The sequence below is a fragment of the Notamacropus eugenii genome, chromosome 4, assembly GCF_028372415.1.
Source record: "Notamacropus eugenii isolate mMacEug1 chromosome 4, mMacEug1.pri_v2, whole genome shotgun sequence".
Classification (NCBI taxonomy): Eukaryota; Metazoa; Chordata; class Mammalia; order Diprotodontia; family Macropodidae; genus Notamacropus; species Notamacropus eugenii.
In genome coordinates, this window is record NC_092875.1 from 396,148,370 (window position 1) to 396,220,458 (window position 72,089).

The following is a 72,089-nucleotide window of genomic DNA, read 5'->3' on the forward strand; positions in this document are numbered from 1 at the left end:
CCACACTGCATTCCATTTATAGGGCACATCAAAATGGTGCAATAGGGATTCAAACGATTTATGTATGTGGAAACAAAATTTCCCTTTTCTCAAGTTATCAAGAAGTGTCTGTTTTTAAACCAATTCAACTGGCATGTCTAGGTGGGAGCAACAAGTCCCAGGGAGAGAGGGCCTAGTTATTTCAAGGAAGCAGCTTCAGTGGAGGTAACTAATTCCCTTTCAACAGACCCTATATCTTGTACTATTTCTTTTCATTCTTCCCAGTCTCTGAAATGTATCTTGAACACAGTAGGTGATCAATAAATTCTTACATCTGGAATGCTTTCTCCCTATAAGAATGTTAAATTCTTATATATCATTTATAGTCCAACTCACATAGTACCTTTTCTAGGAAGACCTCTCTGCTCCCTTCAGTAGGATCCTCTCAGATCTTACATGACACTTTTCTTTCATCTTTCATGTATTTACTTATCAAATAATATTTCATCTTATATATAATGTATGTATGTGTGCATGCATCTATATGTATGTGTGTATATATATCTGTATATCTCCATTGGATCTTATCTAAACTCTGTCTTCCCCTTTTTTGTTTCCCATCCCTATAACTAACACGGTGCTCTGTACTCAAGAGGATGTACTACTGTGTAGTGTTTGATAGATGTTGGTTTAAATGAACTTCAAGAAAAGTTTTGGAATAGAATTTTTGATATGCAGGACTTAGTGTAGAGGTTGTGACAGTGATATGGATTCAGAGTTCCTGGGTTTGAATTGAAGATCTGCTACATCTTGTTTTTGTCGAACATGTCATAATCTTTGTCTGGTTCAGTTTATTCATCTTTAAAATAAAAGAATTGTACTCATTGATTGCTAAAATTGCTATCAGCTCTAAATCTTGTGCTCTCATATGTTGGTAGAGTTAACACACTGCTGACTTCTACATTGGACAGGAAGAATGAATTAGAAGGCAGGAAGAGACTGGTAATCTGAAGAGTGTGTGTGTGTGTGTGTGTGTGTGTGTGTGTGTGTGTGTGTGTTGGATGTGTCACAATAAATAGAAGGGAACAGAAAAAGGAGTACAAACATGCAAAAGATAAACTTTCTTGAATTTACAAATTTTTCTCTCATGTATCTCATTTTAAAATTTATTGTTCAGTGAATAATAATTTATTTTTTCTCCCTTGTACTCTTTCCCCACTAGAAAGGAAACAAAACCTATATAAAAATGTGCATGGTAGTCAAAAAAATTGAACAAGCCTAATCAATAAATAAGAATAATTATTACTTGGGCGAAAATTTTAAACTCCTAACTTTCCTTTCGTTAAAAAATCATTCTTCTAGTTTTCTAATTTAAAAAACAAACTTTAGAAAAATGCAGAGAATGCTGGACTGACAAAAAGGAACTTTCTATGCTCATAACTTCTATTTGTTCAGGGAAGGATAAAGATGAAAAAAACACGTGGGGTTAAGTGACTTGCCCAAGGTCACATTTCTAGTAAGCGTCCGAGGCCAGATTTGAATTCAAGTCTTTTTTGCCTTCAGGCCCAGTGAACTATCTACTGAGCCACCAGCTGCCTCTAGGTTCATTTAAGTGTCTTCAAATATCTGATTACCATGTTGAAGGATGAGATTAGTTTAGCCAGGTCCTAGAAAATAGAACTTAAAGTAAGTGGATTTTTGCCTTGATGTAAGGAAAAAATTTCCTAACAATTAGGGTTATCTGTAAGTGTGATGGGTTAGGAAAGGTGGGATGGTATAGGGGAAAGTATTGAATTTCCCCTGATTTGAAGTCTTCCAAAAATATCTGAATGCCTACTTAATATGTTTTAGAATGTTGATCACTTAATATGCTATTGTTAGGTTTGAAAATTAAGGTAAACTGAGGGACAAAATTGTGAGTAAGGACAATTTATTCGTTAGGCTAGCAGTAACCAATAAATTGGGTCTATGGTTTCTTAATAAATAAAGATCCCGAGGTAGGGATTACTATTCTTCATATAGTTTTGGGGAGTACAAGCGAACAAAGAAACAGATTTGGGTAGGTGGGGAGGACGATGTGATTAGTTATATAAAGGAAAGTAGTTTTGCTCCCACATAGGGTTAGTAACCATTTCCCTTTGTCATTAAAGAATGCTGATTGATTTATGGCATCCATCTGCATGTTGCAGATCTTATTAGTGGACTTGAGTTAGCAGATTCCCTGGCACCTAGAAAGGTTTGTTAGGGAGATAATGAGGCAGGGATAGGTCAAGGATAATAGGCCTAGCTTTTAGATCTAGCTGCAGGACTTAAAGATTATACTAGATGTCTTGGTGTTTTCCTAGGAGCTGAAGGTATGGTAGATAACAGTTTCTCCCATTAATGAGAACTTTAAACTAACTCAGAGGGAAAGCTGAATCCCTCAATTCAAGGACATAGAAATAATGACTTTAGACAGATACAGACTGAATTACAAAAGTCAATATGTCATAAAATTAATTGTATTGTAGAATCGGTATGGTAGAAATTAATACAGTAGAAACTCAAGGTAATATTTATTTTGATCTTTCTACTATGAAATCATTCCTTTCATCATTTCTTATAGTTAAGTGATATTCCATTACATTCCTATAGTCTAATTTGTTCAGCCATTCCCCAGTTGTTTGGTTTCCATTTAGTTTACACTCTAGATGCCTGTGTTTGAAACCCTCAGGTCAGGGGTGTAGAAGGCTTTGTAAATTTTAAAGTGCTATATCAGTGCTAGCTATTATTTACTAAAACACTTCAGATGCCTCTCTGCTTCATATTTAGTAAAGCATAACACCTGATTCTGACATGTGAGGTCTCTTTGACCTTACCTCATGCATTCTTCATGTTCTGGCCAGTCTACATGTTCCCCCCTCTGTTCTGTCCTGCCTCTCCTGTTTTTGTGTCTTTACTTACACTCCCATTTCTAGAATGACTTATTTTGACCTCTCTGTTGATATCCTTTACATCTTTCAAGGACCTTATCCCCTCCATGAAGCCTTACGATTTCTTCTAGCAAGTTATTGGTAGGTTCTTTCCATTTTCACTTTGCCTTCTGGTTGTAACAGATCTGTGTAGTTTTCGTTCATGATTTCTCAAAATATTTCTATGTCCACTTTCTCTGGATATTAAGTGCAGTATTCTTCAAGGTTTTCAGGGATGGCACTGACTGGGGACCTGTAATCTTTCAGTGAACCTAAAATGATCTGACACAGAACAAAGTTTGAATGCTACCTTTCTGCAGTGAGCTTTGCAAGCACCTGACTCCATTTAGGGTCTGGAAAACACAATTATAGGTTTACTTCCAGCAGACTGCTATTGGCTTTAGATCCTTATCAGCTAACTGGAAGTTTCTTCAGATTTAGAGCAGTAAGACTGCAGGCTCCACCTTGGTCTGAGCTCCTTTTCTTGTTAGTCAGCTATAGGCCTAAGACCTACCTGGGAACTGAATTTGTGTTCCTGTTCTGGATTCAGAGACCCATAGTTATTATTCACTTCTCTTCATGTTCCTTGCCCAGTACACTATGTCAGGCTATGACTGCTCCTTATCTTGGTCCATCAGTCTTATGTGTAGATCTCCATCTCAGATCAAACCTCATTTGCAACCCAGCTCTGTGATGTTAGTAACAGAGTTGCTAGGTAGCTCCTGTGCCTTCTCCCTCATTGTTAGAATAGTGACTGTGGGCCTCTACCCCTTGATGGGATCTGGGACCACTACTCTTGCTAAAGCCCCAGGCTCCCAGTTTAGTCTATGTACTGGAAAGTTCTGTGTGGTACTCCCTTGGTTAGAGTGGTGCCTGTATCCCTGCTGACTTGATATAGAATAATGACTCATAGTGATTTTTTCCTGGATTCCAAATCATGACTTAGTCTGGCATGCTTTCTAGGTCATTGTTAGAGTCGCTGTATGGAGGGTTGTATGGGGTCATTGTTAGAATAGCTGTATGGAAGGTTGTATGGAGTGTTCAGGAGTTCTGCTAGCATCTCTGGTGTGACGGCTTACTCTGCTCATTCACATTTGGTATCCACCTGATTCACCCAACTCTTACCTATGGCTCCAAGAAGCTATAGTATGTGTAGTAGTCACACCTTGGTAAACCATCTCAGTAGACAGGCTAAACCAGGTTGAGGGAAACTGATGGGCCTCAAACCTGTTGGTGAGTTAGGGGGACATCTACCCCAAGCATGTAAAGACTTTCCCTGGTGGAATGGGTGGATGAGAACCATTTGTTCCAATGGCTATGAAGGAGGCTGAAGGAGGTGGTGTCGAGTGCTTGCAGCTTGGTCAGACATTGAAGAAGCCAAGGTCATCCACTGCATCTTGGGCCATCGCCAGTCATCCTAATTTTTGTCTCACCATCAGACTTTGATGACTCTGGAAGAGAGAGTAAGGCTGATGAATTGTGCAGCTCTGCCTCACATCAATCCAATTCATGCACAAGTCAAGATGTCATTGGTTATTGGTTGTCTTCAAAAATGAAGGACAAACAACAACTTGGCACAGAATGGTAGTTTGACAAGTTAAACTAAGTGGAACCCCTTCCCTTCCCTCCTCACCAAAACCAAAATCAAACTCAATAATCCAAAACAAAATCCAAAACAACAACAAAAAAACCATCAAAAACCAAAACAAGTTTTGTTACAAGCTTGTGTATTCATCCAGGTAAGTCCTTTTGAAAAGTTAAAGTTTTTCTACTCCTCCCAATAAAACAAACACTGAGAAACTGAGGAAATAGACCATGTGGTACAGTTTCACACAAGTAGGTGTGGGCATGGTGGGTGATCCTTGTTTATGGAGATGGACATAGAAGTAGAGAGAGCTTCATTGGAAGCAATGATTTTGCTGAAAGCATAGGAAATTTCAGGGTTCAGAGAGACCCAGACAGGTTAAGGGTCATCATATGGGGCAGTAGAATGATAAAAGATCCAGTTTCTTTCTTTGAGGAGCTAATATCTAGTTAAAAAAGAGCCTTTAACTTATGAAATGCCTTTGAAAACTACAGGAGCCTTCTGCACTCAAGTTTTTCTTTAATTAAATAATTAAATTTTAAACATTCTTTTGTTTATTTTTAGTTCCACATTTTCTCCCTCTAGCCCCTTCCCCACCACTGAGAAGGCAATTAGTATGATACTATTTATCTGTGAGGTCATCTAAAACATATTTCCATATTAGCCATGTTGTAAAAATAAGCAAGAAAAATAAAGTGAAAAAATGCTTCAATATATAGTGAAGGTGAGATTCAGTTCGTCAGTTCTCTCTCTGGAGGTGGAGAATACTTTTCATCATGAGTCATTTGGAATTGTTGAGGATCATCATATTGATCAGAGTAACTAAATCTTTAACAGTTAATCATCGTTACAATATTGTTATTATTCTTGTTCCAGTCACCAATGGAGTCCTCGCTCCCATGATTTTTAGCATGATTTTTTTCAGCCATGTTGTCAAATGCTTTCAATGAGGATGAACATGGCATCAAGGTCAGCTACTGCACTGGTGGTAAATTCTTTAATTTTAATTTTAATTAATCCGAGACCAAAGTGGAGGGAGTGTTGGTGCATGATTTTCTGTTTGCAGATGATTGTGCACTCAATGCAGCCTCTGAAGCTGAGATGCAACGAAGTATGGATCAATTCTCTGCTGCCTGTGCTAATTTTGGCCTAGTAATTAACACCAAGAAAACACACATGTTCCATCAGCCACCAGCATACCAGCCATATATGGAACCATTGGTTACTGCAAATAGAGAAGTTTTGAATACTTTGGATAAGTTCACTTATCTTGGCAGCATACTTTCTAGGCTTGTATACATTGATAATGAGGTTTACGCACGCATTGCCAGAACTAGCTCAGTGTTTGGGAGACTCTGAAGGTGACTGACTATCAAATTGAAGGTCTAGAGAGCTGTTGTGCTGACCTCATTGTATGACTGAAACCTGGACAGTCTACCAGTGCCATGCCAGAAAACTGAATCACTTCCGTTTGAATTGTCTTAGGAAGATTCTGAAGATCAACTGGTAGGATAAGATACTAGACACTGAGATCCTTTCTTGAACTAAACTGCCAAGCATTCAGATTCTTCTGAAGAGAGCACAGCTCTGATGGGGGGGAGGGCATGTTATTCGAATGCAAAACCTGTACTTGTCAAAACGACCATTTTATGGAGAACTCACACAGGGCAAGCACTCACAGGGTGGTCAGAAAAAGTGATACAAGGACATTCTCAAAGTCTCTCTTAACTTGGGAATTGATTGTGTGACATGGGAGACACTGGCACAGGACTGCTCAGCATAGTGTGCCCTCATCAGAGAAGGTACTGTGCCCTATGAACAAAGCAGAATTGGAAGAATTCATAAAAAACATGATATGCACAAATTTAGAGAATCCTCCCCAAATGTTCACATGGGACTATTTATGCCTGACCTGTGGTAGAGCATTCTGAGTTTGTGTTGGTCTGATCAGCCCCCGAGTGATGCACTGTAACTTGACTCTAACAAAGTGATGTCATTTTGGTCCTTTTTGAGAACGAAGGACAACCACCATTGTTGTTATGTGTACACTGTTCTCCTGGTTCTGTTCACTTAATTTTGTATCAATTTATTTAAGTTTTCCACATTTTTCTGAAACCATTCCGTTTGTTATTTCTTAAAGCACAAAGTATTCCATCATATTCATATACCGTAACTTGTCCACCCATTCCCCAGTTTATGGGCATTCCCTCAATTTCCAATTCTTTGCCACCACAAAAAAACTGCTATAAATATTTTTTGTAATTATAGGTCCTTTCCCTTTTTCTTTGATCTCTTTGGGATACAGACCTAATAGTGATATTGCTGGGTCAAAGGTCACAGTCTTATAGCCCTAATACTTCCAAATTATTTTCTAGAATGTTTGGATCAGTTCACAACTCCAGCAGCGCATTAGTGTATCTATTTTTCCACATTCCCTCCAGCATCTGTCATTTTCCTTTTCTGTTGTGTTAGCCAAACCATTAGGTGTGAGGCAGTACCTCAGAGTTATTTTAATTTGCATTTCTCCATCAATAGTAACTTAGAGCATTTTTTTCATGTGACCATTGATAGCTTTGATTTCTTCTAAAAATGTCTTGTTTGTATCCTGTGACCATTTATCAATTGGCAACCTTCAACCTATGCTACCTTCAAACAGGTAATTCCGGACTTTGCTTTTCATCATTTGACTTTAGCAATCCTGGCATAGACTTCAGCTCCCTGGACACAGAACACTCATTAATTGAGCTTTTGAAGCTGCAATGTTGTAGCCATCTCCAATATTTCTTCACCTAAAGCAAGTAAGAACAGAGGCCCATATACATAGGCTACAGGCCAACCCCAGTTGGGGAGGGCTTGAGACCCAAGACCTATATGGAGGCTTACAATATGTCTTTCCCATCCAAACAATAGCCAGACAGAAAAGAGGAAAAGATTTACTTGCTTTTTGCCAGTTACTGCCTTCTGAATGCACCCCACTTCTGGCTTAGCAGCCAATCAACATTCTGACTCTTTCCCATGTGATAAGAGAGCTGAAACCAGTTATAGAATATCTACCTATGTTCCAAATTTGGGAATATGTCCCTTTCATTTCATGTTTCTTTTCTTGAAGCAGGCTCTCTATATTCTTCCACATGGGCTGGCAGATGTCTGATCTGGGAATGGAACTCATTGGCCTGACCCTTGTTACATTAACAAAGGACTATCCTCTTTCTTCAGATACATTTGAATTAGTGAATTTCTTGTGACTCCCTGAGTTAAACATTCAAATATAGATAATTCACATTTTATAGTGACTTCTTCACTGCAGCCTTGTGCAGTGGGGAGTGCCAGGAATATTATTCTAATTTTAGAGAGAGGTAAAGGACTAGTGATCCTCCAGGCTTAGGTTATTTTAGGGATGAGGAAGGATGATGATGACTCCTTGGAGCTAAGCAAGTTCTTCTGTCTCATAGGAAGCCTTTGACGTGCATGATTAGGCTTTCTGCTGATAATTCCCTAAGCAGCCTGATGTTTATCTCAAACCAACATGCTAATGAGCTTCAAGCTACTTTATCAAAGCCCTGGTACTGGTAAATATCCTGAAGATAATTCATTGTAGGACTAATGGGTATCTTTGTAGCTTCCTTTGTACGTAAGAATTCTAAAATGACTATATGTATAAAACTTTATAAATGACTTGGTGAATTGGAATGTGCTGAGTTTTCTGAGGCGTTTAATAATGCCCTAGTGACAGCTAGGGACAGGTGCTTTCTTAATTGCCAGCAATTCATCTCAGTGGTAACACAGGACACTTTAAAAACTAAATCCAATTCAACCCAGCAAATACTTATTAAGTGCCTATGATATGCCAGCCATTGGGGTTACAAGGACAAAATGATGAATAATCATATAATCATAGATCTTAAAGAGCTGTCAAGAATGGTAGAGATAATTTGATTTTAACCATTTCATTTTACTCATGAGGAAACTGAGGCAACAGAGAGATTCAGAGATCTGTCCAAGGTCACAATCTAGTAAGTACATGAAGAGAGATTTGAACATAGGTCTCCTAGACTTTAGGTTCAGTTTGAGACTGAAAGCTTATTTTCTACTGTGCAGATGGAACAGATAAACATATAAGTATTTATGATACATAATTTGAGGATGAGAGTGAGAATACTAAAAACCAGGAATAGGGGCAGGGATCAAAAGAGGTTTGCGGAATGTATACATATTCCCATGCCATCCAAATGGTCCATGAGCTGGATGAAACTTGAGATGCTAAAAGGTAAGGGAGTAGAAGGGAACACATTTCAAGGATGTGGAATATCTTGGGCAAAGGCACCAAGGGGGGGATGTGATGCCAAATTTAGGGAACAAGAAGTAGATCAGTTTGACTGGAAAGAGAGTTTCTGAAAAAAGAGTAACGTTTAATGAACTTAGAAAGGCAAATTGTTAGCCATTCATATCTCATTAAGTCTCAGCTTTGAAGATCATTTAATTGGCTCAGGCTATTATGTACTGGAACCCCTCTTTGTACTGAGCAGAAAGTCCTACCATCCTTTGAAAGATGGGGGAGGGCAGAGCCAAGATGGTGGAGTAAGGCAGGAACTTGCCTGAACTCTCCCAATTTTACTTCCAAACAACTATAAAGTAATGCCTCAAAAGGAAGTCTGGAGTGGCAGAACCAACAAAAGGATGGGAAAAATAATTTTCTAGCCCAAGATAACTTAGAAGGTTGGCAGAAAACATCTGTCTCACTCAGGTAAAAGGAGAGTGTGGTCCAGTGCAGGGCATCTGGGCAAGCCAGCAGTAGGCCACACTCCACCAAGTCTGCAGAGAGGCCCTGAGCTCTGATAGAGTTTAGCAGCAAGGGCCTATGATCCTGGCCAGTAGGCCAATGGCTAGGCCCCATGCCTTTAGATCAGCAGGTTAGTGGCTAGGCCCTGTGTTCTCAGAGTGGCTGTCAGCTGTGAGAGCACACTGTGCAGCAGGCCAGCTATAAGACTCCATGTAGCAGAATAGCAATGAGGCTGCATGCTCCTAGAGCAAGAAGCTTAAGATAGTGCCCTTTCCTCCTTGGGAGCAGAGCCCAACTTTAAAAGTCACAAAATAGGCTGGAAAATGAGCAAAAAGAAAAAAGAAAAAAAAAAACAAAAGAAGAATCTGACCACAGAAAGTTACTATGGTGACAGAGAAAATTAACTCAGAAGATGACAAAAATGTCAGAACACATACATGCAAAGACTCAAAGGAAAAAGTGAATTGGTCTCAAGCCCCAAAAGAACTCCAAGAAGAGCTCAAAAAAGATTTTAAATGTCAAATAAGAGAGCTAGAAGAAAGAACTGGGAAAGAAAATGAGAGTAATGCAAGAGAATCAGGAAAAAAAGAGTCCATAGTATGGTAAAGGAAGCCCCCCAAATGAAGAAAAAAACATATATACAAGATTCACTGAAAAAAACTGCTTTTAAAAAGTACAGTTGGGCAGATGGGAAAGAAGGTGCACAAGCTCACTGAAGAAAATAATTCCTTAAAAACTAGAATTGGGCAAGTGGAATCTAATGACTCCATGAGACATCAAGAAACAATGAAACACAATCAAAATGAATTAAAAGAAATGTGAATTACCTCATTGGAAAAAACAGCTGACCTGAAAAATAGATACAGGAGAGATAATTTAAGATTTATTGGACTATCTGAAAACCATGATAAAAAAAGAGCCTGAATGTCATATTTCAAGAAATTATCAAGGAAAACTGCCTTGATATTCTAGAACCAAAGGATAAAATAAAAATTGAAATAATCCACTGATCATCTCCTGAAAAAGATCCTAAAATAAAAGTTCCCAGGAATATTATAGCTGAATTCCAGAGTTCTAAGGTCAAGCAGCCAGAAAGAAACAATTCAAATAATGTGGAGCCATAGTAAGCATTACACAGGATTTAGCAGCTTCTACATTAAAGAACTGGAGGACTTGAGATAAGATATTCTGGAAGGCATAGAGCTAGGATTACAACCAAGAGTTGACTACCCAGCAAAACTGAGTATAATCCTTGAGGGGAGAAATGGATCTTCAATGAAATAGAGGACTTTCATGTATTCCTAATGAAAAGACAGAGCTGAATGGAAAATTTGATTTTCAAATACAACATCCAAGAGAAGCAAAACAAGAAATAGAAAACAAGGGATTCAATAAGGTTGAACTGTTTACAACCCCACACAGGAAGATGATACTTGTAACTCTTAAGAACTTTATCACTATTAGGGCAGTTAGAAGGTGTATACATAGATAGAGGGTGTGGGTATAAGTTGATTTTGATGGGATGATATCCAAAACAAAAATAAAACAAAATTAAGGGGTGAGAAAGAGAATTGCACTAGGAGAAAAGGAAAGGGAGAGGTAGAATGGAGTAAATTATCTCACATGAAGAAGCATTACAGTGGAGGGAAAGATGGAGGGGGCATTGCTTGAACCTTACTCTCATCAGAAGGGATGCTCAAAGAGGGAATACCATACATATTCATTTGGTTATAGAAAGCTACATTATCCTATGGGGAATTAGGAGGGAAGAAAGATAAGAGAAGGAGGAGACTGATAGAAGGGAGGGTGGATTGGGGGAGGTAGTACTCAGAAGCAAAATACTGGCAAGGAGGGATATGGTGCAGGGTGAAAGGAGAGATAGAGAGAGAGACAGAGAGAGACACAGGGACAGAGACAGAGAGACAGAGAGAGACAGAGAGAGAGAAGGATAAATAGTAGAAAAACAGGATGAAGGGAAATACACAGTCTTTGAAATATACAGTGAATACACACACAGAGAGAAGGATGGAACAAAAGATTGGCACAGACTCCTAGGGACCAAGTACCCATTTCTCTCCTACTCTAGTGATGGTAGCTGTGGAGAGGAAGTGACTGAATCTCTCATCTCAAGAGATGGCAGGAACAGAGATCAGTGGTAGAAGAATCTCTGGGTCCCAAGTTGATGAGCTTTGTTATGGAGTGGCAGTGGTAGAATCACCTAAGTTCAGTGATGGCAGCAGCGGAGAGAGGAGCCAAATAGCTGGAGGTCTGTTAAGAGTTAGTAGCCAAGGACTGAGCACATGATCCTGGATTTGGAAGAGCAGTAAGCAGCTAAGCAAGGAAAGGAAAAATCTTGACATTGCCCTAAATTACTCCTTGAAGTTCTTCAGATGGTATAAGTTGCCTCTCTAACAGCCTTGAGACCAAACACTTAGGATGGTATTATAAGACTTTCAGCCTATATAGGTCACTGAAATAGAAGGTGAGAATGTGGAGGTGCCTGGCTAGTAAACTCAAGTTTTTTACCTTTTTGAAGGGAGTATAAAGACTTAGGCTGGTACTATAAAGCATGAACCCTTTACAGATTCCTGGGATAGATTGGGGACTCATCAGAGGAAAGGACATTTTCTTGATTACTATGGATCCCCATGTCCTTTATATTGTTTTGTAGTCTTTCTATGGGATGAAATAAAAGTTGTATCTGGTATACATTTCTACCACGAATGCTTGAATGGGAGCTAGCAAGCTTTCCCCCCACATCTGTGGGGACTTAGATATGGGCAACAGTACATACTAAATTTTCTAGTGGAAATTCTGGGTAGGGACAAAATGAACCAAAGAGATTATTTATGGGGTATCCCTTCCAAGACTGAATCTGGACTATGTAAGTTCAGAGCTTGAGAAACTGTTACATTTACATATAAAAGACATCTGTTTCGAGGAGGTATGTTATGGTAGGTGCCTAATGGGTGACATAGACCCTGAACGCCAGAGAAGTTCTGAGGAACTTAATGGTTATGAACTGGAGTAGTCAGGAAAGGAAATACAAATGCAAAAATCACACTTCACTGGCAGAATTTCCCATTCACTCACTTTGAGCAAGTATGGTATTAGTGCTGGATCTATAACATAGGGAACTCACAGAGTGGAAACTCCCTTCACAGAGGCAAATTGGTGCATCTGTAGTTTAGAGTTTAAAAAACTTACTTGTAAGTACTAAGGCTTGCCTCTTATCAGAAACGGAACTTGAACTGCGATTTTCTCATTTCCAAAATAGGCCCTCTAGCTACTAGACCAAGCTCCTTCACAGGGAAACAGCAATGTTGGAAAGCAATAGTCTACTCCTTGGGACACCCTGAAGTCTCGAAGGCTTTGTCAATGTGACATCTCGGAACGGCAGCATCAGATGATTTCAGGGGCTCAGGCTGTATTGTTGATGTTCTATCCCAGTGGAGACTCTTGGAAGATGTTCTTGACTTTTGCATTGAAACCAAGTGTCTGCACACCTAAATGTGTTGCAGGAGAATGGAAGGAAAGTGCCACATGAATCACAGCTATGACTATTTATTTGGAAATTTCTTACATAAATGGAGATCTAGAACCTGAATGTGTCATCAGTAGTGGTTTTGGAACATCTGTCTTGGAGAACTAGGTATGAAGGATGGAAGGGAACAAGTGTATGTTAAGTACCTACTATGTGCCGGACACTTTGTTAAGCACTTTACTAATATGACCTCAGTTGGTCCTAACAGCCCTTCAAGGTAGATGTTATTGTTATTTTGTATTTATAATTTATATTTCAACTACTTTATAGTTGAGGAAACTGAGGCAGAGTTTAATAACTTGTCCAGGGTCATATGGCTAGAAAGTGTCTGAAGCTAGATTTGAACTCAGGTGTTCCTGACTCCAGACCCAGCGCTCTATTCATGGTGCCCTTGGCCATGCATACCTAGGTGAATTGGATAAGTGCTTGGGCATGACTCTGCAAAAGTGTTGCGTGGTGGAAAGAGAATTGGACTGAGAATCAGGAGACTTGGGTTTGAGTTTCTGTCACTACTTAGCTGTGTTACCTTGGAAAGGTCACTCAGCTCTAAGCATCATTTTCCTTATGTGTAAAATAAGACGGTTGGACTAGACTGGATAACCTTGAAGGTTTACTCCTTAAGAGTTTGGTAGTCTCTAAGCAAATAGGTTATCAAGAAAGTTAGGACTATGGGATAGATAGATAAAACAAATAACATTAAACATATCTGCCAGTGAAATATATGTTCCCTTTCTCATCTAGTTTTCTTTACTATGGGTTTATCCAGGGTCCATATATCCTGTTATTTTAGGAACTTCAAAATCAGTTTAGTATTATCAGTGGAAACAGTCTGTAGGTACGTGAACAATCAGGACAATTTTTATTTTTCATTTATTTTTTCCTTCAGTAGAATTTTCCCTCAGAAAAATTAGAGCTGATAATGGCTCTATCATATGTGCAGACAAGACCAGTCAACTAGATTGTAAACTTGAAGGTGAAAGCATCATTGGCAAGAGGTGTGGTTGCTTGCATCCAGGAGAGTAACATTTCTAAATAGTGGGAGTGGTAATTACCCCCTTTGAAGGTCTGGAGAAGGTATTTGGACCAATCACTCTTCTTTTCAATAGAGTATTAGACTGGAAGAGACCTTATGGATCGATTCCAACTAACTCATTTTATTTAAGAGGAAACTGAGGTCCATGGAGTAAAGTGATTTGTTCAGGGTTACATAGCAGCTTTTCTTAAACTGTGGGTCAAGACCTCATATGGGTTAGCAAAAAATTGGCAATAGTGAAGGGCTTCTGATTGTGTAATGACCAAAAGTTAATTAAAATCAAATGTATCATGAATCTGAGGTGTTTCTATCAGCACTTGCCCGTTTGCATCCCATCATTTCACTGCAGCCTTCATTCTGAACTGCACATGCCCTCAGGCTGTGCCACACCAAGTCCAACGAACACCCCAAACTTGTAAAACTCCAAAAGGAGTCAAAAGTGGGAAAATTTTAGAAGCCCTGCAAAGAGCACCATTGTCAGAGCCAACGTTAGGGCTTAGGTGCTCTGACTCTTGATCCTGTACTCCTTCTACCAGATGCGTTATGGACTTATAAATTAATAGAGTTGAGAAACTATAATTCAGTGAATATGATCAATGGGAAGATGGCACAAAAAAATCAATCAACTAACCAACAAGCATTTATTAAGAGCATACCATGTATCACACTCAATATAAGTAAAACTTCCTAACTGTTAGTGCTGTTGCAAAGTAGAATGGACTCCCTTTAGAGTTGAGATCCCCTTCATGAGAGGTATTACTGCCAAGGTTCTTCTAGTACTGATTGAACTCATGGGGGAAAAATGGGTTCTGAGCTTCCTTCCAATTCTGAGATTCTGTGGTTAAGGTACAATGATCATAAGAACCATGCTAACCAGATGTTAATATTTATTTATGGAATCAGGTGCCCTGGAAAGGAGGACAAAAAGAGAGAGATGTATGAAATGTAAATGGGAAGCCCTTCAGATTCAAAAGCAGCTTTCTTTATCTTAGGAAGTCTCTGAGGCTTGAACAGCTCAGATTCTCGATGAAGAGACCAGTAAAGAAGATGAAGTGGCCTCTAGAGCACAGGCTGTCTTCTGACCTTTCACTGTACCCATCATCTGCATAAGACTCCAAAAGAACTCTGGAAAGTGTAACTGACTGGATTGAGACCAATTACCATAAGCCAAGGTGGAGTATCTTACTATGGGAACTGGCTTTGAATCAGGAAGGGTTATTCAACAGGAGAGACTATATCTCTTCTATCTCCTGCCTAGAGGTGATAAAGCTCAAAAGTGAGGCTCTGAGGGAGTAAAAAAAAAGATTTCTGTTGATACTAGCCTAAGGGTCATTGACGTAGCTGAAAGAAGGCAGAAAACCCCAGCTGAAAATACTGTAACACTACAGTTGAGATGAATATAATATCCCACAGCTGAGCCAGTGATGGAGGTCAGTGAAGGACTACATCTGCTCATAGAAGAACAAATCCAAAGAATGTAGCAGATCAACTTGGACAATAGAGATGCAGTGGCCTGAGACGAGTTCAATGGCAAGGCCCACAATGGCATATGTTCAGGGGCAGAGTGGCTTGCCCCTCTCATTCTGGCGTTGATTTCTCAGTAATGAAGACATCTCCAAAGGCTAGATTTGTAGCAGTCCAATCACCTTGTGACTGAATTCATCCATCCCAGCAGGGGGTTGACCCATCTGGCTAAGACACTGCTTCCTATCAGGGTCTGAGCTATCCATCCTGGGACATATAGTTATACCTTTCAAGGAACCAGGTCAGATAGGCAGAGGAGTGATGCATCCATCACCACACCATGTCCCTTAATGAATTTTTGAGAGGATACCTCTGTAGAAAGAAATATTGTTGAATTTCTGGTGATCTGAGTTGCTCTGGCCATGGGCATTTATTATTTTATATTTACTTATATTTAAGTCTACGCTTATGCTTTGCCTTTTCACTGATTCTGTGAGCACATGAGGGAGAGTGCCCTTTGTGTTTTTTTTTTTGGAAAATACTTTGTAACTACTGTTATTGCTATGCCATGAGTAAATGTCTCTGTTAAAGAACTAAGTGAGTCTACTGGCTGATTGTTAAGGGGAAGCATATCACTGGGGGCTTCTAAGATTGATAAGGAGGATAATCACCTAACTGGTTACTCCTAGAACCAGGAAAATAGTAGTAACCACCCCTCTGAAGATCTCTAGTCTCCCAGTGTGCTGGTTTCAGTGTGGGGTGGGGGAGTGAGTTAAGAGAAGGTGTTACATTAACTTTCATTCTCATTTAAGCTGTTTAATCATTTTCAAATATGCTAAAAATTCAAGCAAAATGATCACTTACTTTGACATGAGTTTGTCTGGGCATCAAACTACGTTCATTTAATTCATCTGCATGTAGTGACTATGTTCTGTCCTATTTTTCCAGAGTCAGGAGTTGGTGGGTTTCTTTACTGCTATCAGTTCAAGACCCTCCTACTGTTAGGGGCCAGTGACTGATTAGTGCTCCAAGGCTATCTAACCATCTAACATGAATTAGTTTTTTAAAAAGGATATTTACTTCAGAAAAACAAATAGACATGTATCCCCAACAACTCAGCATGATGCTCTGTCTTACACCACGGTGGTCTCTGAGGAGAGGAATTACACTTTTAGCACAATTACTATGTAACATTGGTCTCCCTAATTCACATCTAGGTGTTGTATGAAGGCTAGCAGAGTCCAAGTCTCAATTGGGATGGGTCTTAAAGGTTACTCACAAAGGTTACCTCTTGCTCCTGAGGCATCATTGCTGAACTGACCTCCAAAGTCCCTGTGGGACTCTGGGATGCTGGGAGTCCTCTGGAGGGTCATTCTCCTCACCTTTTTAAAAGTCACAAGGCTGAAGTGTCTAACCCCTTTACCTAAAATAAAAGAATAAATAATGAGACAACGGGACCAAGGCCTGTTTTCATAGGGTAATATGTTAGCCTGTGGAGAGAAGGTCCAAGTCCTCTCCTCATACATCATTGTGTCTCAACAGGCACCAATAGTGAAGGCCAAGACTGAGGAGTTTCATAAAGAATGGTGGAGTTCAGGTAAGGCATTTTGAAGGCACCCTTAGTTTTGGCCATGCCTCCAATCAAAGGAGTATTCTCCTAACCACGTGGTTAGCTGATCAGAATTACAATGACAGAATATTTACATATGTTTCAAAGATCACTCTCTCCAAGTTACCTCCATTCACTTCATCATGACTTCCCAGGAATTAGCCTCCTCCATACGAAGGAATAACATTGGAGAAGCTCTGGGGATGGGGTAGTCCCCATTCCATGGACACCGATAATGGCACTAGCTTCAATTACCATAGCATTTGACAGTTTTACAAAAATATATTCTCTTGTGTTTCAAGGGTTCATGTGCAACAGCTGTGGCCTGCAAGAATGTTCTCTTAGAAGACAAGTTCAATAGGAGTCAGTAGTATGATCCGGCATTCATTTGCACTCTGCTTTGGATGCCATATTTTACAAAAAGCCTTGTTAGGGAACATCAGAGGATGGTAACTATGAAAAAAGGGGAAAGGGAAGGGAATAAGCATTTATCCAGTGTTTACTATGTGCTAGGCACAATGCTAAGTGCTTTTGGCAATTATCTCATCTGAATCTCTCAACAACCCTGTGAGGTAGGTGTTGTTATTATAACTGTATATGTATGTGTGTATTTCTCTATATAAACTATAAATTTATTTTAATATATATAACATAACAAATATATGTATTTGTATATATAAACAATATATAACTGTAAAATGCTATACTTGAGGAAACTGAAGTGATCTACCCAGGGTCACACAGCTGGTAAGTGTCTGAAGCTGGATTTAAACTCAGATCAGGAAGACCCAGCACTCTATCCATTGTGCTACCTAGGAGTGTGTGTGTGTGTGTGTGTGTGTGTGTGTGTGTGTGTGTGTGTGATGCCCTGTGTGTAGAAACCAGCCTGCTTGTTGTTAGAAGCATGACTCTAGAGTTGACTACATCTTAAAGAATCTCTTATTGCATACCTGTGGTATGAAGAATGCTGTGATAACTGATAAGGACATATAAACATTTCTTTTCTTGGTGTCTTTCTTCTCTACCACAACAGCTTCTAAAACTCTTTCCTGTTGTCTTCCTCATTCAAAAGTTCTATCAGAAGATTTTGTATTAGCTGTTGACACTTGATTATAATTTTTTTGTCTCACTTTTTCCAGGATCATTCACGTTATAAGGTCTCCCTTGCATTTGGGAATGAAAGTCATTGTCTATCTTTGGGAATTTTTATGACCTGTTGGGGAGTTGGTGGTGGGGGTAGGGTTGGACAAAGGACTTTCAAGCAGTGTCTGAAGACTGCCAGCAAGGCACAGCGTGTCTGTACAAGAAGGGAGGAGGCATGCGGGAAGAGGAAATAGTAGTTTTGGAGTTAGAAAAACTAGTTTTAGAATGGCTCTGCTCTTTACTGCCTGGATGATTTTTGACAAGTCACTTCTTAGTCTCTTCATCTGTAAAATGAGAAGGCTGAATTAAATGGCCTCTGAGCATTCTTCTGGTTTTAAATCTTAAGACCTTCATTCTCTTCACCTGGGCTGTATTTAGAGATATAAAAGGGTGGTGCCTTAAAGTGATACAAGGCTTTCTTCTGTCAACTTTATCCCCAAACCAGACAATGACTGAACCAAATGCTGAACCAAGCTCTCTAGATCCAATCCTTTCTTCCTTTGGGCTTATGGGAGATGAAACTGGGAGTCATCAAAGAGGCAGCTGAGCTGTTTTAATGAATGGATATCAGGTTTCTAGGTGAGTGGAGGCTGCAGGTGTGGTTGATTCAGCATTAGAAACATTACCCAGTCTGGCCAGTGAAAAACTTGACAGATTTCTGGCTCTTTTTCCTTCTGTGGGTGGGTGTGAATGCCAGTCACTCATTTTTCAGGGAAACAACTGGATAGTGGCAGTTGTAATTTGAAGTTAGTCTTTGTCAGTGCCTGGCACAGAGGAGGCCCTGAAAATATTTCTTCCTGACTCTGTAATCTAGGAGATAGGGAAAGCCTACTTCTTAATGAGATTATCCATCCAATGACTTGCCAGCCCTCAAGACCTTTCTTTGAAATGTAAGTATCAAAAATATAATCTACCAGTAATACTCTGGTTCTCTTTGAACACTTGGGCTGTTGGGTCCCAAGAAGTTCAGAGTCGCTCCATTCTCTGCTTCTAGCTTCTGTAGTTAAGGCTTTCCTTTGCTTTCTTTCTTTTCTCTTTTCTCTCCCTCCACCCACCTGAATCAGCTCAAGGTTTGCCAGGAATGAGGGCGTCTGCAGCTTTTCCCCACCAAGCTTCTAAACTGTAACCGCAAATTAAGCTCCTTCTTTGAACTCCCTGTCATATTCTTCTAAAGAGATGAGCTCAGAGATTATCCAAGCACCACATAAAACGAGTGGCTCAGTTTTGGATGAAAATGAAAACTTGAGGGTGGGATGTGCCCTGCTAAGTGTCCTTCTTTCCCCTCTGATCAGGAGTCACTCAGAAGAGCCCAGTGCAACACATTGGCACTGGAAGGGGCAACCACCTTTTTTTTTTTCCTAAGCAGAGCTATCTTTTTTTAAAGGAGATCTTTCTTTAAAATCTTCAGAGGCAGACTTGAGTCTGAGAAAAGTTCCACATTTGCCACTGAAAAGGGAAATGAGAATTAGGTGTATCTCTGAAAATCAGTCTCTGTCCTGTGAGAGTTTTTACAGGATGGAAAGCAACTCAAAATTGGCTCTCTGAGAGATTTTCTTATAAGAGCTGTACGGCTTCTCCAGGTGACTGAAGAGGCTGAATCACCAAGACACAAACCGAAAGATTCCAAGGAGGAGGGGCAAAGAGGCAAAGGATTTTCATTTCCTCATGATGGATGCAACCCCAGTTTCACTGGTCAAGCTGTAAACTTCACCTGGAAAAAGCAAAAAGGTAAATAAGAAAGAAGAAAAGGTAAAAAGGTAACAGGAAAGAAAACCCAGCAAAGACCAATTGTTTCAACGTTATAGCTGTTATTATGCTGCCAGCAGCTGCTGTGAATGGGTGACCAGTGAAGGCAGAGAAGGTTGCATTTGTATGCCATAGGAGTGCAGGCTTTTTAATTAGTGGGGGAGGCATTGGTGATTATGTTCATATGTTTGAATGTTGTCGATTTCATGTGATGTTGAAGCCATATAAAAATGAACCCTTACTTCTTGAGTAACGAACGGAAAGGGTCCTGGCTTTGGAGTCATAAGATCAAAGTTTGGATCCTGTTTCTCCAACATATTTACCTCTTGTGGTACTTCAGGTAAGTTGATTATTCTCTCTGTGCCTCAGTTTCCTCAGCAGTAAAATAAGGGGGTTGGATTAGATGACCTCTGTATTCCTCTACATCGAAGAAAATATGATTTTTTTGGGAAGGACAAGCTGATATGAATCACAACTATTTGGCTGGAGAGGTGAAAACCTTTCCTTTTTACTCTGAAGTTAGTAGTGGTCCTTTTCCCAATGAGTATGGTATCATGAGATCATAAAAAGATATAGCATAGCTGATAGGGTGAAAAACAGAGGCATTATCTCTGTCAGACTGGTTCTGTAAGTGATTTGATTTATGTCTTAGGGCAATTCCTTTAATTTCCCTGTGTGTCAGCTCCCTACTCTTTTGAAATAGGGAGAATTGTACTTGTTACTTCAGGAGAAAATTATGAGGATTTGCCTCTGATGTGAACAGTATGTAGAGTCATGATCTGAAGCATCAAGCAAATGCACATTTCAAAAGCTCTTATTATTCTGAGGAAATGAGCCATTTGCAAAGTTTCTAGTTTTTAAGGCAGGTGGGGTGAGGTTGAGACTAAGCGAAGGGCACATTGTGTAGTGAGAGGAAAGAAATGTGGAAAATGGGCCAGTAACTGACTGGGGATGAATATCCCATTGCAGAAATCTGTTTTAGAGGCATAAGGTCAAAAAATATGTGAACTGTAAGGGAGCTTAGTAGTCAGCTAGAGAGGCAGCAGGATTTGTGGAGAAGAGAACTGAATTCGGAGCCCCAAGAATCCTGGTTTCAAATCCCACATTGAACGCTTACTACCTGTGTGATGGGGTAAATTACTTGGCCTCTCGGGGCTTTGGCTTCCTCAGCTGTAAAATAAAGAAAATAGTTCCGTGGTACCCATGTTATAGTGTTGTAGGGAGGATCAGCTGAGGAGATGAATTTAAATCGATGAATAAAAAGTCAGTAATTATGATCTAGTCCCTCATTTTATGGATGAGGAAACTTAAGACCCTTCAAGCATATAGGACTTCTCCAAGGTCACACAGTGATTGGCATATTTAATAATAGTAACTAATGTCTCTGTAGTGCTTTAAGGTTTGCAAAACATTGTGCATGTATTATTCGTTTGGGTCCCTACAATATCCTTGTGAGGTCAGGTGGATAATTATTCCTATTTTACAGAATAGGAAACTGAGGCTAAGAGAAGTTTCCCAGGGTCATACAGAAAGTGTCTGAGATAGGATTCTCCTCAAGAATAGGAATGTTGTCTGATCCTGGGGATTTATTTCCCTTTTCAAGGCAAACTTCTTTCTTTGCATGCCATTTTATCCTTCAAGTCATATGAGGAACACTTTTCTTACCTCAGAACCAACACCTCCCTTGGAGCCACCTTCTTTCTCCCTCCATCCCTGACCCCACTCCCAATTTCTGAATTGGACAGTTCTCATTTACTAAGCCAGAGCAGTGTACACCTTGATATTTCTCTTCTTACTTCAATACCTTCCAGATTCCCCTTCCCTTTTCTTTTCACCCCCACCCTACCCTCACTCCCAGGAAAGCTATCCCACCTCTAGTACAGACACACATCATCCTCATAGAAAGGAAACTTCCTTGGACTACTTCTTTCTCTGAATCCATCCTCTAGGTTTTTTTTTAAAATTCCCAATTGTATAGTCTTTGAACCTTTCTTATGACTGAATATCTGTCCCTGAGATCCCATCTGTTATACCTTTTCCATGTTTGTTGTTTTTTTCTTTCTTGAATTGAGATATAATTAGAAGAAAATAAAAGATTTAGAATTCATCCTGCAAAAATATGAAGTCTTGTTATTTCTGGTAGACAGAGGGAGTTTTCAGAGAAGGTCACTGAATCCATTGATTAAGGATCAACATGGTTACTCATGGAATTGTGGAAGGAACCATGGTCAACTGCTAGAAAGAATCTTAGAACTCTGGATCATGAATGAAGAAATAAAAATATAGACTCCAGTTCTGATTCACAAATTGCAAACAGTCCATGCCAACAAGCTTGTGGGAGTAAATAAATCCAGGCTTTCTTCCATAGTTCGTGTGTGTGTGTGTGTGTGTATAATATCAACTTATTGTGACTTACATTAGATTAAATCTTCGTGGTCATTAAAATTTAAGTGGTTGGAAAGTCTACAAATTAGAACCCACAAATTAATGCAAATAATATTCAAATGCATAAAGATATTTGAAACGAAAAAAATGGGAACATTACAAATCAAAGTTTTAGATTTAAAAAAATAGAGCATATTCTCTACTGTCTTCCTCTCTTTGCTAGGTATAGGACTAAAATTAATTTTGCAATCTAATGTTACTTTATGAATACTAATAAAATATGCTCAAGGGAAAAATAAATAGAAACATGAGACCTGTAGTTAGAGTTTATATATCAGCAAGCAGAACAGTTTAAGTCATGTCCCATTTGGAAAATGTTGAAATGGGTTGAAATATTTTAGGTCCCTGGAGGGTCCTATCTCTCCTCATGAAATGGACCCCAGAATATCAATAAAGGTTCCAGTAACGAATTTTGTTGTTGAGTTGTTTCAGTCATGTCTGACTCTGCATGACCCCAATTTGGGGGTTTTCTTGGCAACGATACTGGAGTGATTTGCCACTTCTCCAGCTCACTTTACAGGTGAACCAAGACAAACAGGGATAAGTGACTTACCCAGGGTCACATAGCTAGTAGGTGTCTGAGGCTAGATTTGAACTCAGAAAGAAGAGTCTTCCCGACTTCAGGCCTAACATTCTATCCACTGTGCCAGTGAGCTGCTCTCAGCTTTGTGTTAGATTATATCAAAGACTTAGATGTTCCCATGGCTCTAATCCCTAAATGACTTAGTATGAGCAGCTCATGTTAGGAGATTATGGGCATCAACATCTCCAAAACTGCAGATTGTCCATCTAATTTTATCTACTTTTCGGACTGAGTTCCTGGGGAAAGGGCTCCTCACTTTGGGCTGTCTCTGAAGTTCTGTGTCCTTGGTCTTTCGTTGTTGGGCTTTTAGCTCACTGGAACCCTGAGTTTTAGTGAAGGGTGATGTAAACATCCATGTTGGTAACAAACAGGTTACACCCCAGAGATTGCTGCTCCAGAGAACTGCTCAACTCTGACACTGAAGAAGTGAGGTTTAAAGATTCCCAGGAGGATAGGTTAATGAGAGAATTCAAGCACGAACCCAGGCTATACACTTAGCAAATATAAGACACTGTAGGCACAGAGGCCTCTGTGGCCCTCTCCATACCCTCTCTGGACCATATGTATTGATGGTCTGATACATTCTGTTCCATTTGGACCAAATGGTGACCAAATTAAGGCAGTATCTTCTTTCAGTCATTTTGAGACAAGGCAACATGATGAAATGAATTTAAATTATGATATTTGATTAACGCAAAGTGTAAATGCCTTAAACTTGCTACATTTCCAAGATATTATTTAATAGAGCATGGGGTCCTAGGATCTAGAGAAGGAGGAGACCTTAGAGATTGTCTAGTTCAATTCCTTCATTTTTACACTGAAAGTTGCTGAGGTTCGGAGAGTGATTTGCTTAAAGACACACAGGAAGTATCATCAAGACTTGAACCTGTATTCTATTGATTTATTGCATGAAACTAGGGTTTGCTAGTAATTGTGTCAGTTTAAATTTAGGTCAGTCAAGTGGAACTTTGCAAAAAGGACTCTTTCTCTCTGTAGCCATAGCCTTCAGGAAAGTCATGGCATCTACCCTATCCATCAGGAAATTCCTTTATGACCCTTCAAGGTTTTTAACATTCAGGAGTTCTCTCTGGAAGCCTCCTAGCCTTCCTTGCATCTCCAGAGTGATCTGCTCTAAAGCGTTCAGAGAAATGTTCCTCTAACTATTAAAAAAATCTGTTTTACATCCAAGGCTTACTTTTTGTATGAATTTGGTTAAGTCACTTAACTTCCTGGGTCATAGTTTCACCTGTAAGATGAGGGAGTTGGATTAGATCAGGGGTGGACCTCAAGGCCACATATAGCTCTCTGGGTCCTCAAGTGTGGCCCTTCAACTGAATCTGAATTTGGATTCAGTGAAAGGGCCATCCTTGAGGACCTAGAGGGTTACATGTGGCATTAAGGCTGCAGGTTCCCCACCCTTGGACTAGATGGTCTAAGTTGCTTCCGTCTCTAAATCTATGATCCTAGAACATACGATGAAAGAATCAAACTATGAAGACAGAATACACAGCATAGTTAAAGTCCTTACCAGCTTCTATGTCTCTGCAAATGGGCTCTAATTAGTGGCTTTGAGGAGGGGCTAATTATAATGACAGGCTATTTACTCTACCTTCCCCCACCCCAAGTAGGGGAATTCTCAGACTAGAAAGTTATTTTCTCTTAATTAGCAGGGAGGAGAATTAAACTGAATCCAAAAGTTAAGCTACTCTAAGACCCCTTCGAAGACTCCCAAATTTATAAGCCCTAAGGAATACCAGTAACTGACCAGGTTCCTAAAGTCTCTGTAGTGCTCAGTGAAAGGCTCTTGTCCAAAAGCCAAATTTGCTTCACCGCCTGAACTTTGACTTACTAGTCATTAATTTTTTAATTAATTTTGAGACTTACTAGATATTTTTAATTAATTAATTTTGGATAATGGATCCAGTTTTCATAGAACTGCAGAATCTAATTTCTATTCTGAGCCTATATTCCCTTTCCATGACTGGATCATATTGATTCTGTGTTCTCCTAGGCATTGGACTACAATGTCATTGGGTGACCTTAGTTCCAGTTTCTGCCTCTGCCTCCCTAGTCCCCTATATCTTGGCAAAGACATCTCCGATGTCATTCCTTTACTAAGGATGCCCCATCTGACTCATGGGTTATCTCTAAGGATTTGGGGTGGGGGAAGGTAGAGTAAATAGATCTAAAATGCAGAATCTCAGAGTTGGATAATCCTTCAGAACCATCTAAAATCAGACCAAAGCCCAGTCATAGACATCAAAACAGAGTGGAAACAGAATCTGATTGCTCTGAATACTGTTCTGATTCTTCATGACAGCTTTGCATTTTTATAGATTCAAAAGGAGAATAAATTAAGCAAGAGTGAAAAAATGTCTAAGATTTTACACCATTTTTGTGCTTTGTATGTTAACATTCTCAAATGCTTTATGCTTTAAATTCTGAGACACTTGACCTCATGATTATGTTTGTAATTTCATAATAATATGCTTGTCATATCTGTTCTAAGTTTCAAGGTTGCTCCAAGATGGAGTTGGTCTTGTCCTTCCTCTGCAGAGTCCATATAATTCAACACTTATCTGACTAAGAATCATTTCTAATATATTCAAAATATATTAACTGGTCATCCAGTCTCCAGTTGAAGTCTTCTAGTAAGGAGGGACCCCACTCCCACTACCTTTCAAAGAAGCTCATTCCATTGTTAGGACAGCTTTAAGATTTTCCTTACTTGGAGCTGAAACCCATCCCTCTGCAAGGGATTACTCCCATTTCCACCCTTTTCTGGTCAAACAGAAAAAATCAAAACACTCTTTCACATAGCTTCTCAAGTAAGAGAACACTCCTATCAAGTCACTCTTAAATCTTTTCTGCCTCATTTTTCTTCAAATGAATCCATACGCTATAAGCATCCCTTGATATATGATCACCCACTTTTGGGAGCACCCCAGTTTGTCACCATCATTCCTATAATGTTCTTAGGCCAGAATAGGGAGATAGTGTGAGGTTGAAGAAAGAGTGCTGGACTTGGGACCAGGAGAGGCTGAGTTCAAATCTTACCTATTTCTTTTTCTAACTGTAGTTCTGGCCAAGTCACTTTAATTTTCTGAACTTCATTCTCCTTACCCAATAACACTGTTAGTGGCTACCTTACAATGTTGATGTAAAGATCAAATGAGATAATGTGTGTAAAGTGCTTTGCCAACATTAAAGTCCTATATTAAATATGTGAAAAATGAAATGAATACAGCAGGGTTATCATTGCACTCAGTCAGGTTATTATCATGCCTCTCTTGTAGTAGTCTAAGCTCATATTGAAGATTTCCATATCATATTATTGACTCATGATGACCTTGCAGTCCACTAAAACCTCCAGATATTTTTCATAGAGACTGTTATCTTTCATACCTCACCCATTTTATATTCATGAAAAATTTCTTAACCTAAGTAACTTTAGAGTTAAAACTGTTTAATTTCATCTTATTAGGTTAAGCCTATCAATCTAGCTTACCAAGATCTCCTTGGATCTTGACTCTACCACTAAATACCTTAACTCTCCCTATTAGCTTTATGTGTCTGTCATTGTCTTTCATCTATGTCATTGAACACGGAGTGAAGGACTGATCCCTTGGATGGAAATCTTCTGGAGACCTTGCCACCTGTATATCAAGATATTAATGGCTATTCTTTGGAGGAATCCTCTAAAATCTCCTCACCATACTATTATCACTTAATCCATTTCTCTTCAGTTTGAGCAGGAGACCCCCAGATCAAAGGGACACAAGAATGGTAAGCAGCAAGACAAAAAAAAACTTGCTAAAAGAACAGAAGAGAATCTATTCTAATTACAAATTACATATGATTTCTGGGCTTAGTACTTGTGTGCACTTGGGTAAGTCACTTAACTTCTTAGGCTTCAGTTTCCTCATTTGTAAGATGAAGGAGTTGGACTAGATGCCTCCTAGGTTCCTTCCATCCCTAAATATATGATGCTAGACCATATAATGAAAGTATTACACTATGAAAACAGAACCTTGGGACCAATGCCTGTCCTCTGATATGCTCATATTTGAGTGAAATAAAGAATGCCTCTCTGTGCTGCGTGTGTTTACTTCAAGTAATTAACCCTGGCTCTGTTTCTTAGTCTTGTAAGGTTAACTTTTCAAGTAGGAAGTAGGTTCCTTTCCCAAGAATAGAGAAGCCAGCTCACAGGGAGGCCCACATACCTTATTGTCCTTCCAAGTTTTCAATGAGAAGATGGAGGAAGCAAGTACTATGTTAAGAAACAGGATAGACAAAAAGGGGTATAGGAATATTGTAAATAAATAAGATATATACACGTGAGGATGTCAAGGAGAGAAGTGTGAAAGGGGACATTCTTCAAAGGTGCTTATAATAACTATTCCATTTGGTGTTATAAGAGAGGAATGGAAGGAATTTTCTAGGCTTGAGGGACAAAAAAAGGCAAAGCGAAGATCTAGTGAGAAACATTGGTTGACAGTGTTAAAAGCTGATGAGAGATCAAAAAGGGTGAGGACAGAGAAAAGACCTCAGGACTTGGCAGGCAAGAGATCATCAATATCCTTGGGAAGGGAGACTTCAGTTGAGTGACAGAGTCAGAAGTCAAATTACAAGAAGATGAGACATGATGTAGGGCAACACAGCTTTTTAGGATAGCAAGGTAAGGTGGAGGTTTAAAAAAAACCTGAGGCATATTTGTAGGTGGCAGAGAAAGAGCCAACAGATAAAAGTATATTTGAGAAGGAGAGAAAAAGGAGTCAAAGAAAGGAGCAAAAATCCCCAGAGGGGATAGCAAGATGCTAAGATTAAGGGAGCAAATAGATGAGCTGGCTTTTGAAAGGTGAAGGCCATCTCTTTTTCAGATATTTGAGCAAAGGGGAAGAAAAAGAGGGGGTCAGCATATATGGGTTTTGAGGTACACAATGTGGAAAAATAGGAAGCTCATGACTCACCTTCCATTGTTTCATAAAATAGGTGGAGGCAAAGTCTCCTGCTGAAAGGGAGTGGGGACAAGTGAAATTGGAGGCTTGAAGAGATGGTTTGGAATAGTCGCCGAATGACAGTCACTCAGATTTTGTCAATAAAACTTTACCAAGTTCAGTTCATCGCATCTCCACAACCTTTTTCTGTATTCATCCCTTCTTTCCATTCATGTGGTCACCACCTTACCCCAGGCCCTCATCACCTCTCCACTGAACTATGCTGTCCTAACTGTCCTTCCTGATTCTAGCCTTTCCATATTTCCAATGAATTCTTTCCATTGCTCTCAAATGAATCTTTTCAAAGACCATGTCACTACCTCCATACCCTTCAAAAATTTTCAGTGGCTCCCTATTGCCTTGAATCTAGTTTGGCATCTAAAGGCTTCATAGTCTGGCTTCAATCTATCTTTTCTGTTTTAAGCGATTAATTCCTTTCAAATACTCTGGGTTACAGCCAAATTGTATTATTTGGTGTTCCCCAAATTTAATCTGCCATTTCCCTTTTCTGTGCACTCTGAAGTCTGTTTCCCAAGTCCCCCACTGCCTTGGACTAAATGTTCTTCTTTTGTAGTTAGAGAAACAGAACTTTTCCTGACCCCAATCAGCTATAGCATGCTGTCTCTCCTCAGAATTAATAGGGTAAGCCGTAGAACTTTCCAATCAGATTTACATCAAAGACTTAAAAACATTATTTTAAAGGAAATAGATTTATGACTTTCTAATGTGATTAGAAATCAGTATATGTGTTTGTTCATATATGTGTATGTTTTCACACATATTATACACACATATACAGGATATATATGTATATATACGTGTATATATACGTATGTGTGTGTGTATATATATATATATATGTATATATGTATAACTGACAGACAGACACAAAGAGAAAAAGCCAAAAGGAAGGGAGGGAGGCAGAGACAGAGAGAGAAGAGAGAATATGAATGAGAATATGAGAGAATGATTCAGAATATTCATGCATATGACCTGGAAAGGTAGTTTAGTTTAATGGAAGGTAGACTTGGGTGCAAAAGCAATCTCTGCTACTTGCTATTTGTATGAGTTTGAGTAGGTCATTTGCTTTACCAGGGCTTCAGTTTCATTATCCGTAAATAAAAGGATTGACTCAGATGGTCTTCAAGTTCCCTTCCAGCTCTAAATCTGCGGTTCTAATCCTGTACATAGACTTGGGGCAGAGCTAGAGAACAGGAACCAAACTGGTCCAACCAGCCAGTGAGACATACTTTAAAGGAAACCAAAAAAGGAAGGCATGCAAGATGATTCAACATGCCTATGAGCTTGAGAAAGAAAACATACTGATGATCCCTGCTTAAGACAACAAACTTTTATCTATGTTCATTAGATTAGAAGATGACAGATGACTTGACTTTTGACTTTTGGGAAAGATTTGCCTTGTAAAAGTCAGCTGACAGTAAACATGAAGATATGTGCAGAAAGAGAGAAATGTTTCTTCCCCAAAAGAGTTTTTAGCAAGAAGAAAGTTTGGCATTCTCTTTGTATTTCTGGTCTCTTAGACACAGAGAGGGGAATTTTACAATAATTTAGAGAACCTAGCATTAATTTATGTAGCACGTTTTGGTATTAAGTTGTTTTTCAATGAAGAATTCTTTATTCCCTCTCCTTCTCCTCTCTCCACCCCACACACAAAAGAAAAAGAAAAACAAAACTTTTATAACAGATATGCATAATCTAGCACCATGTGCAAAAATGCATGTCTCATTCAGTGTATTTAGTCAGGTGGCAGGAGCAGCATTCTTCATTTTGGGTATGCTGAAATGATCATCTGATCATTGCTTTGATCAAAATTCCTAAGTCTTTCAAAATTGCTTTTATTGTGTCATTATTGGTTCTAGTACTTTGAGATTTGGAAAGCATTTTGTATATATTATTTCACTTGATCTTTACAACATCCCTTTGAGGTAAGAACTATTATTACCCTCAATTTATAGATAAAGAAACCAAGTCTAATAGATGTAAAATGATCAGTTCTTCCTGATTCCCAATCCAGCCTTCTCTCTACTATGCCATCTAGCTTTTATTAGAATATAATGCTAGGGATGGCTCTACCATCAAGTGAAAAGGAACCAACAGACAAGAGGATTGGTTCTAGCCTAAGGTTCTAACCTTGGAACTTTAGGTAGGTCAAGAAGTCTTTTTTAAGTTGTATTATCTTATGGAGCCATGGCACAATTCTCAAGATCTTCTAGATCTTGAAAATAATCTATTTTAACCTACTACTATAGTCCTCCTCTGATGGCCCATTTTGGCATGGAGGTGACACTTTCTCTAAAACTTTGGCAGTGTAAGTTCTGGCAAATCCTACAGGATTTTTAAAAAGTCTCAAGTATGGTCTGGGTAATGGGAAGTATGATTCTGTCATTGGAGGATCAGCTTAGTTAAGTTCAGAGGATCAAAGACTGATGAATTTGGAGGTGGAAGGGACCTCAGGTATCATCTAATCCAACCCTATAATTTTACAGATGAGAATACTGAGGTTTAGGGAGATGATGTGAGCTACTCAAGGTCATATGGACAGCAATATGTAGCAATCTATCAATCAACAAGCATTTCTCAAGGACTTACACTATGCTAATGGCAGATACTATATTAGATACCGGGAATACAGATATAAAGTGAGGTAATTTCTATCCTCAGGGACCTTACATCTTTTCGGGGAGATAGCATGTGCCTATATTAGTATAGATTGAATTAATGCAAAACAAGTGCACAAAGTAGTTGGTGAGGGCACCAACAGTTGGGAGGATCAGGAAAGACTTCATGTGAAAGGTAGTTCTTGAGTTGTATCTTGAAGCAAGAGAGGGAATCTATGGTGCGAAGGTGAGGAGGGTAGAGAAGGGTCAGAGTGAGAGATGTTGTTGAGCTAGAAATAGCATGATTTGACAGACTAACACTAGGATTAGAAATCAGGGATACTAGAAGATCATGGTGCTTTCAGCAGTAAGGGGAAAGTCTGCTAGAGAGATGGATTTTTGGAGGGATTGAGGAGTTAACGTGGAATTGTGATGTTTTCCAAACACTAACTTTGAAATGTCCACCAGAAGTTATGCGGAATAGAAGCTCAGGAAACAGACTGGGGCTAGATATATTGATCTAGGAGTCATCTGTATAAGAATGATGATTCAACCCATGGGAGTAGATGAGTTTACCAAGAAAGAGAGAAGAGAAGAGGGCCTAGAACAGAACCTTGGAATACATCCTCAGTTATGGGGCATGGTATTAGATGATGAGTCAGCAAAGGAGATTGAAAAGTAACGTCCTGACAGGTAGAAGGAAAACCAAGAGAGAGTAATGTCATAAAAACCCAGAAGAGAGAGCATCTGGGAGAAGAGGATGCTCAACAATACTAGTGTCAAATGCCCCAGAGAGGTAACAAAGGAATGTGTGTTGCAAATATTAACTCATTTCATCCTTACAGTGACCCTACAAATAAACAAACATTGATTGCCTCCTATGTCAAGAATGAGGATACAAATTCATGGATTAGATATATAACTATGAGGGTAGGGAATTTGTGGAAGCACACATTTCTTCTGGAAGCATAGATTGGCACCTTCTCTGAAATTTGGAAATTTAGAGAGTTGCCAGACTCATTGATAGGGCACATGAATGGCCCCAATCACAAAGTCAAGATGTATCGGTAAGATTTGAACTTAGGTCTTCCTAGCTTCTAGGCTAGCTCACATTCCACCACATCACATGGCCTGTCACCATATACAAAATTAATGCAATGCCATTTTGTGGGTCAAGACCTTGGTTTGGGGGTGGTGGTAAAAGGTTTCATGTAGAGAATGGTACTTGCATTTGAAAACACCCAAATTATAAATATAACCAGACAAGGTATCTGAAAAAATGTAGCTATCCATTTCTGTCAGTACAATATTCCACCAAATCATACCAAGAAAACTGTTAAAACATAGTCCACTGTCAGAACAGCTTATTGACTCACAATATTAGCTTATATTTATAAGTGTTTTAAGGTTTGCAAAGCTTTTTCCCTATGGCAGTCCAGTGATGTAGGTGGTACAAATCTCACTCTTCTCCCTACTTTATAAATGATGAAGTTATGAAGTAACTTGACCAAGGTCACACAACTCCCAAGCGTCAATGTCAAGGTTCAGTCAGGCATACTGACTCTTGAAGTCTAGCATTCTTTCCATTATATCATATGGTCAACTAATGAATTTATCTTGCTGACACACGCTTAGATTTAAAAACAACACCACCACTCCAACACTGGATCCATTTTCTACTTTTCCTCTACCATTATTTACTCTTCCACTTCCCTTTAAATTTAGTTATGTAGACTTTGATGCTATGAATAACCTGGGTATGATGGAAAAACATGTTTACCTAAAATTCTCTTGTGGAAAACATTACCTTCACTGGATACATTGGACTAGGCCTAGTGATGGTTATGGAATAAATGGTATTAGTGCCTTTACCCTTTTTATGCCTCTTTCCCTCTTCCTCTGGCACTCTCCTCAACCAGTCAAAGTATCTCGTTGGCCTCCCACTACTTTTCCTCACAAGTTAATCCCTCAGGTAATTGTGCCTCTCAAGAGCATCATGCTGTATTAAATGGGGGCTGTCCTTGGATTAGGAAAGGCTTGAGTTCAAGTCCTGCTTCTGATACAGACCAGTTATGTGACTCTGGGCAAGGAACTTAATCTCTCAATACCCTATTCAACTGTTTACGATTCTAACTTATATACCAGTGCAAGGCTTTTTCATGTCAGGAAGCTCCTTACACTAATGAAATCATAGAACTGGGCCAAAAAACCTCCCCACCAAAAAACCCCAAACCCTAACACTCACTGTTTAAGGACCTGAAGGAATGAATTTCTTAATGGTGGAATTTAATTACCTTGAGATACTGTAAGGATGGGATGTATTAGATGGGAGTGGGAAGTTTCTCAAGACTCTTTAAATAATTAAATTTACTCCATTGCTCACTCCACTTATTTTGAGCAATATTTCTTTTAATGTTATCAAATTTTGAGCAGAAATCTATGGTACATGAGCAATGGAAGATTGAGCTTGAAAGAGCAGAGTTTAGTGTTGTAACCAAACTTACAAAATGAATCTGACATAAATGTATAATATTATAACAGTATGTATAAACAATTGCAATTAGCATTATTTTTCCATATCTGAATCAAGCTTTTTTTTAAAAAAAGTTTTCTCTTTTTAAAATTTATTCCTTGAGACCTATAATCAGAGAAATCTAAAGTGGAGAACATCTTGTTCAACCTCTCAACCAGGACAGCAGTCTTGTCATAACCACCCTTCCATGTGGTCATCCATCTTCTTCTTGAGTGCTTTCAGTGAAGAGAAACTCACAGCTCAAATTGTTAGGAAGATCTCCCTTCTGTTGAGTGAAAAACAGTCATTTCATTCTCCTTTTCCTCAACTCTCCTAATTATCATTTCTCCTAAGTCTCAGCTTCCACTTTGCCTGATTAACTGCATCCAGTGCTAAAGAATCACTTTCTCATTGGTGTATAGCACTATTAAATGCCACCCATTCATTCTAATTCTCCTCAAAAGTCTGATTGCATTTCCACATAACAGCCTTTCAAATATATGAAGACTGAATCATAGAATTATCAGGGATCAGCTCTAGCTGAAAGAGACCTAGAAAATGATCTAGAACAGGAGTTCTCAAACTTTTTGGTCCTAGGACCCCTGTACATCCTTAAAGGTGATTGGGGATGCCCCAATGAGCTTGTGTTTATGTGGGTTAGATCAATTAGTATTTACCATATTAGAAAATAAAACTGATAAAACTCTAAAATATTTATTTGCTAATTTATTTAAAAATAACAACAAACCTATTGAATGTTGAATAATATATTTTTATGAAAATAGCTATATATTTCCAAAACAAAAAAATAGTGAGAAGAAGGATATTATTATATGTATTTTTGCAAATCTAATTTCTGGCTTAATTTAAGATAGGTGGATTCTTATATTTGCTACTGCAGTTAGCCTGTTGCTATATAATATTTTGGTTGAAATATATATGAAAAAAATCAGTCCTTGTACAGATAATATACTTGGAAAAGGGAACAGTAGTTTAATAGGCAAACAATATCTTAGTATTAATATGAAAATTATTTAGACATCTTGGACACCCTGAAATGGTATTGGGGACCCCAACTCCCACTGGTTCTCAGACCATATTTTTGACAACCACTGATCTAGACCAGCACCTCCATTTTACAGATGAGAAAACTGAAAGGTAGAGCAGTGAAATGACTTGCCCAAGATCAGATATATAATAAGTGTTATAGGTAGGATTTGAAACCAGGTACTTTGACTGCGGAGTCAATATTAATTCTGGAGGTCACCAAGTCCAATCCCCAAACAAACTATGAATCTCTTTCCTTTCAAATGGTTATCTACCTTAAGTACCTTCAGTAACAGGAGATTCGCTTACCCCTGACAATCATGAAAAATGAGTCAACAGCTTACTAGAGGAAATCCCAAAAATGTTAAAGAAAATGACACCTCAAAAATAGACTAACCCAAATGGCAAAAGAAATCCAAAAAAAGCCAATGAGGAGAAGAATGTCTTAAAAAGCAGAATGGGCCAAATGGAAATGGAGGCCCAAAAGTTCAATGAAGAAAATAATTCCTTAAAAATTAGAATGGAGCAAATGGAAACTAATGACTTTATGAGAAATCAAGAAATTATAAAACAGAACCAAAAGGATGAAAAAGTAGAAAAGGTATAATATCCCATTGGAAAAACAACTGACCTAGAAAATAGATCCAGAAGAAATAATTTAAAAAATATTGGACTACCTGATGGCCATGATCAAAAAAAAAGCCTAGACATCATCTTTCAAGAAATTATCAAGGAAAACTACCCTGATGTTCTAGAACCAGAGGGTAAAATAGGTTTTTGAAAAATCCATTGATTGGTGGATTACCTCCTGAAAGAGATCTCAAAAGGAAAACTCCTAGGAATATTATAGCTAAATTCCAGAGTTCCCAGGTCAAGGAGAAAATATTGCAAGCAACCAGAAAAAAACAATTCAAGTATTGTGGAAACATAATCAGGATAACACAAGATTTAACAGCTTCTGTATTAAGAGGGCTTAGAATATGATATTCTGAGGTCAGAAGACCTAGGATTAAAACCCAGAATCACCTACCCAGCAAAACTGAGTATAATACTTCAGGGGAAAAAATAGACATTCAATGAAATAGAGGACTTTCAAGCATTCTTGTTGAAAAGGTCACAGCTGAATAGAAAATTTGACTTTCAAATACAAGAATCAAGAGAAGCATGAAAAGGTAAATAGAAAAGAGAAATTATAAGAGACTTATTCAAGTTGAAATGTTTATATTCCTACATGGAAAGAAAATATTTGTAACTCATGAGACCTTTCTCAGTATTAGGGTAGGTGGAGGGAACACACATACATATATATACATATACATATACGCAGATGCATACACATGAACACACACATATATACATATGCTTGTGTATATATTTGAATATATGTGTATGCATATATATATGTGTATGTGGGCACAGGGTGAGTTGAATATGAAGGGATAATATCTAAAAAATAAAATTAAAGGGTGAGATAGAGGAATATACTGGGAGAAAGAGAAAGGGAAAGGATAAATAGGTAAATTATCTCACATAAAAGAGGCAAGAAAAAGCTTTTACAATGGAGGGAAAGAGACAGGAGGTGAGAGGGAATGAGTCAACCTTCCTCTCATCAAATTTGGCTTAAGAAGGGAATAATATACACACTCAAATGAGCATGAAAATCTATCTTACCCTACAGGAAAGTAGGGGGGAAAGAGATAAGAAGGGGGGGTAATGGAAGGAAGAGCAAACGGGAGGAGGGGGGAATCAGAAGCAAACACTTTTGAGAAGGGACAGAGTCACAGGAGAGAATAGAATAAATGAGGACAGGATAGGATGGAGGTAAATACAGTTAGTCTTTCCCAACATGATGTTATTGAAGTGTTTTGCATGACTACATGTGCATAGCCTATATGGAATTGCTTTGCCTTCTCAAAATTGCCTCAGTTGAGGCAATTGAGGGAGGGTGGAGAGGGAGGAAGGGAGAGAATGTGGAACTCAAAGTGGTAAAAACAAATAGTTTTAAAAACAAATGTTAAAAATTGTTTTTACATGCAATTGGGAAATAAAATATACAGGCAATGGGTTCTAGAAATCTATCTTGCCCTACAGGACAATAGAAGGGAAGTGAATAAGAGAAGGGTGGGGGGGGTGATAGAAAGGAGGGCTTATTGGGGAAAGGGGTAATCAGAATGCACACCATCTAGAGGTGGTAGGAGGGGAGAGATGGGAAGAAAACTTGGAACTCAAAATCTTGTGGAAGTGAATACTGTTGAAAACTAAAAATAAATTAATAAAAAGAAAAAAATGAGAAGGTAACATTGAAAGGATTTGAGCAGAAAAAAAATTGGCATATTAGTAACAACTACACAAAATAACTAATAATCAGAGAAGTGTAATAGAAAACAATGCAATTTGAGGCTTTACTTAAGACCCAGGAAGTTGGCAAAGATGACAAAAGATAGAATCGGAAGGGTTGTGAAAGAATGGGTATACCAATGAAATGTTGGTGGGGAATTAATGCAACCATTCTGGAAAGCAATTTGGAATTATACAAAAAAAAGTGGCTAAAATGTCCATAGTCTTTGACTTAGAGATACTGCTAATAGGCACATGCCCCCAAAAGAAAGCCTCCATGTAAGTCAAAGTACTTGTAGCAACACTTTTGTGGCAACAAATAATTGGAAACAAAGTAGGTGCTCAGTGATAGGGAATGTCTAAACAAATTGTTAGTGTGAATATAATGGATATTATTGTGCTATAAGAAAAAATAGATATGATGAATAAAATAGACATAAAAACTTGCAGAAACTGGTGCAAAATAAATTAGAGACAATAAAACAACATATACAATAATTGCAATAATGTAAATGATAAGAACAGCAATCATAAAAATTAAAAATGAATGTTGCAACATTACAAAGAACAAACATGGCCCTCAAGAAGAGATATGAGAACATACCTCCCCGGACTCCTTTGCAGAGATTGTAGGGGAGACAGGAAGTACTGCAAGTTTTTTGGGGATATATTATTGATTTTGCTGATTTTTTCCTCTTTGTTTTTTTAAAAAATGTATTCTTTGTTATAATGGATGACTATTTGGAAGGAAAAGTGGGACTTGAAGAGGGGAAGAGGAGGTAATTTAGGTGATATAAAAACAAAATGTGACAATATAATTTTATTTTAAAACTGGGAAACCTTAAACCCCAAACTATTTCCCCCCAAATATCCACTGACTGGGTTTGGTCTAAATGACAGAGATGCATATCTGGTCAATGTTGATAACCATAAGTCAGAGTAAGATCTTTCACTGAGGGGAACCTCAACTATGATGATTAGTCAAAAGAAGGACTTCAGAGCTTGTGGAGGGAAAGAGAGGGTTAAACCTCACTGCTACTTGGGAAAAAAAAGCTCATGAAGAGCTAAGCCAAAGACATAAAATTAGAGAAGATTCTCCAAGTTTCAAGCTAAGAGTCACTGCCTTTGTACTTTGAAAGAATGTAGCTCTACACTGTCCAGAAAGAGCTTCAATTTAGGAGAGGAGAGGAGTGATTAGGCCCAAGAGTGAAGTTTCACAGCTTTGGAGCAGAGCCATTTGACAGATTCTATGTCCATCAGTGAACTATAGACCCCAAAGAAAGAGAAAGAATAATGAGATTCAGGTTTCAGAGTTTTCTTGGTCACATACATTCCCTAAACATGTGCCTCATTAATATGGTATTTTAAATTTATGTCCATCTTCTTTTTTTTTTTTTTTTTTTTTTTTACAGATGTTATGTATACTGTGGAGAGAGTAAGCCCCATGTTTGTGGGTGGATAGAATGTAAATATTGTTCTTGTTTTGCCTTTAGAGTTGGTTTTTTTTAGGAGTTAATTGAATCCTCTGGCTGATTTGTAATGGAAAGTTTATTGGTAGTGTTTAGTAGCTACAGTAACATAAGCAGCCACCCACAGAGTTACCTCTAGAACTATGAGAGCGATAGCAGCTCCTCTTTTCGATCCAGTATGCTAATGTTAGTGAAAATTGAGAAAATGAGCCATTTGGTGTGCTGGTAAATGTTTAACCAGCTCTCTGGGAAAAAAATGTATTCATGATACACTTTTAAATTTAATGTGCATTATTAGCATTTTCTCCATCATTTTATCAAGTCTAAACAATCAACAAAACAAATTTGTAGAGTTTGCCAATTTCTGAGGTATAACGCTTACACTGAAAATTTGACACTTGATTCTCATGTGTTGGTACAAGTTAACACCAGTATATCACATCTCTAGAATAAGATGAGAGAGAGAGAGAGAGAGAGAGAGAGAGAGAGAGAGAGAGAGAGAGAGAGAGAGAGAGGAGAAGATGAAGGAGAAAGTGGTGGTGGTGGTGGAAGAGGAGGAGCCCTATTTTCTCCATTTGAATATAAACAACTTGAGGGTAGAAACTGTTTTACTTTTACCTTAATATCTCCAGAACCTAGCACTGTGCTTACTGCATAGTAGGTGCTATTAAGTTCTTTTTCAGTTGGATGATTGATTGATAGAAGAGGATTCTGAATCATCTAGTCTCAGGACTTAAAGAAGCCAGGTCAGTGGTGGGCTGTTTGCCATTTGTGGTGAAACGTTCAACACTGGACCATGAAATCTGAAATATTAACCTTCTGATGAAAGTCTGGGTTTCCAAATGATATCCTAAAGTTATTTTTCTTCTTTTCTTCATAGACAATTCTGGGTTTAAAATGGACTCTCTCAGTACAGCTAATGTTGAATTCGGCTTGGATGTTTTTAAAGAACTGAGCAGGAACAATGTTGAGGACAACGTCTTCTTTTCCCCTGTGAGTTTGCTCTATGCCCTGAGTATGCTTTTCCTGGGTGCCCGAGGCAACAGTGCAGCACAAATGGGAAAGGTATGTATGGTTTGGGGTAAGTGCTTACCTATGGGCCTTAAGTAAATCTCTTTGAGTTAAACCCTTTAAAACCATCACGCAGCTGGCTGAATGGGGACCCAGCTACCTGGGTAACTCAGCTCCTCCTCTCCTATCTGCCTCCCCTTCTTCTTCCTTCTCTTCTCCAAAAGAAGATAAATTTGGATGACCAAAAGATGCCTAGTGGTTTTACTGGCTAATTTCCTTCCCTTCCCTGTCCTGTCTTTTCCTTTCCCAAAACCTTAACCCTATTGCGCTCTGAAACTGGGACGCCAATGAGCCCCTGCCTAAGGGCTCTTGTGGACCCTCCTGGCTTTAGAGTGACTATTGATAGTAACTGTTGATGTTTCCCTCCCAGCCTGATGTCTTTCTTTTTCTTGGCCTCATTAAAGGGGAGAGGCCCTGGCTACTTCTTAAACAGGCCAAAAGGGCCCAAGGTCTCCCAGTGCATCCTGGGTCATCTCCAGTCATCCTGATGAATATCTGGTCACTGGATTCAGATGGCTCTGGAGTAGAAATGAGGCTGGTGACCTGCACAACCCTCCCTCCCTCAAAACAAAGTCACATGCAAGTCATGTCATCATTTCTCTGTTGGCATGGTTTTCAGCAGCAAAGGGCGAACACATTACACTGGAGCACTAAATACCATGAACCCACTCATGCCTCTTACATAAGAAGAGGTAGCTTTAAAGAGAGTATACTTAATGGAACCATACTACAGGAGCACTTTGGAATGTTCCACTCTTGTAGGTACTGTCAAAAAGCGTTGGGTTAGGTTTTGAGCTGGAGATGTCTGCTTAACTTCAGTCTAGCTCTATTGATTTCTCTAGGAGTAATATCATGTGAAAACAGAGAGTTCTTGGGATTCTCTGTTGGAATTTTCTAGGTATTTCTTATCACTGGAACTAGTCCTTCTTTGTGTGATGCTCAAAGCAGTGTTTCTGTGTATGGGGTGGAGATGACATGGGGATATAGGGAGTAGTTGCCATCAGTAAACTGCTGCTCATTAGTCAATACATAAATGTCTTTGCAATAAAGGTTGCCAATAAGTTGGACTTCATTCCTGACTGGGTACCTGTATAATGATTACATGTATGTATGTATGTATGTTTGTATATATGTATATGATGTTTACATCTCCTATGTGTAAATATATACTTTTATAGACACATCTTGCTACCTTCACCAAATCAGCAGCACCAGTAGAGAGAACCAATCATTCATCAAGCACTGATTTACTAATTATATTCCAGACATTGTGCTGGGCTTTAGAAATATGAGACAAAAATGAAATAGTCCCTGTTCGTAACGAATATCGCTTTTGTACAAATGGTCTCCCCTGTAGCTCTTAGTAACAGATGGGTAGCAGTTGGTCTCAATTTCACTATGATTACTATTTTCTGTGACCTTGTCTAGCCTGGTGAACTAGATGCTGGAGAGAAAATACATCTGATAGACCTTTAATACATTTCAGGTCTCTTAACCACTTTAGCTATGTCTGTATTTCTTTGTTCTTTATCCTTCCCCTCTCTATAACTCTGTATACTTTTGGATTATTCCTTACTTGAAATCAGGGTACTGTGATAAAAGATACTATACAAAACCCTATGTAATTGTGGATAGGCCTGGCAAAATAGCTACTGTTATCTAAAACATTAACATATCAACATGGCAGAGTTGCTTATAATGAATAACCTCTATGTATCCTTCCTTTATTTCCTCTGAAGTTGATCTCTCTCATCTTAGGTGTTACATTTTAGTTATGGGAAAGAACCATCAAATCCAGAGCCTGGGAAATCTTCTAAGGTATGAAATTGTTACTGTTCAATCTTTTCAGTTGTGTCTTACTCTTTGTGACCCCATTTAGGATTTTCTTGGCAAAGATACTGGCGTGGTTTTCCATTTCCTTTTCCAACTCTTTTGACAGATGAGCAAACAGTTTTAAGTGTCTTACCCAGGGGTCACATAACTAGTAAATGTCTGAAGTTGAATTTTAACTCACGAAGATCAGTTTTCCTGATTCGAAGCCCAATGCTCTATCTATTGTGCCACCTAGCTGTCCTAGAGTATGAAAACCACTGCCCAAAAGACAAGTCTATCCTTATATAATAGAATGAAGCAATATCAATCAAGCAGAGTTTGGATCAGCAACCTTGTTGACTCTGCTCCTCAATTGGCTTAATGAAGACTATTGTAGTAGTCTAGGTAGAGGTAATGAAGGCCTAAACTAGAGAGAAGAGGAGAGATGATAGAGATGTGGAGATAAAATTAGGATGATTTGGCAACTTATATATGGAGAAGGATGAGGAGAGAAAAATCAACTCTAAGACCATAAATATGGGTGACTAAGAACATGGTAGTGCCCCCAATAGAAACAGGGAGGTTTGAAGGATAGGCAGTAAATAGTTCTGTCTTGGATGTGTTGAGTTTGACATGTCAGTGGGACATCCAGGTGAAAATGCCCAGCAGGGACTAGAATTCAGTAACAACACTAGGGTTGGACATCCAGATTTGCGATAAAGAATGGGAGTGGATGAGATAGGTTACTAAGGGAAAGACATCATAGAGAAGAGGTTTTATAGAACCCTTACTAAAGGGAGGAAGATGGATGGTGAATCAGTAAAGGAATCTGAGGAGGAGAACAAGACAAAGCAGGTTCCTAAGTGAGGAGAGGAGAAGGGGCTGAAAGTATCAAAAACTACTTAGTGGTCAGAAAAGGATGAAAACAGAAAACGGGCAATTGGATTTAGCAGTTAAAAGATACTAATGGCTTGTCTTTACATAGTGTTTTAAGGTATTCAAAGAACTTTACACACATTCTATCATTTGGTGCTCACTTAAGTTTTTCATGGAAGTGCTATTATTTTCTCCTATTTTTACATATGAAGAAACTGAGGATTGCATACTTACTCATAGTCACCCAGTTAATAAGTGTCTGATGTAGAAGTACAAATTCAAGTCCAGTCCTCTATGCTGCCCCCTAGCGGCCATTACTAGTATTCTTGGGAAGAGCTGTTTCAGTGATTGGAGGGTTAGAAATGGCACGTAGTATAAATGGAGTTTAGCGGCAAAAAGGAAGGATAGATAATTGGAGTATAGCTTGAGGCAATGAAAAGTTTGACTGGAAGTATTTTAAGGATGGGGAAGACTGATTGATTGAATGAATGAATGAAAAAAGCACTTATTAAGAGGTTAGTGCTAAGTGTGAGTGATACAAATAGAAAAAAAAGACAATCTCTGCCCTAAAGGACCTTATACTCACAAACTGGGATGACAAGACATAGAACAGAGTAGCCCCAGGTCAGATAGAGAGGCTTGTAGTCCTAAGGGTTCAGCCTCAGGGCAAGGATCAGGAGTCCCCATGATACTTGTCTGTGTGTGTGTGTGTGTGTGTGTGTGTGTATGTGTGTATCTGCCTGGGGCTCACCATCACTGGGAAAGGAAGAGTGGGTCTAAGGGTCAATGTTCATCCAAGAGGAAAAAAGGGGAAGAAGGAATTTTCAGGAAAATATGATGTGGCCTGTAGCAGGGGGGAAGGGCAATCTAACTTGGCATCAGTTCTGGCTGGAAACTTCCAGGTGCTCCTGATAGTATCTTTAGCAAGCTTCAGTCATGGAGGAATCTAGATATGTTTGTAGGCAGTGAAGGGAGAGTCATCAAATAAGATATTGAAGATAACTGAGAAAATGTGAATGATCGGTGAAGTAACTTCCTAGAGGCAACAAGACGAGATGGGATGGAGGGTATGAGATGGGTATAAGTATAGCAGTCCTGAGAGCTTCACAAAGATTATAATACAGGCTTGTCAGGAGTGACATGGAAGGCAGACAGATATATATATATTTTTAAAGCTCAGTTCAAATTGAAACTTATAATGTTTTATTAAATCAACACAAACCTAGTATTGGTTGGCAAGGAAGCTGAGAAAAATGAGGAAATTGTAACTGTGTGAAATGATTGACCTGGAATAAAGAGATAAAAAACTGAATTATAATTCTTAGTTTTCCATGTTCCTCAGCCTGGACAGGACTTGTTTTTTGTTTTTAAATATAGTCTTTTCTTCTATATCCTTCAATATCCTGAATATTTGAAATAAACCAGTCATTATACCTTTGTTTTCATTTTGCTAAGCACTCTCCAGGGGCCAAAAGTCAAATAACTTAACACTCCTTTCTTTGTTTAATGGTCCTTCAGTGTGGCATAACTGGAGGGATACATTCTGAGTTTCCAGTCCTATTCTCTGGGATCAGCGGGTCGGACAGTAATTACACACTCAGCATGGCCAACAAACTCTATGGTACCAAGACTATTGGCATCTATCCAGTAAGTACTTCAGGAATGGCTGTATTCATGGCAAATAGCACTCTTGGAATCCCCTACTAAGATATTTGGAACCACTGGGCATTTTTATCATCATTGATTTGTGTGGGCTAAATTACAGGACAGTATTTAATAGTTTCTCCCAATTTAAAGTGGGCTCTGCATTAAAAAGCACCTGAAAAATTCATTTCTGGAAAGACTCTATATGTTATTCCCCTTAGGTTGACCAGTCGAGAGGCAGATTTGCACTGGGTCTAGAAGACTGACTATGGGATCAAGAAGACATGGGTTCAGCTCCTGCCTATGACATATACTGACTGTGTGACCCTAGGCAAGTCACTTAGACCTTCAATGCCACAGGCAACTAAGACTATAAATTACAGAACAGTTGTCTATCTGCTTTTGTAAAGGGAATTCCTCACTGAGAGCTCCTATGCTGGTGAAATCTTCACCCCACCCCCCGAAATGTTGACTTGTAAGTGAAAGAAGAAGTAGAAAGTTTGAAATCTGTCTGGCTCCCCCAAACAAAACAGAGAAGGATAACCTCATCTTTTCCCCGTATCTTTACCTTGAAATGTAATTTCCCCAGGAGCAGAGAACATTGTGGGGTAGCAAAAAGAGCATTGGACCAGGGGCCAGGAAATCTCAGTCCTGAATGACTGGCCATGCATGTTCTTGGGCATGTTTCTCCTCTGATTTGCAACAAATGCCTTGTAGGAAGCTAGCAAAGGTCAAAAACTTTGAATTTAGAGTTGGAAGGGAGCTGATCTAGAACAACTTTCTTCTTGTATGGAAAATAACAATAATAGTTAATGTTTTTGTAGCACTTCAAAGCTTGCCAAGAGCTTTCTGTATTTGATCTCCTTTGATCCTTACAACAACTTTCTGAAGTAGGTGCTATTATTTTCTGTTTTACAGATGAGTAAACTAAAGTTGAGAGAGGTTAAGCAAATGCTGTGTTTTAAAATGGGCTTTTACTAAGTGCTGGCTATACAACTTGGCTCCTGCCAAGTGTAAAACAGTGTGGCTGGACTTAAGACAAAGTCTAACAGCCTCCAAAAATCCTCTCATCACTGTTTTTGAAGTCCCTGGATCATCCAGGATAATGGATTTGTGTGTATGTGGGGGTGCGCTATAAGAGGGAAGGGGCTGGTGTGTCAGTGATTCCCCTCATTTGTTGTTCAGTCATTTTTTAATTGTGTCCAATTCTTTTGTGACTCATTTAGGGTTTTTTTTGGCAATGATACCAGAGTGGTTTGCCATTTTCTTCTCCAATTCATTTTATAGATGTAGAAACAGCAGCACATAGGGTTAAATGACTTGCCAAGGGTCACACAGCCAGTAAGTATCTGAGGCCAGACCTGACACTCTATCTACTGCATTACTTAGCTGCCCCTTAGCCTGTCCCCAAAGCTTGCCTACTCAGCAGATTCTGCTCCATATAACTTTAGAAATCATCTGCTTTACCCTCAGCAAATTGTGACTGACTCAAATAACAAGGAGACATCATAGTTTTGTGGGAGTGAACTGGCCTAGGACTTGGGGAGATCTGGGCATTGGGGCTACCCATTAACTACATATACACATCCCCCTGGGCCAGAGTCTCCCATCTACAAAATGGGATTAATTAGACTTATGATACCTAACCCATATGGATAGGAAAGCATCTTATGAACCTGATGCAGGGGAATCTGTGGATGTACTGTTCTATGTTTTGCCTGTGTGGGTTACATGTGTCCACATGGGTCTGTCTAGATGTGGTTCATAAGGAGATGTCTATAGAGTCTCTTCCCCTCCCACCCCTCTTATCTTTCCTTAGGGAGACTTACATGTGATAACTTAAAATACTGGTTTGGTATGAGCTGTGCTGATTATTTTAAGGGGCTTACTGTGCTAGTGGCTTTATTCTCATTCTGTCTTTTTAACTTTTTGTAAATTTGTCTTTTAAATTACAGCAGTATTTAAGTTGTTCAGAAAAGTTCTACCAATCAAAGATGCAGATGGTAGATTTCATTCATGCTCCAGAGGAAGCCAGGAAAATGATTAATGCTTGGGTTGAAAGTAAGACCAATGGTAAGCTTGAGTCATGTTCCAACTGCTGCCTTGCCAAGTTTCTGTCTACATTCTATGTACTCAAGAATGTGGGCAAGTCTCCTTCCCTGAGGAGGTGCTGGAGAGGCCATCAGAGAGAGGTCAGTGCCCTTGTAATTTCTGACAGTGAAAATGCAAGCCAAAGACAACTGTGTTAGATATTTCCAAATGGTCACTACAAAGGTTTGCTTTATAGAATGAAGAGATGCAAGATGTAGATCTCTCTGCCTAAGACTGAAATGCCAGCTTTTCTAAGTTTCTAGAATGCCATAGGAGAAAGGGTACTGAGTTAGGAGTGAAGAGGTAGAATTCCTGCATTTCAGGTTTGCAGGGAATCTCATAGACCACCTAGTCCTACTCATATAACTGAACAAGAATCTACTTCCAAGACTCCTCCAGCTGTAAAATTTACAGGTTTTTCGATTACAGGGAGGAAAAGGTGCATGGAATAGCCTCTGAGAATTAATTTTTGACCCTGTATTTTATATTTGCTTTTACTTTGTAAATGATTTTATTCTGTAACCATATTCTGTATTCTATGATCTGTATCTAAGGTCATATGACTATTAATACATATTCTGTACTCTATATAACAAAGGTTTAATCCCTTTCTCTCTGAAGTTAGATACCAAAGGCTTAAGCTTTTCCATAGTTACTGTTAGTTAAAGAAAAAAAAAACAACTCTGTTTTCAATATTCTCATAAAACATTATCTCAGCATTTCCTAAGGTTTGTGTGTGATCCCTGAGAAGCTGTACTAACTGACCTTGTCCCATCTTTAGCAGTTGCAAAGGTGGTCTTATCTACTCCTCCAGGGGCCAGCGAGTTTGCATACCTGAGTCCCTATCAGTGACCTCAGGGACCATCTCAGGGGTCCAGAAAATTCACAGAAGCATTCCTTAGAGATGCACAGGGCTGGTCTCCATTCCTTATGTATGTTATGCCCAGTTTCTTGGATGTAACTAATCAGGATCCCTCACTTCTGTAATTCTGGGAAATTATATGGTTTTTGCTCTATTCTTTGTTTTATAATTATAGAAATGAGTTGCATCTTCAGTTTAGGGTCTTTTGACTAGAGGCAGTAAAATTTGACTCATCTTTTATTAATAGGTTCATTACTGTATTAACAAACTGTTATCTAGCTCAGAGAATTGCCTCAAATTACATTTCTGTTAAATTGTGCATGTGACAAGCCCATTTTCATATCCCATAGGCTGGTGGCACTGTGGATTGAGTGCTGGACCTGGAATAAGGAAGACCTGAGTTCAAATCTAGCCATAGACACTAGCTATGTAACCCTGGACAAATCACTTAGCCTCTGCCTCAATTTCCTTAACTGTAAATAAGGGTCATGACAGCACCTACATCTCAAGGTTATTTTGAAAATCAAATGAAATTATATTTGTAAAGTGTCTTTAGCACAGTGCCTGGCACATAGTAGGCATTTAATAAATGTTGATTTCCTTTCCTCCTACCCCATAGTGTGGAGAGAATTAAGCTAATTAAAATAAAAGCTAAATCAGTATGGATGAATATCAAAATGTAAATGAAAGAATGAATGAAAAAGTCATTTAAATGTTTACTATGTGCTTAGTGCTGTTCTAAGTGAGAAGGATATAAATAGGAAAGCAAAACAATCTCTGTTCCTGGTGCTGACATTTAACAGGGTAAGAGAACACCTATGGAATAGTTCAGCTGCAGGGTAGATGGAAAGTTCTCATGGTCCTTAAGGTGCGTGTGTTTGTCCTTCGTTGCCCAAGAAGACCATGCCGTCAGTGAGTGTCAAGTGTCTGAGGTGAGATTTGAACTCAGATCCTCCTGATTCCTGCACTGGTGCTCTATCAACTGTACCACCTAGCTGCCCCTCCTTAAGGTGTAATGAATGATAAAGCAAATGGTAATGCTTCTTCATTAATGTCATTTCCACCATTTAAAAGTCTCAATTTTGGATGTTGAATCATTTTCACAGTGCCAAGGCTTTTGGAGATGAGAACTTTCTTTTTTTGAGTCTTCAAGAACTTTGGCTATTGTGGAGGTAGGAGCTGTAGAACCTTTAGAGGCAGATTGACAGGTCACATCTCCACAAGGGTCACTACTCTGGATGATTTCTGCAGGAGTTGGGCTGGTGGTCCTGGGAACATTGCTGCTTCTGGGCCTTTAAGATTACCTGCCTCTTGGGGGAAGTTAGTGGTTGGTGTTGGTGGTGGGGATGTCAGGCACCTTTTCCTTAGTCATCGTTCCCCTGCCTAAAGGCAATGGGGGCCAGGCTGGAGGCAAGGCTGTTGGCATAGAAGTAGATGTTGCTATTCTTGGGGCTCTTTGTCCATTGATGGCAATGGATCAGTGGTGGATATTATTGGAGGTAAGGACCTTTTCCATAAAATTTGCTCCTCTGTAAATAAAGTCAAATGTACATTTATATAGTAATGGTATAACACATGTCTATAGAATAAAGTAATCCTCATAGAAGCAGGCACTATATCTTCTCCTTCTTTGTGTCTTTGAACAACACCTAGCACACTGCCCAGTATGTATCAGAAACATAAGTTCTTACTGAGTTAAAAAATATTCACTCAGAGGTGACAGATATTATTATCATTTAACATCTAACCTTTACATAAAATTTTGAGCAACTAGTATTTACATAAAATTTCTCCCTCCTGCTGTCCTCTCTCTCACCCTTTTCCACCTCACCAGTGTTTTTGCTTCTTACTGCCACTTCCCGATCTGCCCTCTCCTTATGTCAGCCCCCTTCCCTTTACTTAATCTTCTCCCCTCCTACTTCCTTGTTGGGTAAGATAGATTTATATATTCAACCAACTGTGTTTATTATTCTCTCTTTGAGCCAATACTGATGAGAGTAAGGTTCAAGTGATGCTTGTTGCCTACCCTCCCATCTTCCCCTCCACTGTTATAGGTCTTTTTTGCTTCTTCATGTGAGATAATTTACCCCATTCTCCCTCTCCCTTCCTTTGCAGTCCTCTTTCTCATCCCTTAATTTTTTTGTTATTCCCTCAAATTCACCTCAAACCCATATCCTCTGTCCATGTATATTCTTTTTTTTCTGTACTGTTGACACAATTTTTAAGAGTTATAAATATCATCTTCCTGTTTAGGGATGTCAACAATTTAGTCTGTTGAATCCCTTCTGTTTTCTTTTCTTTTCTTTTTCTTTTTCTTTTTCTTTTTTTTTTTTTTTTTTTTTTTACCTATTTATGCTTCCATTATTTCTTAATATTGGAGGTCAAAATTTTGGTTTAGTTCTGGTCTTCTTCTTAGGAAGTTTTGAAATCCTTCTGTTTTGTCAAATGACCTTCCCCCCTCCTTCATGTATTCCCCTTAATTTTGCTGGACAAGTGATTCTTGATTGTAAGTCCTAGCTTCTTTGCTCTCTGGAATATCATGTTCCATGACCTCCAGTCCTTTAATGATGCAACTGCCAGATCCTGTGTGATCTTGATTGTGACTCTTGATTGTGACTGATTGTGTTTCTTTCTGGCCACTTGTAATATTTTTTTCTTGACCTGATAGTTCTGAAATTTGGCTATAGTGTTCCTTGGAGTTTTTATTCTGGGATTTCTCTCCTGAAGTGATAAGTGGATTCTTTCAATGCCTATTTTGCCCTCTGGTCCCAGATCATTAGGGCAGTTTTCCTTGATAATTTCTTAAAAGATGCTGTCCTGATCCTCCTTTTGATTATGGCTTTAGTTAGTACAATTATTATGATTTGTCTCTCCTAGATTTATTTTCCAGGTCAGCTGTTTTTCCATTGAGGTATTTTACATTTTCTTTCATTTTTTCACTTTTGAATTTGCTTGATTGATTCATGATGTCTCATAGAGTCATTAGCTACCACTTGTCCAGTTCAACTTTTAAGGTAAGTTTTTTGTACTTTTCCATTTGGCCAATTGTACTCTTTAAGGAGTTGTTTTCTTCAGTGAACTTTTTAAAATCTCCTTTTTCATTTGGCCAATTCTACTTTTTAAGCAGTTTTCCAGGCTGTTGACTCTTTTTTCATATTTCTCTTGCATCACTCTCATTTCTTTTCCCAACTTTTCTTCTATCTCTCTTACATGATTTTAAGCTCCTTTTGGAGCTCTTCCACAAGAGTTTTCTGTGCTTGAGACCACTTCCCATTTTTGTTTTGGGTTTTGTCCATAAGCATTTTGACATTGTTGTCCTATTCTGAGTTTGTGACAGGTCTTCCCTGCCACCATAATAACTTTCTATGATCAAGTTCTTTTGTTGTTGTTGTTATAGTTGTTTTCTGCTTATCCTTCCTTCCTTCCTTCCTTCCTTCCTTCCTTCCTTCCTTCCTTCCTTCCTTCCTTCCTTCCTTCCTTCCTTCCTTTTTTCCTTCCTTCCTTCCTTCTTTCCTCTTTCTTTTAAAATTGTCTTCTACTCCCAGGGTTGAAGGGGCACTGTCTCAGGCTTCTTGTGTCAGGGGCTTTAGCTTGTTTGTCTGGTGTTGCACTTATGTTTTTCTGAGGCCCATAGGGGACCCTCTCGTCTGGTGCTACACTGAGGGGGTGGGATGTGGGCTGGCTGGCACTGCTGGACTCTATAGCTTACTTGGCAGCTTACTTGGTCCTGAGCTGGGGTCTTAGCAGTGGTGTCTGGCATATTCTGATGCCCAGTGGGTGTTTCTGTGTTTCCCTGTAGCCACACTGAAAGCACATTGTGGTAAGGTCTCTGCAGGGGGCTTGTCTATTCAGAGCTGAGCTGAAGCCTGGTAGGGCCATTGATGACTGGTAACTACTTGTTTACTTAGGTACCTGTAGGATAGGCATCTCCTGTTTCTTTGGGTCTGTGCTGCAGCATGTGGCAATCTGGCCTCTGGAAGCTGCCTGTTTGCCAGTTCCCATAGTTATGCTAAGGCACATGGTGGGTCCTGGTGTTGACATTTACTTACTCCACTGAAGTGGAGCTCAGTATCTTCCAGTGGTTTGATGAGGTGAAGCTTGTTGCTGGCTTGCTGGGATGCTTCCTGTCCTGGGTTGTGCTCTCCTTTCACCTGAGTGAGACTGACCTTTCTTGCTTGTCCTCTAAATTTCTTGGGCTAAAAGATTGTTTCACCCCATCTTTTTGCTGGTTCTACTATTCTAGGACTTGTTTTGGTGCTCTATTTTATGGTTGTTTGGAAGGAAGTATGGCAGAATTGCAGTAGTTTACTTCTTACTCTTCTTACTCATTTTATAGATGAAGAAAGTAAGTCTGACAGGTAAGATGACTTGCCTCTTTTCAAATAATTACTAAATCTCTGAGGTAAGATTTGAATTTGTGTCTTCTTGGTTCTGGTTCTAGCACTCTCTCCACTATACCACCTAGTTGTGGGATCATGTGACTTCACTAAATTAAATTCTTCCTATTTGCCCCTTGTTATAACTTTAGGTGCTTAGGAAGATGCTTCTCACTGGAACTTACATTACCAGTTTGTACAAAATCACCATATTAGATACCTGTGTCTTACTTTGTGTAGCAGCTGTTTGCCAAGTTGAATATAAACAGAATTTTTGTAAGCTGACCCATTTTAAATGTAAAAAAGAGCTATTTATATTCTGGTGAACCTTCTTATGAAGTCTGTTTGACACACATATAACTACTTTTTGCTTAATCTTTTTCTTTTAATGTGGATTTTCCTATATTATTTGCTAAAAATGTGGGCACAGTCCATATCTGTGATGCTAGTAGTAGCCAAGCTGTGAAAAATAGAACTTCAAACTAATCAACATGAAAACGATAGTGCAAAGAGCTAATGAACACATTTCCAAACAAATAGAATTATTGTATGAGAAGTCATTGCCCATAAATAATCATAGCAATTATTTCATTGGAGCAAAGATACCAGCACCTTCCAGAAGTTTTCATGTTCTGATTGGGAACAATGAAGCCTTTCTAATTTTTGGAATGGATTCTGATTTCATGGTAATGTGAAGTGAAAGATGAATGTATAATATAGAAAAACAAAACAAAACTTCAGCAGTTCATACTGATTATCAGTGTGGGAAAAAAAATCCCAATGCGTCCCATTGTCTTGTTAATGGTCCACTATCCCAAACCTCCTTGTGTAATGACAAAAAGCAAACAGTGTCCTTTTCCTTGTTTTTGTTTCCCCTTTATTTTACAAGGAAAAATAAAGAACTTGTTTAATAAAGGAACACTTGACACTACTTCCGTCATAGTCCTGGTGAATGCTATCTACTTTAAAGGACAGTGGCAGACCAAATTTCAGAAAAGACAGACGATTAAAATGCCCTTTAAGCTAAGAAAGGTATGTAACTCATTTCCATATTTGTCAACATTTGTTTGGGAAATACAGTTATCCTATGGGTACAATCTAGAAAAGGTTCATGAAGAATTTTATCTGTGTTCATACAGATTCCTTAACATGTCTTAAGCTATTTCAGGGTTGTGAAAGTTTCATTTTTTTTCACCTGAAAACACTGAGGATGATCTCTGAGAGCTCCTTCTCCTCTCTTCCTTATCTCGTATGACCCAGATGCTTATCATCTATTGATATATACAAACACACATTTGCATATATATCCACATACATATTATATGTGATAGATGCACATATATATAGGGTGTCTCAAACCTCAATGCAGTTTTAAGTTTTAATAGCTCAAATAGCTTAAAACTACATTAAGACTTTTAGGACATGATGTGTTATGTGTGTGTGTGTGTGCACATGCATGTGCACCCCTATAGACCTATTTGCTGTACTTAAACTTCAATGGATCCATGATCTCATTGATGCAGGACCTTCCCACAGAAGTTCAAATTGTAACATGTTTGCAACAATTTCTCTTTGTGCACACCATGCAATTTTTCCATTTTTCCTAGGATCACCTACAATTTTGATTTGATCACTGGAAGAATATATATGTTTTTGTGTCATGGAGTAGCTTGAAATTGTCAAAAGTGCTGGCAATTTCATAAGTGTATTTTGATTCACTCTGCTCCTCTTATTCAATTTTGGACCCAGCTCTCTGTTTATCTGCAGTGTTGTCCATTCAAGATATTATATGTGGCATGATGTCAATGTCAGGATGATATATATGGTGGCCACATGCTGTACAAACATGACTATATTATATACACACACACACATGTCCTATACACGTTTGTATTTTGCACACCACAGAATATTTAATATTTTTCTTTTTCTTGTCCCTAACAGGGTCAGACTATACCTGTGCACATGATGCGTCAAATTGGAACATTTAAAGTGGCTCTCATAAAAGAACCTCAGATGCAAGTCCTTGAACTTCCATATGCTAGTGGAGATCTAAGCATGATTATACTTCTTCCAAAAGACACAGAACAGGTAGAACAGGTAAAGCTATTGCAAAATCTATTCATAAACATATATACTGCATGAATGCCACATGAGGCTCATTCATGTATTATTCATTCAGAATTAATTTATTGGATAACTTTACATGCATAGCCCTGGGTTCTGTGGAGGAGTCAAAGGAATTAGAAACTATAGTCTCAGTCCTTGAAGAGAGTCTACTTTGGGAGAATAATGTATACTTACGTGAAACACCTGAAGAACAATCAAAATATACCATGTAGACAAGTAAAGGTGCATGTTTTGTTCAGCATACTGGACAAAAAACCAGAGGATCAGGTTCAAGCTCTATTGCTAAGTAGTTATGTGATATTGGGCAAGTTATTGAACCTCTGGGCTTCTGTTTCCTTATTCAATTCAGTAACAAGCATTTCCATTCCTAATATTTATAAGGAACTCTGCTAGGTTTAGGGGATATGTAACTAGACAAAATATAGGCTTTTCTTTTAAGAAGTTTACAATCAACGAAGGAAGACAAGTGACATCAACAAGCATGATGCAAGATGAGTGAGTTAAGTACCATGGAGAGGTCCTGGGAAAATGTTGGAAAAATTCCTGTCCTCTTTCTGGGGGTGGATTGTGTCAGAGGTAGCTTTGTGAAAGAAGTTAAAATTGAGTTGATCACTGAGGAAACAAAGGCAATACAACTGGAGGGGGGGGGAAGAGAAGGGAATGTGGAACAAAACACAGTTGAACTAAATGATCTCTAGGGTGGCATTGTCGTAACCATTCACGGGCCTGGTCCCACCACTAGTCAGCACAGAAACTTGGACCTGCTTTGTTTTCTTGATCTCTGTCAGATTGCCCCTCCTTTGTCAGCCTCATGGCCCCCGATCTCTGGTTCATCATCCTGGTGCCAGACTTATTATGAACACTTGATAACCCAGCTCAGAACTTTTGAGTTTGAGTTATGCCAGCCATAGTCTATCCAGTAGCAGGGACTATTGGCATGTGCCACCATGCCTGGCACATGCCTGTATTGAAGGAGAATAAAGTTAAGGTGTAAATAGCATAATGTGGAGTTAGTATCTTAGCCAGAGATAATTTGGTCTTTGTAGGGAAATATAAACTTTAATGTAGTGTAGGATAGAATCGCATAGGGAGCTGCTATAGACAAAGTAAACGTTAAATAGAGAAGAGATGGAGGATGATGTAAATGGACAACAGACTGTGAAAGTAGTCAATAATGTTCTTAGTGGAAATACTTTTTATATAATGGTGATTATGTAAACAGAGCGCAAGGCAGTGAAGGAAGGGATGGAGGGATAAAGAACTGACAGGAACAAGTTATAAACTATGCAGTTGAGAAGTGAATTATAAAATGCAAGTGAATTATGATTTTGATAGCCATGGAGGGGGCATGTTCAATAGAAGACATTTTTTTAAGGCCAGTGAAACTTGACTATAATGTAAATGCAAATAAAAAGGGCCCAGTGTATACAGCCAGCCTCACACAGAGAACCATAAAAATATAAAAACAAATCTAATTTTTATTGCAAAATCCCATATCAGTTTTATTCTGAGTTTTATCTTTTAGGTTGAGAAACAGCTCAACTTGAAGACATTCCAACAGTGGACCAGTTCTTTCACGATAGAGAAAGAAGTTGATGTTCAAGTTCCTCGATTCAAACTTGGAATGAAATACGAGCTAAGTTCTGTGTTACAAACACTAGGGATGATAGATATTTTTAACCCTGAAAAAGCTAACCTTTCTGGACTATCTCCAAATAGTTCCTTAAGTTTATCGAAAGTTATCCATGAATCCTTTATAGATGTTAATGAAGAGGGCACAGAGGCATCTGCTGCTACAGGGGAAGTTATTACTACAAAGAAGCTTCCTGTTCGAGTCACATTTGTGGCTGATCACCCTTTTTTTTTCTTCATAAAGCACATTTATACAAACACAATTCTCTTCTGTGGCAGGTTCTTCTCTCCATAAACAAGGCAGAGGGTGGTGTCAGTCAGGGCTAGATGTATTGAAAAGGCATAAGGGTAATTAAAATATTTCTACTACAAAGGGAGAAAGTCACAAGATTATACAAAACTGCATTTGAATATCACCTTTTTTTCATTCTTTTCTTCTCTTGGTCCTTACCTGACAGCCTCCAGTAGTGCCATTGTCAAAGTAATAAGGACAATTTAAGGGGTTAGTCTTTCTTAGTTGAATATCTTGATGAACTATTGCATAAATCAAAATAACTATAAACCATAGTCGCACAAAGAACCACAAAAACTTAACTGTGTTCTAGACAAAAGTTCATTTAGTAACTACTGTGTTCTAGGTATTTTGCTGGGTATTAGGGTTGCAAAGGTAAAAAAACTTACATTCTTTCAATGCAAGCTAGCAGGGAGTTTGAGTTTTGGAAATCTGCTTTTCATGTCATTCATGTATAAAGATGACATTATTATTTTGGTTCAGAAATATCATGATGATTATTAATAAAAGAATGAAATAAGTCTTAACTTCTTTGATAACTTTTAATTGCTGGAAGAATTAAATATGGAAGGCAACTTTGAAAACTTTGATTTGTGTTTTCTTGTGTGAACTGAGAAAATAGCAATGGTTGAAGGAAACTCATTGCTTAGGAGAGAAGTTGAGTGGTTTCTTTGTATTTCTCCTATCTAGAAAGAGTAAAGAAAAGAGAGCAAATTATGAATTCTCAGTACCTGAAAGAAGGATGGTTGTTACCTTGGGGATAGTAGAGCTGAAATAGTCAGCTCTCCAGAAACTTCTAAAAGATGCCGGAGCTGCTTTTTTTCCCTTGCTTTTGCCAATTCAGAAGTATGTGGAAAAGGGAAAAAGGGGTAGGGATAAGATTGCCAAAAAAAAAAAAAAAAAAAAAAAAGGTAAAGACAAGAAGGTCAATAAACCAGATATTTAAAAAAATGGAACAGAAGAAATGCCAAAAAGAATCACAGAAAAGGTCTGAAAGTTATATGTGGAATTTATTATACATTTAAAAATTAAAACAAGCCTTACATAATAGAGACCTACAGTTTCATGTACAATCTTTTTCTCTTCTACTGTATACACAGAAATGTTTACTCTTTTTTTTAAAGTTCAGAATTAAAAAAGAAAAAGGAAATTGGGAAAAAAGAAAAAAAAAGATGGAACCCAACCAGATTAAGAAGAGAAGCTTTCTCCTTCCCTCAGCCTTAGTCTAAGCAGAGAAAATGGAGTGACAATTCACTTTTTTCTTTCCACCTCAATCCTTGAATGTCATCTAGGTAAAAAGTATTAGAATTACTATTGGTTTAAAGTTATGCCAAAATGTACTTAGATAATTCAGGCCACAGGATGCTTTCACTTCTAATAATCAAATATACCCCTCTGGGCTTACTCACTGAACTTCTAGTCATTGGTAGGATATATCCACAGAGAGTGATTGCTATGATTTTCAGGGATCTAAGGGTAACCTGGTGAGTAGCTGACCTTCTAACCAAGAGTTTTTCCTCTTGATAATCAGTCAGAACAAAGTTTTTAGTAAAGACATTATTCAAAGGGCATAGTAAAAAAGAGTAGTTTAAAAATAATAATACTAGCTAGCATTTATACGGCACCTAGTATGTGCCAGGAACTAAGTTAAGTATAACAACCCCCATAGGTGAATTCTATTTTGATCCCCATTTTATAATTGAAGAAACTGAGGTAGACAGAGTCAAGTTACTTGCTTAGGCTCCCATAACTAGTAAGTGTCTGAGGCTGGATTTGAATTTGATCTTCCTTACTTCAGGCCTAATGCTCTATCCATGGTGCTGTTTAGCTTCATTTCCCATAATATTGTGGAAGTGAGGTACACATGTAGGAAACACATATTACTGAGTCAACTCATAACTTTGGAATTACAAGAGAATTTCTCCAGAGGGTACTCATGATGTTCACTTTGTGATGCTGGTAATGGATGAGTTATTCCACTGTTTATCTGGTCTTGATCCTCATAGGACTTGGTGTATTGACTGGATAGCCTAGTGTGCTGTGGCTTGGGTCAAGTGAGTTATTCAGCAGTTATGCTTACTCTTCTGTGGGGTTTTAGTTACCTCTGGAGGCTGTGGACAGGTCACTCTGTCACTAGAGGATAGTAATGGGCAGGGCACTTTGCTGTTGGGCAACTGTTACCAGACAGCATCCAGTTGACCATGCTGCTTCCGAATAGTCACTGCCTTACAACCTCAACTAGCCTAATGACCACTGGACAGTGACAGGAAGGTATAACTGCAGTAATGGTCTCACTAGCTTTCCATGTGCAAATTAGCTATTCAAGTCTTCCTAGAGTGGAAAATATCCATTTTGCATACAAAGGCCTTCTCTTTTACATTTCACTGTCTGTCCTTTAGCTCCTGTAGCCATTCAGTTTTTGCCAAGGTCTCTTACAGAGATACTTTTTTTTTGGCCAGTCATTTAGGACCAAGATTAGGAAAGGTAGACTGATAGATGCCTAGGGGTAAAATGCACAAGTTGGAAAAGAAAAGGAACATTTTCAATGGTTTCTTTTGATTACTGCACACATTTTTAACGGCAGAAGATATTCTTTATAGTATGTAGACATTTATTTTGTGGTAAGTAAAGCCTCCTGTATTACAGTGAAGCCTCAAAGTCTTCAATCAGCAGGATCATACCTGCCTTTTTTAAAGATAAAATTATATTTATATTTTCTTTATACCAGTTTCAAACCTTGCCTAGGGCTCAGCATTTATCCAGGTGCCATTTTTTAGCCTTAATTATCTTAAGCAGTTGTCTCCAAATTTTTAATTTTTAAGTATGTATCTCTAGTAAATGCATTTTAGCTTATTTACAAATTACATACATGTAGTACTCTTATAGTACTACATGAATAACTATGTAATCATGTCCATTATAAAATCTGCACAAAAATTTAAAGAGTGAGATAAAGATGAAGCACTATATTGAAACTGTTTTATTATGATACAAAATACCCTTCTCTCTGTTTTCAGTAATGATATTTTTAGTGAGAACAATGTGATTGATATGCTTTCTAATTCTGGAAAATCTTGGTTTAAATCTTGTGATTTAAAACAGTGATTTAAAGGTTTGATTATAAATCCAGCTTATTTTGGTAATTGATTTAATGGCTATCATAACTCAAAAAGATACCCCACTGGGGACTTCTGTGCATATAGATTATTTAGATTTTTTGAAGGTATTTGGCAAAATTCCTCATCCTATTCTCAGAGATGAGATGGAGAGAAATTAGTCAATTAATGAATTCATGATAAGCTTAATGACTGAATACAAAAAGCAGTCATTTATGTCAATGCCAACTTAGAAAGAAATTTCTAGTGTGATACTTGGGGATTTCTCTTTGGCTCTGAGTTATTTAAAACTTTAATCAATAACTTAAGTAAAGGCACAGATGCCATGCTTATCACCTTTTTAAATGACATGTAGCTGGGAGGAATAATATCAAAAGACAGAATCAAAATCCTAAAATACGATGACAGGAAAGAGCATTGAGTAAGTCTAATAAGATGGAATTTAGTAAGACCCTCTTAACTTTAAGCTAAAATATCAACTTGATGAATGTTAATTGGGATGGAGTATTTTGCTTATGTGAAAAAGATCTGTGAGTCTTAGTGGACTGTGTACTCAGTGTGAATCACAAGAGTGAAATAACATTTAAAACAGTGAATGCAACTTTAAACTACATAGTAAAAAGGTATAGTGCCCAAATGAGATGATAGTCCTATTGTGATGTGTACTGATCAGACTGCATCTGAAAGACTGAATTCAGTTCTAGTGTCACATTTTAGGAAAAACCAAAACCACTCAGACCAAACATTGATGAGCTGAAGAATGTCTAGGGGAGGGTGACCGGAAAGATAAAGAGTCTTGACATCATACTTCTAATCTAGACAAGGCAACAGGCATTTAATGAGGTTGATGCACACATTGCCAAAGCTAACTCAGTGGTTGGGAGACTCCAAAGGAAAATGTGGGAGAGAAGAGGTTTTAGACTGACTACTAAATTGAAAGTCTACAGAGCCATTATGCCTATGAAACCAGTATACCAGCACCATGCAGGAAACTGAATTGCTTCTGTTTGAATTCTTAGGAAGATTCTGAAGATCGCCTGGCAGGATAAGATACCAGGCGCTGGGGTCCTTTCTTGAACTAAACAGCCAAGCATTCAAATTCTACTGCAGAGTGTACAACTATGAACAACTGTATTGTTTGAATGCCAAATGTATGCTTGCTTAAAAGCTTATTTTATGGAGAACGCACACAGGGCAAGTGCTCACATGGTGGTCAGAAAAAGTAATGCAAGGACACTCTCAGGGTCTCTCTTAACTTTGGAATTGATTGCATGACATGGGAGATACTGGCACAGAACTGCCCAGCATGGAATGTCCTCATCAGAGAAGGTGCTGTGCTTTATGAGCAAAGCAGAATTGAAGTAGCTCAAAAGAATTGTGAGATGCACAAATTTAGAGAATCCACCCCAATGTTCACTTTTGTGCCTGATCTCTAGTAGAGCGTTCTGAGCTCTTATTTGTCTGATCACACCAAGTTGGACACATTGTAACTTGACTCTAATGTAGTGACGTCATTTTGGTTCTTCTTGAGAATGAAGAACCACCACCACCACCATGTTAAGACACTGTGCATTGGGGATACACATACACACATAAACAAAAAAGAAAAAGTCTCTGACCTCAAGGAGATTATGTTCTAATATGAGCAACATACAAAAGGGAGCAAAAAAGGGGGCTGAGAGAAGGTACCAGGGAAGGGACTTGGTGGCAAAATCCTGGAAGTCAGAAGCAGAGCCAGCCTGTCCCCAAAGTGGAGGGATCACAATCAATGAAGCAGTTATCTGCTCTCTCATATATATTTTTTAATTTGGCAGGCTTTCCCCCATATTACTTTTATTCTGTTAAGTGTATTTTCTTAAGAAAATGTGGAGCCACTAATTCAGTAGTACAAAAGGAATATGCCTCTGGCATTGACCACTAAATATTAACCTTTCTTTCAGGGCTCTATATTGTCATTTCTTTTATCTAGAAGAAGGCCACAGCCACTACATTATGACTCTAAATCCATGTATGTTTCTGTCTTCATCTTTTAGACTCTCAGTTCCCAAAATTCAGCCTGGGAGAGGTCAAAGGAAGTGATTAGTAGAAGGAACAAGTGGGTGCATTTTATTTTATTTTATTTTTTCCAACAAAAGTTAAGTATTTAATTCTTGAACTTCAATTTAAATCATCAGCAAATAAGCATTATTTTAAACGATTTTTTATCATTTTCTAGAAACCACAAAATTCAGAATATGGCACACGATTTTCCTTTTAAATAGCAACCACTGAAAATGCAGAAAACCAATTACAAAGAAAATCCAAAAGCCTCATTTGCAAAAAAAAAAAATTATATATATTTACAATACTTGCAATCTTGTAGCAAAGACAAGCTCAACATGCAATTGTATTGAGTTTAAGGCAGAAACCTTAGTCACTAAAAAAATTACTAAACATTTACTATATCACATTTAAAAATAAGACACCATCCAAAATGTGTTTAAAACGTTCACTTTAACCAGGTTGTCAGAAAGCAAGCTACTACCCCTTGTCAGCTAGTGTTTCAGCACAAACCTTAAGAGTTGGTTTTGTTTTCTAAACAGGAGCTCCCATTGTTCCACCTTTCACAGTCTAATGGTTCAAAGAGAGCACAAAACAGCCAAACCAGGGATGTGGATCCAAACTTGACACCTCAGCCCCAAAGCCCACAGGCTTTGCTAAGAGCGGGGAAGTCCTCATATTTGTTTAAAGCTTTACAGGAGAATGAGGGATTCTGTCTCACAGCTCAGCACAGTTAAAACTCTATATGACCGTCCAGATAGGATCCTGGGATTCACATAAGGGCTGGGCTGCCTGATCTCCCATCAGTCCCTCTTCTCTGGCCAGTGGTCAGGCCCTCCTGCTTCCCCACCCAGAGAATTATACCCTTCAAGACAGGCACGGAAACAAATTCCTAAGAATCCAGATTCATTTTCTGAACTCAATGGCTTCTCCCAAGTCTCCATCATCCTCAGGTCAGCCCCACTCTAATAAATAATTCTGGCTGAAGACTAAGGCAGAGACTACATCTAAGAATGGCAAAGGTCACTAAGAGGTGACAAGCTGAGTCATTATAGGATTGGGACAAAAGGGAAGAAAATCCAAACTGCCTATATTGGGTTCTTACTGGGCTTCTGTCCCAGAGGTCTAACTTGATGGTATAAAGTACCAGCATACACAGGTACAGGGAGATGGTCAGTCTATATGGAGGCTGGGGCTAACAATTGCCCAGCCAGAATGTTAGGAAAATAACACATCCCAAATTGCCCTTTCTACATCTCTTTGGGCTCAAAGTTTAATCCTCCACTCAGCTACCAAACCTCTTCTTTTTAAAAAAATTAATACATTTCAGGTGGTAAGGAATCAAGACATTTCCCTCACCCCTGGTCCTCCAATCCTTTCTTCAGGAGATAAGTCACATCTAACAATCTGACCCTTGAGTTCCCACTCCCGCCCCACCCTTCAGCTGAAATTTACTCATAACTCCTCTGTCTGTCCCCAACACTTGCCCCACCTCCCCTCCCAGAACAGTGTCCTTCAAGAGGGCCGAGCTGGGGAGAAGAGGGGAAGCAGGGGTACCAGGAGGCCGCCTAGCAGCTAATGACGTGTCCCAACCAGGTCTCATGTTTGGTGCCTGGTGCCAGGTGAGTAATGACAACTTCCACAGCCTGGTGCTTCTCATTCTTGGGTGGAATTGAACACATTTTGTAGGTAACTTCATCTCCTTCCATAAGCACATATTCTCCTTCAACATCAGAGATATGAAGGAAGATGTCTGGGCCACCATCAGCTGGTGTAATGAAGCCATGCCCCTTGGAGCGGCAAAAGCATTTACAGACCCCCTTGTACACGGATCCCTCAGATGCTCACACAGTCACTGAAAAGGTCCTGGTTCTCCGGGTAGGCAAGGGGCTGGGGATGAGGTACCCTCTCATAGGAGATGGAGAACGGTCCCTTTCCCGGGGACCATCAGGTAGATGGAGAGAGGCTGGATGGGTAGGGGGCTTCAGTGGTTGGGGAGGTTCCACTGACATAATTTACCTGAGGCTCTGGCTCCCGGGGGCGCAAACAGCTCGACACAGGCACAGCGAGCTGTGGTCCATGGGTGCATTTATCATATGAGTTTATATGTAATACCTTTCCTGTACGTCAGAGGTGTCAGGCACGTGACCGCAACATGCCAAAGTCCAGACAAACCAGATTAAAATGTAATTGGGAATTATCTAATAAAGTTAATAAACATACAATATAACACAGATGTGATTTTCTAAGTCAATATGTGGCCAGCAGATTCTCAGCAATGCAGTGATCCAAGACAGTCTCCAAGGACTCATGATGAAAAATGCAATCTGCCTCCAGAGAAAGAACTGATGACACCTGAATACAGACCAAAACAATGTTATTTCTCTCTCTCTTTCCCTCTTTCTCTCTTTTTGTTTGCTCTTTCTCTCTATTTCCTTTTGAGTTTTCTCCCACAAGATAAATAATATGGAAACACATTGCACGATTGCACATGTATAACTTAGATTGTTTGCTGTCTCAGGGAGGTGGGAGGAGAGGAAGGTAGCAATAGAATTTGGAACTCAAAACTTTAAAAAAAAGAATTTTAATTTTTTACATGTATTTGAAGAAAAACAAAATATTAAAAAAAATGTGGCCCACAAGAATCCTCATGGGTGGTTCATTGATCCCTTTGGATGCCATTGCTTAGTGGTCCCAAGGACTTTCACAATCCATTACTTCATTTCATCTCATGACAACTTTGTGAGTTAGGCATTGTCAGAATCAGCCATGTTGTCAAATGCTTTCAATGAGGGTGAATATGGCATCAAGGTCAACTACCATACTGATGGTAAGTTCTTCAATTTGAAAAGACTACAAGCCAAGACCAAAGTGGAGGGAGTATTGGCGCATGATTTTCTGTTTGCAGATACACTCAATGCAGCCTCTGAAGCCGAAATGCAACAAAGTATGGATGAATTCTCTGCTGCCTGTGCTAATTTTGGCCTAATAATTAACACCAAGAAAACACAGGTGCTCATCAGCCACCACCACACCATCCATACATGGAAACATCGATTACAACAAATGGGGAAGTTTTGAATGGTGTGGATAAATTCACTTTCCTTGGTAGTGTACTTTCCAGGGATGTACACATTGACAATGAGGTTGACACACACATTGCCAGTGCTAGCTCAGTGTTTGGGAGGCTCCAAAGAAAAGTTTGGGAGAGAAGAGGTATTAGGCTGACTACCAAACTGAAGGTCTACAGAGAAGTTTTGCTGACCGTTGTTATATGCTTGTGAAACATGGACAGTCTACAAGCACCATGCTAGGAAAGTGAATCGCTTCCATTTGAGCTGTCTTAGGAAGATACTTTTTTTTTGTCTCTCTTGTTTTTTTAAAATTTATTTATTTATTTTTAGATTTTGACGTTCACTTCCACAAAATTTTGAGTTCCAATTTTTCTCCGCATCTCTTCCCTGCCCACACCCCATAATACCTTGCATTCTGATTACCCCTTCCCTCAATGTACCCTCCCCTCTATCATACCCCAATCTTCCCTTATCTCCATCTTCTCTCTTTTCTTGTAGGGCAAGATAAATGTCTGTACCCCATTACCTGTATTTCTTATTTCCCAGTTATATGCAATAATAATTCTCAATGTTCATTTCTAATACTTTGAATTCCAGCTTCTCTCCCTCCCTGCCTCCATACCAATCCCCACTGAGAAGGCAAGCAATTCAATACAGGCTATATATGTGTCATTTTGCAAAAGACTTCCATAATACTCAAGTTGTGGAAGACTAACTATATTGCCCTCCATCCTACCCTATCCCCTCCTTTTTCTCTATTCTCTCATTTGACCTTGTCCTTTCCCAAAAGCATTTAATTCTAGTTACTCCCTTCTCCTATTTGCCCTCCTTTCTATCATTCCCCTCACCCTACTTGTCCTCTTTTCCCTTACTTTTCTGTAGTGTAAGATAGATTTTCATAACAAATTTAGTGAGCATGTTATTCCCTCCTTAAGCCATATGTAAAGAAAGTAAGCTTCACTTTTCCCCTCTCACCTTCTCCCTTTTCTCCTCCATTGAACAAGATTTTTCTTATCTCTTTTATGAGTGATAGCCTGCCCCATTCCATTTCATCTTTTCTCCTCCCAGTATTTTCCTCTCTCACCCATTAATTTAATTTAATTTTTTTATGGGTATCATCTCTTCTGATTCAACTCAACTGTATTCTCTGTCTCCCTGTCTCTCTCTCTGTCTGTCTGTCTCTCTCTCTGTGTGAGTGTGAGTGTGAGTGTGTGTGTGTGTGTGTGTATAATCCCTCCATCTACCCAAATACTGAGAAAAGTCTCAAGAGTTACAAATATTTTCTTTCCATGTAGGAATGTAAACAGTTCAGCTTTAGAAAGTCCTTTATGATTGCTCTTTCCTGTTTATCTTTTCATGCTTCTCTTGATTCTTATATTTGAAAGTCAAATTTTCTCTTCAGTTTGGTCTTTTCATCATGAATGCTTGAAAGTTCTCTATATCACTGAATGACCATTTATTCCCTTGAAGTATTATACACAGATTTACTGGGTAGGTGATTCTTGGTTTCAATTCCAGTTCCTTTGACTTCTGGAATATCCTATTCCAAGCCCTTCGATCCCTTAATGGAGAAGCTGCCAGATGCTGTGTTATCCTGATTGTATTTCCACAATACTTGAATTGTTTCTTTCTAGCTGCTTGCAATATTTTCACCTTGACCTGGGAACTCTGAAATTTGGCCACAATATTCCTAGAAGTTTCTCTTTCCGGGTTTCTTTCAGGAGGTGATTGGTGTATTCTTTTAATATTTATTTTACCCTCTGGTTCTAGAATATTAGGGCAGTTTTCCTTGATAATTTCATGAAAGATAATGTCTAGGCTCTTTTTGTGATCATGGCTTTCAGGTAGTCCCATAATTTTTAAATTGTCTTTCCTAGTTCTATTTTCTAGGTCAATTGTTTTTTCAATGAGATGTTTCACATTATCATCTATTTTTTCAATCTTTTGGTTTTGTTTTCTAACTGCTTGGTTTATCTCATAGTCATTAGTTTTCCTGAATTGGATTCTCTCTTTTAAAGAACTATTTTGTTCAGTGACCTTTTGAACCTTCTTTTCTATTTGGCTAATTCTGCTTTTTAACGCCTCCTTCTCCTCATTGGCTTTTTGGACCTCTTTTTTCCAATTGAGTTAGCCTATTTTTAAAGGTGTGATTTTCCTCAGCATTTTTTTGGTTCTCCTTTAGCAAGCTGCTGACTTGCTTTTCAAGCTCTTCTATGGCCTGGGCCCATTTCATATTCATTTTGTAGGTACTGGAGTCAGAAGCCTTGACTTCCTCTGACCATATGCCTTGTTCTTCCTCATCCGAAAGGATGGAAGTAGACACCTGTTCACGAAGAAAGTAATCTTCTATAGTCTTATTTTTTCCCCTTTTTTGGGCATTTTCCCAGCCAGTTATTTGACTTCTGAATTCTTTGTCATGAGGAAGGTCCTAGTGCTCCTCCTCCCCCCAGTACCATGCTCAAGGCTGAGATTCAGACCAGCTGCTCAATTCCCCAGAGGCTTTAAGCTGAGCTGCCTGGACAATGGACCCAGGCTGCTTCCATGGCCACTGCAGCCTCTTGACGCCCAATGCTGTTGCTGCTGCTGCTGCTGCCTCTGCCTCCACCTGGGGCCAGTGCTAGGGGGACCCTGCTCCCCTCTCACTCATCTTGGAAAGCCCTCCCACACTGACCTTTGGAGCTTTCTTTGTTGCTTGTGGCTTGAGGGATCTGGGACTCTCCCTGCTGGGAATTCTGCCCCAGAGGTCTGTTCAGGTCCTGTTCCTCCCTGTGCAGCAAGGCCAGGGCTGGGCTCAGCTCTGCTCAGTGTCCCATGAGATAGACCCTTCCTGTCGGCCTTCCAGGTTACCTTTGGCTGGAAACCTCTTTCACTCTGTTGTTCTGTGGCTTCTGTTGCTCTAGAATTTGTTGAGAGTCATTTTTTACAGGTATTTTGTGGGCTGTGGGGGAAGAGCTAGAGAATATGTGTCTTTCTATTCTGCCATCTTGACTCCCTCTTAGGAAGATTCTGAGGGTCACCTTGCAGGGTAAGGTACCAGACACTGAAATCTTTGCTCGAGCTGATCTGCCAAGTATTCGAACTATGCTTCCGAGAGTGCAACTCTGATGGGCTGGTCACATTGTTTGAATGCAAAATGTATGCTTGCCACAAAGACTATTTTATGGAGAACTCACATGGGGCAGGTGATCACACAGTGATCAAAATAAATAATACAAGGATACTCCCAAGGTCTCTCTCAAGAACTTTGGATTTAACTGTGTAACATGGGAGACACTGACACAGGACCGCTCAGGCTGACGTGCCCACATCAGAAAGGGTGCTGTGCTCTTTCAGCAAAGCAGAATTGAGATAGCACAAAGTATATGTAGGATGAGCAAATTTGGAGTATCCACCCCAAAGATTTGCACAGAGTATCTGTGCCCAACCTGTGGTAGAACATTCCCAGCTCATATTGGTCTGATTAGCCACAGTTGGACACACTGAAATTTCACTTTATTATTGTGATGTCATTTTGGTCCTCTTCGAAGATGGAGGACAACAACTATTCCCAGTTTGCAGATGAGGAAAATGAGGCTTGATGAGGTTGCTTGTTTGTTTTTTTAATTGCCTAAAGACACAGATTATCAAGTAGCAAAACTGAAACAATTCTACAGGTCACCATTCTCTTTCTTCTATATCATATTGTCTTTTTAGAGAAATAGTTAAGGCCAATGCCAAAGGTACATGAGCTCAAAGTCATAAAAACTGTAGAAGCTTTGAATTCTCTAAAATCTTTTTATGCAAATAATTTGATGCCTACAGCTAAATGATTTAAAAGCAAATACTTTTAAAATCAACAGAAATTGCTGAACTTTCCCATGGAGATTAAAAAGCTTAAGCTAAATAACTAATAATTTTCCACTGTGTTGGGGAAAGACACTAAACACTTCTAAAACTGGCTGTGGGTGTGGGCCAAGTAAGTAATTCCCAAAAGGGCTGTAAGGGGCCCAAACAGGGGAGTGTGGGAGCCAGCTCAAACCAGTTTGAGAACTTGCTGTCAAATTTTTAGTGTGCGTGTTTATACCCTGAAAAGGCAAACTTTATGAATCAGGGTTGATTTATTGTTTTGTTGATTGTCTAAGACTTAGGAAAGTGATGAAGAAAATGCTAATGGTGCAGATTAGATTTAAAGTATACCCTGAAGACATTTTTTTTTTTAAATGAAGAGCTAGTTGGTAATCATTTACCAGCTTGGCCCAGGTCCCTGATTTTCCCCCATTAGCCTGCTTTAATGTCTAAAATTACCATCATTAAAGTCTCTCCTTGGAACTGTCTGGTATGTCTTAAGGATGCCTTAGTTAAAATAGAATTAAACTATTTGTGAGGTTTAAAAATTAAGCCAGTTAGTGCCATTGACTGTATTCCTGTGGGTCCATAGAGTTAGTGGATACCTAGCAATTCTGGGTGCTGAGGAAATAGGACACAGCACAGGCAAATTTTGATGTGAACGAAAGGGATGATCTGAGACATAAACTCTTTCAGACAAGAGGAGAGAACAGAGAGGATAGAGAATCTGGGAGGGTACCAGAATGGCAGGCCTTGCATTAGAAGAGGCAACACAAGGATGCTGGGAAGCTAAGAGGAGTGAAATGTAGGAAGGGAAGTGGAGGGGGGGTGGGAAGGATCGGAGGACACACTTCACCTTCTCAATAGGTTGCTACGTGCTGACGTTGATGAGTTTATTTTAATTTAGAACATCCTAAATGACTAATTGATTAAATAGATTCACCAGGTGAATAAAGATGTGAAATGTTGAAGACTAAGAATCCTTAAGTATTAAAAGGCAGCTTCCATCAAAGGAAAAAATTATTTCCAAGTTAGCTTAAAACAACCTTAAGGAAAATTTTTCATGTCAGTAGGATCTAGTACTTTAGAAGCAGAAAGAGAGCTTCTGTCTCATTTATTTTGGCCACATGTGGATTTTATCTCCATCCAAAAAACAACTTGAAATCTATAGTAAGAGGTACCACTGGGGCATTTAAACTGAAGATAGAGTGATGTAGTTTTGAGTCACAGACATACCTGTCATTATATAGCTGCTGAGACAATTCATTTAACCTGATATCCATCATCTTTGTCTTATTGATTTTGACTTTGTATTGGAAACTCCCTTTGTCAATCAGGCAGCAGGACTCTAGGGCTGGCCAAAGTGGTGTCTGCTCAATTTGTTACTCTGGAGGCACAGGAAGATCTCTTCAAGTTCTAAGAAATAATTATCCTAAGGAACTTACGGTTTAGTTGGGTAGATAAGTTGACCCCTTTCATCTTCCTGCCTCAACTCTCTTCTTGTCTGGTAAAATTCCTTCCTTATAAAATGTCCCTTCCTTCATGAAGCCTTCTCTGATCTTCCCTAGATCATTTCATCTTCTCACTCTAGGAGTTTTTCCCTGGCTGTCCCTCATACCTAGAATACTTTTCCCTCCTCATCTCCACTTCCTGTTCCCTTGGCTTCCATGAAGACCCAGCTAAAACCCCACCTTCTAAAGGAGGACTTTCCTGATCTGATTATTTCCTTTTTATCCTGTGTCTACTTGTTTGTAGATAGTTGTTTGCATTCTGTCTACCCCATTAGACTGTGAATTCCTTGAGAGCAGTGACTATCTTTTACATTCCTTGGAATACTCAGTGCTTAGAATAGTGCCTAGGACATAATAGGATCCTAATAAATATCTATTGACTGGCCAGATGAAAGTGATTCCTTCTTTGAAATCTCTTTTAACACCATTGCCTAGGGTCTAGGCTCTAGATCTTTCCTTTCTGTTTATTATGGTTAGCTTCCTATCATTAGGTCCCCTTCTCCTATCTTCCCTTCACCCCACTCTCACATTGGATTGTAAGTATCAGAGCAGGGACTAAATTTCATTTCATCTTTGTATCCCTAGCTCCTGACACGGTGCCTTATTCACAGTAGGTATTTAACAAATATTTGTAAGATCGCATTAGGGATAGCAATGACTAGTCAACAGCATTGGGCTCAAATTCTTGTTCTGCATGTAAAATCATAGGATGGGGTTGAGTGGGGGTAGGGGGGTAGGTGTACTGTCCCAGGCTCCAGGGGTTTTGTATCAGCCCCTCCATCCCCCACCATCTCTGGACTGAGAGCTTTGGAAGCTGCAGCTGTCTTTGTAGTCACCACCCCTCCTGGCCCTTGCTGGACCAAGCTACTCTTTTACCCAGGTCCCACAGAGTTTTCCCACTGACCTTCCATGCTGTCCCTAGCATTTCTGGGTTGAGAAGATTTAAAACCACCATAGCTTCCAGTGACTCAGTCCCCCAGGCCTGCTGCAGCCTCTGTTACAGCCCACACAGGACCACGCTCCGCTCCCAGCCAGGTGGGATATACCCTTTCTGTTGATCTAGATTGTCTTGGGCTGGAGATTTTTTCACTCTGTCATTCTGTGGGTTTTGTAGCTCTAGAATTTGTTTAGAATTATTTTTTACAGTATTTGGAGGGGTTTAGGAGTAGAGCTTAAGCAAGTCCCTGCTTTTACTCCACCATCTTCAAAAATCTTTTTCTTCCTTCTTCCATATTTCATATCATCAGATTCCTTCTGGCACTATGTCTTCCACCCATTTCCCATAATGACGTTACCCTTCTCTTTGCCAAGGCTAACACCTCTACATGCATAAATGATCCCATTCTAACTTATCTTATCCAAAAGATTTCTTCCTTTATCATTCTCAATCTCTCACTTTTCTTCAATCTCTCCCTGTCTACTGGCTGCTTCCATACTGCTTACAAACATATCCTATATTTCCCTGAACCTCAAAAAAAGGTCCCAATATTCTCACTTGATTCATCCATTCCCTCTTGATATCTTACCTTTTCTCTCTTTCCTTTTGTGGTTAAACTCCATGAGAGGGTCACCTACAATAGAAGCTTCCACTTAATTCTCTACAGTCTGGCTTCTGACCTCATCATTCAATTGAAACTTCTATCTCCAAAGTTACCAGTGATTCCTTAACTGCCAAATTTAGTTGCCTTTTCTCAATTCTCATTCTTCTAGGCTTTGTCACTGTTGATCACTCTCTTCTTTCTATGTTTTTGGGAGATTATTCTCTCCTTATTTTCCTACCTATTTGACTACACCTTCTAAGTCTCCTTTGCTGTCCACTAACCAAGGGTTCTGTCCTAGCCTATTTTCTCTTTTCCTACTATAAGATTACATTTGGGGATCTCATCAGCTCTGATTGATTCAGCTATCATCTCTATGTTGATGATTCTCCAATTTATTTAGCCAGTCCTAACCTCTCCACTGACCTCTTATCTCACATGTCCAACTGCCTATTCAGCTGGTTGTCCTATAGCTTTCTTAATCTCAACATGTTCAATACTGAACCATTCTTCTAAATTTCTTTTTTATTCTCTAGGGTATCACCACCTCCAAATTACCCAGACTTGTAATCTAGATGCCATCTTTCTCTCCTTACACACTCTTACCACTCCCCCTTTTCATGCCACATACAATCTGTTACCAAGGCCTATTAATTTTACCTTCCTAACATCTTCATATGCAGCCTTCTGTCATGTTACAATGCCACTACCCTGGTGCAAGCTTTCATCCTTTCATGCCTTGGCTATTGCAATATTCAACTGTTTGGTCTTCCTGCCATATGACACTCCTAACTCTTGTCTTTTCTTTACTCAGATATCAAAGTGATCTTCCTAAAGCACAGGTCTGACCATGTCACCCTCCTATTCAGTAAATCTAGTGGCTCTCTGTCACGTTGAGGATCACATACAAAATCATCTATGTGGCATCCCAAACCCTTTATAACCTGGTCCCTTTATATTTTTATAATCTTCATTTACCATCACTCTTCTGGTCCCCTAATTTTCTGTGACCCAGTAACACTGTTCCTAGAACAAGACTCTTCATCTTTGGACTCTGAGCATCTTCACCAGTTTTTCCCCATACCTGGAAAGCTCTCCCTCCTTCTCCCTATCTCCTGCCTTCCTTGACTTCCTTCAAGTTATAGCTAAAATCCCATTCTCCAAAGAAGACTTTCCTGATCCTCCCTTAATTCCAATATCTTCCTTCTTTGGATTATTTCCAATTTGTTACATGTAAAGCTTGTTTTTATGTTGCCTCCCCCATTAGATTATGAGTTCCTTGAGAGCAGTGACCATTTTTTTGCCTTTCTTTGTACCCATAGTGCTTAGTATAGTATACATAGTAGGTGCTTAATAAGTGTTCATTACTTATCTGAGTGATTATATTGGCTCCTTTTCCCAAATACCCATGAGATCTTGAGCAAGTCACTAAACTTATCTCTGTCTTAGTTTTGTCACCTGTAAAATCGGATAAACTTTAAGGTCCTTTCCATCTTTATCATCCTATGAGGATGAATAATAATGAAAGGCAGAATATACATGCCAAATAAGTGTCACTGACAGTATTCACTGACAGAATTCAGAGGAAGAAAACACCACCATGGATCTGAATTTCTAGAAAAGGAAGCAGTGTTCACAATGAGCCAGGCTGGCTTCAGCACATCTGACTAACTTTAATTCTTGTTCTGACACAGTTATGAGGCTGACAAATCAAGGAAACACTATACATAATTGATTTCCTAAATTTTAGTGCAATTTGTATTTCAGGGCCCCAAACTCTGTGTTTACATTAACTGGGTTCAATCATGACATCTTCTCCAGAAATATTATTGCTTTGGCTTCTTTTGTGCCCACCCAGAGTTTCCTCTGGAAACTTCAGAAGTTAACTTCTGTTGCAGGCCAGCTCAGACCTAAATTCTGAGCATTTCACATCTCAGAAACATTAAAAATCAGGGCTTAATTTATTGTTTGTTGATTGTTTAGACTTAAGAAAGAAATGGGGAATATGTTAATTCAGATTAAACTTTAAAATGTGTTGTGTATACATTTTACTTTTCCTGTAGAGTAGGATGTTAAACATTTATTGAAATACCATTGACTGTGGTCTTTCATACTCAAAGAGGACTAAAGTGACATCATTACATTGAGGTCAAGGTATGGTATATCTGACTATGACTGATCAGATCAATATGAACTCAGAAGGTTCTACCATAGGTTGGACAAAAGCAATTTGTATGAACATTTAGAAGAGAGATGTTTCTAAGTTTGTGCCTTTCACATTTCTTTTGAGCTACTGCAGTTTTGCTTTGCTTATAGAGCACGTTGCTTTCTTTGATATGGGCATGCCATGCTGGTGT

General features: G+C 38.9%; 1 protein-coding gene and 1 pseudogene across 4 annotated transcripts; one reads left to right on the forward strand and one right to left on the reverse strand.

Moving 5' to 3' along the window:
* Nucleotides 1-17,703: 17,703 nt before the first annotated feature.
* Nucleotides 17,704-55,212, forward strand: LOC140501692 (serpin B11-like). 4 transcript variants are annotated; one of them, XM_072605537.1, is made up of 9 exons: nucleotides 17,704-18,667; nucleotides 19,669-19,816; nucleotides 38,723-38,907; nucleotides 40,672-40,731; nucleotides 43,120-43,248; nucleotides 45,201-45,318; nucleotides 51,464-51,606; nucleotides 52,519-52,674; nucleotides 54,230-55,212. In XM_072605537.1, exons 3-9 carry the CDS (start codon nucleotides 38,740-38,742, stop codon nucleotides 54,629-54,631), a joined length of 1,176 nt encoding a protein of 391 aa, XP_072461638.1. In that variant the 5' UTR covers nucleotides 17,704-18,667; nucleotides 19,669-19,816; nucleotides 38,723-38,739; the 3' UTR covers nucleotides 54,632-55,212. The 4 variants fall into 4 exon arrangements, with proteins under 4 accessions (XP_072461638.1, XP_072461637.1, XP_072461639.1 ...); XM_072605536.1 differs by lacking the exon at nucleotides 17,704-18,667 and adding an exon at nucleotides 18,688-18,978; XM_072605538.1 differs by lacking the exons at nucleotides 17,704-18,667; nucleotides 19,669-19,816 and adding an exon at nucleotides 19,976-20,174.
* Nucleotides 55,213-61,267: 6,055 nt separating this feature from the next.
* Nucleotides 61,268-61,846, reverse strand: LOC140501693 (calcium-regulated heat-stable protein 1 pseudogene; annotated as a pseudogene).
* Between the last annotated feature and the right edge of the window lie 10,243 nt (nucleotides 61,847-72,089).

Excerpts from the sequence above, each read along its gene's own strand:
- LOC140501692 (XM_072605537.1), top strand. The coding sequence starts at position 38,740 with ATGGACTCTCTCAGTACAGCTAATGTTGAATTCGGCTTGGATGTTTTT. Across the intron at positions 43,249-45,200 it reads AGACTATTGGCATCTATCCA|CAGTATTTAAGTTGTTCAGA; the intron begins GTAAGTACTTCA and ends TTTAAATTACAG. Across the intron at positions 52,675-54,229 it reads ACACAGAACAGGTAGAACAG|GTTGAGAAACAGCTCAACTT; the intron begins GTAAAGCTATTG and ends TTTATCTTTTAG.